The following is a 72,089-nucleotide window of genomic DNA, read 5'->3' as shown; positions in this document are numbered from 1 at the left end:
AAATAAAGTCGCGAAATCAAATGACGATTCACAATACAAGCGAAAACGCGATAAATAATTCTAGGAACTTAATTCAGTCACAATTATATTCAAAAAAAAGGCGCGAGTAGTATTTTGATTTAAAGTTTGGTCAGCGATGATATCTAAGCAAGCTTAAATCTCAGTTTCAATCTCAAGAAATTCGAATCGAATCTCTCTCGTGAGCTTTCCGTGACAGAAAGCATCAGTTTCCGGGTCATTTCTCCAGAAGTGTGCGTAGATCGTAACCTTTGCAATACGTCATGTGCTATTTTAAGCATTTTCCATATAAGGTAATCCTCTACTTCCGATACCGAAAAACTTACAACAGGCCTCTCTACTACATCATTTTAAATGAAACAAACGGCAGTCCATGCCGCTTAAATAGCTCCTCATTCGTTGTATTACCGGAGTTTTATAAGGTGATTAGTTTCATCAAACACTTACACAAACCTGTTTCCAAATATATTTTGACAGTGCTCCGTCAGACGGCCGTATTATGAAAAGGTTTGTCGAAGTGTTTTAAGAAACTAAACTCTCAATCAAACTCGGGTAAAAGACCGAAGGCCGGGCTCCGTAAGCGGCGTAGACTGCGCTATGTTTCATTCAAAATGGTAAAGAAATAATGAAGTTATCTTTGTTTAAAGTCTTCATTCGAGGCAAAATGTTGCCTTCCGACGTAGCATTTATGACGCAATGTATCACGTGGTATACACACACTGGATTTATCAGTTGGGAGTATTCATTGGAGGTGAAGAAGAAGGCGAGAAAGAAGATATTGAAAAATAGCATATTTTTACCGAAAAAACTCACAAACCTCGCACCCTAGTATCAGTCGAGATTGTATGTTAAAAGACGCATATATAATGTGGCATGGCTCAATTAAAATATTTATTCTGTTAAAATTGTTTTACCCAGTTTTTGAACTAGGCTACAACCTTTAAATGTGCAATCAATTAAAAAAGGTAGTTGAGGGTTTGTACCCCCAAACTATATGAACAATGCTATTATTAAAATATGTTTAATTTTGGCCTTTCTCACCCACTCTGTAAAGTGGAAGTCCCTTAAAGGTAAGAATTGTAAAACAATATATCATTCAACGTAATAATAAGTATCCAAAGGTAAACCGCTTGTCCGCCATGGTAACCACAAACCAACCTTATACGCACTCAGACATCGTGTGGGTATAATCCGATAGTGAATGACTACACTTTTTGAACACTCCATATGTGATAAGTACATTACACGAGCAATAACTCCTATGACCATTTTCTGATTTTATTAATTTCGTTTCATGAAATTGGACTGAAAACTATTTCCCAACTGGTGGACCATTCTGAAATGATAGAAAAAGAAAGATGTGAAAATAAATTTCGACTTGAACTCGTAAGGAATACCAAATCATGAGTAATATACTGGTAATTACCTTAAACTTGACTATATACGCAATATAACATAATTAGTTACATTTTAATTAACATACAATTGCCGATGAAAAACAATTCAAATCACGTTGTTTCTTCAGAACTGAAAAAATGCATACGTGTGTACAGGCCGTTGGAAGGTCAAGGGCATTGTCACTACTAAGCATGTCCGGTTGATGTCCATGAATATGAGGGTGACAAGTTGGCGATCACCATCTGCAAGTGCAATAGATATTGTTTCTTTAAAATACAATCAGGGACAAACACAGTAGCATAACGCTGACAAGTTTAATCGAATAAACACAAAACAAACACGAACATTTCAAGTAGAAAATACTTTAAATAGTTATTCCTGACTGGGATTGAATATACTGTTAGTCCATGCCTTTGAGGACATTATAAGTTAAAAACAATTATTTCTTTATCTGGCCCCTATATCACAAAAAAATCTTTATCTGAATCATACCTCAATTTACCACATAAAAGCATGGCATAAATTCTTGCAGATGTTTATACTTTTTTGAAAACGTTGTTTTTTCATAGAATATGTTGATTTTTTTTGTCAATAGCTCATAGAAAACTAATTCTAGATCAGTACACATACTTGAGAATTTAAAAAACAAAAACAAAACAACAATGAATGGTAATCCAAAACATGGTTGTAGAATATCTTTCCTTTGGAAACGTGACCAATATAAAACAATATTGTATGATGGAATGCGATTTAAAAAAAGTGTAAAACATATATGATTCTTAATAATTTTTGATGCAATGTTTTACAATGAGTTGAGGCTGAGATGGGATTTGTTTTTTCGTGATATTAGGGCCAGCTCACTGATCACATGACTATATGAGTGCGGTTTAAAAACCTGAACGTTTGTGTTCTGTTTATTTCTCCGAAAAAGAGGATAATAAATCAGGCCTTGTCATTAAAGAAGGGCCATGTGAGAGGTTACTACCTTCGTATTCCACTCCAACTTCCATGGTAAAGGGCGTGCAGTCATCCGTAACGGAGAATGTCATGTGTCCACCGAAAAAATTTCCCACCCAATATGTCAGCTTCATAGAATTGGGTGGTGTTCCGATTACTGCGCTCATAGTGGAAGTAAAACCATCTGCAGTGTGGATTTATAATTTGTAGTCAGAAGTCTGTTTGTTAAAACTGAATTATATGGGAATAATGATGTGATATTATGACCAAACAAACTAGCTTAAGCTCCCAATAAAATCGGGTTTTGTGAACTCAGATTTATACTGACCGTTCAAAGGCGGTTCTCCCATCATTTATCGGCAAAAGCTATGTTGATGAGTATGTGGGGTATTTGTGAATGTGGCGTTTATATTATTGTGTCTCTAATTAATTGTCGTTTTGGATCTTACATTGCGCCACTAAGGAGGGTTTTTTTAATTTTCGAAAACTTGGCTTTTCTCAGAAGTTGTCATTGTATTATCAGGATGTATTGTCAACTTATTAGTAAATTTGAACACAACTTACAATATTCCTACAACGAAAAAGAAAAGAGTGCAAGAAAATGGCATAACATATGAATTCATATGAATACATTCGATGTAAAGAAGCGGGGATTTTAAACATTGTCAAAAAGTAGCATTTTTTCATTTAATCGAATTGTTTCATTAAGGTGCTTCATGAATATGGCTCCTGGTGAAAGAAAATACATTGCACGACAAGAGGTGAATAACACCGTGCGGTTACCTGGAATACACGGAGTGATCTGAATCTCCATCAGTGGGTACGATTCACAGACTCCATCTTCACGAATCGTATATTCCCTATGCTGAAAACAAATATGTTGTATTAAAGCGTTTATTCAATGTTTTTTTCTGACTTGGCTTACTCTAACAAAACTATTAATGTAAGTGTACTCACCGTCGTCGAGCTTGAAAGTGAAAGGAGTGTACAACTGGACTGGAGGCAAATTTAACAAAAAATATAGATTTGTTATGTACAAAAGAAGAAAACATATATATTCAAGGGGTTTAAACATGGAGGAGCAGGGCCATTGTGTGATATTTGGCCCTCGTGCTCATAACGTCCCTCGGCTACGTCTTGGGCAAAGACACTCGGGCCAATTATCATGCTTCGGCCCGGCTTCGTCACATGCAATTTAACCTTTAAAAAAGCGTCGTGAAGAAATGGGTGAATTTATGTCAATTATCATAAAGTTATGGAGGAAATGGTGAACGTCAGATCTAGCCTAAATGGTACGTTGGCTAGCAAATAAACACACTGGCCTTAAGCAAAAGTTTAAGGAAGGTGCTGAGCTTAAATATTAGAAGAGAACTGTTTTTTCTGAATTTTACAAATAGAAACAAACTCTTGCTTCTTTAATCAATGAAAGTAAAAGACCTACATGATGGTAGTCAAAGTAATCGGTGCTGACAAAACTGACGTTGTCCATTGTAAGGCTGTGTCCGCGAGACACTGTTTTTATAAGTCCCCGGTTATAGTCGTAATCTATGTCCACCGTTTGCTGAAAGACAAAACAGTATAACCCTCTTCCGTTTACTTTTACATGTTTGCAATGTACTCGTATAAATCGTGGTAAATTTTGCTTTCAGTAACCATTTTTTATTCTAGTTTTTATTGACTAGATATGTTTTGCAATGTTCCGATTATTATCTCAAGGAGTAAATATATATTGGTGTAAGCCGTAGGGAAATTCTGCTACTTAAATGATGTGTTGAATCATCGGGTGTTCATTTGGGAATAAACAACCTGGAATTAGGTCTTAGACACAACGCAGTCAAAAGGCAAACGGAGAAAGTCAGTTATTTTCAAAACGGAAGGTGGTGGAGATGGTGGTGGTGAATTTTGTAAAAACTAATTGTGAAAAAATAAAATGGCGCGGTTTGCACCCACGCTAAAAATATATCAGTAATGGCTACACAGTCTAACTCAGTTACTCCAAAATGTGCTCAAAATGAGCTGGTGCTTATCAGCATAGCTAATCATAGTTAACAGTTCTGTGGTCATAAATCGTCCTCCCTGCTGGGCTGACCACTGCTCAAAGTAAACACAGCAGCTTGTTTTTTCTCTCCCAAATCTCTTTTACAAATTGAAGCACCTCAACGGTTAATGGCCATTTATCCAGGATTCTAGAAAGTGAACAGTCAAATTAAGAATGTAAATGTGATTTTATTTTCAATTTGGAAACAGGATAAAAAGGTATGTAATCATTGTTTTATTTAAATATATATTACAATACTAGTACTTTTAAGAGCACTTTTAGCGTTTAAATAAAATTGTAAATGTGTGCCCTTATAGAATTTAATTTAAGGAATCATCATCATCATCATCATCATCATCATCATCATCATCATCATCATCATCATCATCATCATCATCAAATAGTGGGCTATATTTATATAATGTTTATTGTTCTTTCCGATCTAAAAACAACATTATGTCAAGATGATATTCAATAGCCCTATTTTAAAAGATCTCTAAATTGTCATTGATGAAAATAGGAGGGGTTTTTTTTTAAGTATGGTGCACAGGAGGGATTGTGCAACGTTTCTAAAACAGACATACCCGATTTAAGTGATGTTGAAGGGCCAAAACTGCTGTTGCAAAAAGTTAAATCAACAAAGGGAGTCACAATAAAACGAATGTCTGCAAAAGTTGCAAATGAGACTAAAACAGAACGGGAAAAAAGAGAAGAATCTCGAAAGAAGACAGTAAAACAACAAGTCTAACGCCTTGATTTCCCGAGTTCATAAATGAATGCTTGCCAAACCATAGTCCGAACCGGACGGCAGAAAACTGAAAGTTTAAAATCTAAAAAGTTGACACCTAAAGACTTTACATATGATGAAGTAAGGCAGTTGTCGATACTGCCATTGAATGCAAAGTCGTTTGAAGATAACAGAAACCCACAGCTTTGGATGCCACCAATAAGTGCTATTGAAAACATGTCTAAGAATGTCCAATGTCTTTTGGATTACTATTTGACTGCTGGTGGCCATTCAAAACAAATGCCAAATTTTCTACTTTCTGGCAGTCTGGTTCAAACCGATACAGGAGTCACAGAATTTGATCTTGGTCTAGACACGCACGTGAACAGTATCGGAGAATGCGTGGTGACAGATCCTGAAGAGCTAGCCCTTAGACTGAAGAAAGGTGGCAAAAGGAGACAGGATGAAACACCACACAGAGGAAGTAGGCGAAAACTCAGACCACATGCTTCTTCAACGCCTATGTATTCAGTTTTAAGATCATGATAATAATGCCTTTATGATAACACGTATATGCAAAGAAAATTAGGCAGTTTGCCTTTCGAACTACCTCAAGATTTCTGAATTCATTCCATTAACATAGTAAATTGGCATTCGCGTGAACATTTTATTCAGACTTTGAGAATCATGAGCAGCAGACATATATGTATAAACACCCATCGACAACGAATTGCGCTCACCAAATCTATACCAGAATGTACGTTGTATATAGGTTTAGAAATATAAATATGTGATAAACAATCATTTTATTGAGTTCCGTGCAATTCTTACTACACATTATATGCATATAATACTCATTTTAATTTCGGTTGCTTTGAATATTGTCACCCAGGTAGCTGCAGTGGTTTGCCTCAGCAAAGCTACGGGCCTGTACATATGTATACATAAGAAGTTCAATATTTTTAACCATGAAGTGATATGCTAATCATTTTTATTCTTATAATACTTTTTTATATTTTCAGAAAAAATGACATCTCGAAGAGGGAAAACGGAAGGACATCCTGCTGACAATATTGTGATATGAGACTTAACATGTTAACATGACACTGAGTTCAATACACTAGTTTGCAGCATTTAAAAGTAACATAATGTATTTAAAGTAGTATATTTACACCTCAACTTCCATTCCTGAAATGAACTGCCTTTCGGCAATTGCATTTATCAATCGATCAACGCAACATCTTCGGATATGTTCGGATCGCAAGTCATCGCATAACAATATACATGAAAACTATTGATCTTGTTATTGTTTGTATTGTGTCAGCAGGTCCCGTAAAATATAGATCAACATTTTAGAAAGTGTAAATTTATTAAATTTTAAATGTATTGTTGCCATAAATGTTTCAATTTTACTTTTAAAAGTGATTTCAAGTGGTTGATCTTTTCCCGCGTTATTGTGACGTCATTTGAAAAAAATGTTTCCGGTTACAGTCGGGTCGTTCTATTTACAGAATGGGTAAGAAAGGATTAATAAAAGGGTTTCTTAAATGAAATTAAGTATTTATTTTAACAACCATTGAATGAAATAATGAAGTATTGGTGTAAATATAAGTAATGAATTGCGGGGTTGATGTCATTATCGGGGATATGAACGCAATTGGGCTCCCCACACTTTGACCAGCCCAATTGCGTTCATACCCCGATACTGACATCAAGCCCGCAATTCATTCCTTAACAAACTACAATAAATCATCTACATATTATAATGATGCAAATATATATTATTAGTTTCAACAAACTTACAGTAAAAGTTTTTATTCAGGCTTGAATAAGATATATCTAATTGAAAATCTATCCCATGAATTTGGAAAAAATTTAGCGGCGTGATTGAAACAGCATATATTTTAGCTTAGTGAGTTAAAATATGTACAGTAAAACAATTAAACAAACTGTTTTGCAATACGATTTACAAAATTTAATAAAAAAATGTGTCTGCTGGACTGATTAAGGTTAAACAATTAACCTAAAACTAATGCAGAAAGTTAAAATTGTTGAGTGTGTTTTAATAATAAAATGTACCATGAAAGAATGTATGCATGTTGATGTTCTTTTTCTTTCAATATTACCATGTATGTTCAATTAAATGTTGCTATAACCAAGAAACAAATTCATGGGATATTGATCAGTTTATTGCTGTAAATTGTGTTCATACATTTAACATTTACACTAATTAAAAAGACATCATAGTTATGTGATTTGTGTAGACCTAGTTTGCCTTTCTAATTTAACTCTGAAACTCTGAAATGTAAAGTGGACATGCATTCATGTATCAGCATTCCTCAGAGAGGCCAATTTAACCCATAGATTTATGGCCTCCAAGGGTGAACATTTCTTCACACTGACCTGATAATATCTTTTAACCGTTAGCCCACTAGGCTCAGATCTGAGAGGAAATTCTGAGAATTGGAGTAACTGGGTAGGACTGTACAAGCTATCGCGATTGGCTGTTCAGTGCCACTTGAGATAAAACTCTAAGGTGATTGGCGGAGGCAATAACTTATGCGGGAGCTTACTGGTGACATGGTTAAACACCACTAAACCAATGTTTGAACAATTTCATACATAATTTATATGGTATCATAAAATTTATTTATATATACCAGCAATAAACAAAATGAACTTGTAATTTAAGTTGTTAAAATTTACACGGACTGAGTAAACCATGGTAACACATGAATAACACACATGTATTCAAAATTCGTTTATATACATTAATATATATATAAGTTATGTCTATGTTAATGATTAATAATGTTACGTACAAAATTAGGAGGCCGTTGTGCAAATCTCAAAAAGAAATGTGTTTGAAATAATCAGGTTTTCAATATTTAAAGTAAAGACTGGAAAAATAAAGTACCTGGAATACGTCCTGATCAGATCCATTCGCCATGATTGTTGTTGTCTTTAACAGTTTACCAGAATACTTAGAATAAAAGCAGCATCTGTCTGCAGCCAAAGAACCTCCGACTACAACCAGTAGAGTTAACATATACTTCAACATGCTGTAATGGTAATATATGAATCAAATGACACCAGCAATATCTCACCGTTCTTTTATAACTATTTGACAACACATGTAGACCAGTGCCCTTTCGAAATGTCTTATCTTTAAAAAAAAATGCCCATTGCGAACTAGTTAGCCGTTGTCTAGTTAGCTGTTGACAGTGCTTTCTAGTACAATTTAAATGAAATATAACATTCGTATGAATCGTACAGTATGATTGAAATCTTCAATTCCTCAAATCTGGAAGAAAAAAAAATGAGAATTTGCAAGAGCGTGAAATGTTTCCATGTGTTTTTGTAAAAACTGATTCCATTTTATTACATCTTTATGTAGCACATACATCTGTCCGAATTCTCTTAAACAGCCGAGTATATATAAAGCAATGTTGTAGAATGTTCTTATCTTCATAAAAAAAAAACAAGAAAGAAGTTCATTCGTACATCTGTCATAGATTGGGACATTTAAATGACCACTTTTGCTGACGACTTATTTAGTACATTGACATAATAAACAGTTCAACATAAATGTGCTTATTAATCATGTATTTTAAATATGCGTCATTGACCTTTTCAAATGGTAAACATGTATTAAATAACAGTATACAGAACATTGTGTTATAAACTGGACGAATGTAATGAATCGTAATTGTAATAAGAAACAAGTAACGAACCGTATACCATAGCCGATTAACGCCAGCTCCACCACTTAAAACGGTGGTGCAAAGAAAATGAGCTGTCGGCACGTCCGTGATGCAGCTGTACCATGTGTTAACTTCTACACACATTAATATGATTTATTATTTATTTGGCAATTTAATTAAGCGGACATATTATTGGTGTAAATATTATCATTTCGTTGAGTGCATTAACCCAAATCGTGTGAACAAAATACTTCACAGGCAATCACTGCCAATTTTGGAGAAATCCAGTGGAGCGAAAGTGCCCATAGAGTAATAAAGGGACAAAATGGTTAAACAGTTCTCACGAATAAGTCTTACAAGTATGATAGGATAATTCTTGCCCTTGAAGATGATGTCTTGTTTTAATTGTATGATTTTTAAATTTTGGTCCTTTTTTAGGGTTTTGTTGGTCACCCAAACTTACATTGAATTAAGAAGGAGCTTAGCTTTCAAATGCACTTTTCGGAAATTAATTAAAATATATATTTTTGTCCTTTTTGAAACAAAATCGTGTGTACAAAAATACTTCACAGAGAACTCCGAGTCTCACCCAGAGCAACATAAGGCCAAAAAAAAGATACCTGTGTTTCCGGTAACATGGCGAAAAAAAAGGTCGGTAGGTTTTTTTTGTGTTTTTTTTTTACACTTTCCATACCATGCAATTTTTTGTTACATCGGATCAATTATGTTATAGCTACGCGTTTCCTAATTTACAAAAAGTCTGATAAAACAGCATTGTTTAATGTCTGAAATCCTATCCTTACCTTCGACTACCGTATTTTCCCGCCAATTTTGCCCATGAAATCGGGTGTTTTTTTGTATACAATACTCGTTTAAAAGTCGTGATCGGTTTTTAGGAAAAATCCAGCACTTCAATTTCAAAAATCTGTGATAATGTTCAATTATCAACTTTTTTTTTATTTGCTTGAGGAAAATCGACGATTTTCTGGTCAACTGTGAGCACCTTAAACTAGGCCTTCAAGTGGAGGTAGGTTAATAAAGGAACAAGTAAACGCGGGTATGGATTTTTTTACGTATCTTATTTTCGTACATTACTACAATCAAAGTTTCATTCATATCTATAGTGAATTCAAACATTTCGGTCATTGTTTTAAGATTCCCAGACGACGATTATTGATTATTATTTTTTTGATCGTATGGTATTTTCGTACCAGCCTAGGCGAAATCCTGGCAATCAAATGGGATAATACGGTATCCGACTGACGGAATTAGATACAATATATATGCAAAAAGCTACAGAAACATGCTCAGTAGCAAAAAGTTTAAACATAAACCCGGTTTAGTGGCAATGGGCAAACGCCAAAGACATAGAAACACAAATTCACAAACAAGAAACATAGAACAGCACACAACTCTACAAACCATAGCAACGCGCCTTTGATCTTATCACCGCTCGTGCTCTGACGTCACAAATTGTACCGTTTGATCTGCAGCCGACACATTCCAATAAATGTGTGTTAACTTTCGCCAGGTTTTTGTTTGGATTTCAGTTGATGGACTTAAATAAGGCGAAATAAATAACCATTGATAATTGTGGATAAATTAATCTAACGATTAATGAAATTAATGAAATGTGTATTGGAACCTGGCAGTTAGCCTGCATGAATTCGCAAAGTCTAATCGTAAGAAGCCTGCATGATATACGCAAAGCCTAATCGTAAAAAAGTAAGTTTTATTTTGGACATGGATTTGGATAAATAACACCGCGAACTATAATTCAAATATTTTCATTAAAAAGACAGCAAAATATGTCTCCAATGATCAACCACGTGTTGGACCGTAAACATGCGTTTGCCAATTTTAAGATATCGGACAGGGTTCGCCGCCCTCCGCCATTTTGTTTTCCCGTCTCGGTAATACAAATCAGGAATGAAAGTATATTCTCTGGGGGACATTGAAAGACAAACAACTTTTACTTTATGTCTAAAAACAAACTTAGGGTCGGCGAGGAAAAAATAGGGTCGGTCGGGTTACCGGAAACACAGGTATTTTTGTTTTTTGGACTAAAGCAAATTGTATGCACTGTCGAATCTGTAGCATCCTCACTTCAATTCTTTTCCTATACACCATGCCGTTCAATCGTATATTTTCAAAGTCAAAACAACCACGTCTGATGATTCAAGTTTTATTGTTAGCAATTATTTATTTATTAGTTGCCAATTAATTTGTTCTATTAAACGAGAGTGAAGGTGACTCTTAGATCCTAACCTGGCAGACTGCCTTAACTCGGTCCGTAGACCTGAAGATTTAGACCCAATTTCTTTATCTCAGATTTTAACTTCTTTGCAAAATATAACCCACACTCCTAAATAGAGACACACTCAGACTCTGGCTCTAAACTAACTTACTATCAAGCTCCGGATAAGTGCTTTGTACTTCCCATATGACCCCAACTGCAGTTGACCATTCAGAACTTTTCTTTATCCCCCTTAATAGTTTAACGATTTCATGTGAGACATTAATCTCACGTGACAATAATCAAAGTATTTTACTGGCTATAAAAAGGATCTTGTCAATCAAAAGTTTCAGTGACGTAACCCCTTTAATAGGATTTTGGTAAACAATGTAAATAAACTCATTTCTGGACAGTACTTAATATAACCATAAGCGGTTGACCTTAGCCGAAGCCGATTGATCTTCGATGGTACCAAGTAACGAGTTTAGCAAAAGGCAGCTCCTTTGACGATTATTCTTCAAGTCTTAGGGTCATCCGTAGCATCTGCTAATGCGATTGACTGTTCCATCTATCTCAGAATATCTAATCGACACCTGCATGTAACGATAATTAAGCGCGAATGAAACAAACGCTATGCCATGTTGACCACTTAGTAGCTAAAGATAGGAATGACGACCAAAACAGAGATGAATTAATATTGGCGAGGGCCACTGTGTTACAAATCATCAGTGATCATTTCAAACAAGTTACACCATCTGTACAATTGATATGTGCATTTCCTGAATTGCATAAACCTTTTTTACTGACCATTTTCATTAATGTTATTTAATATGCAATAGTAACTTATTGTGCTTTAGTTATATGCTGTTAATAACAAGCCCGATTAAAGTATCCCGTCTGCATCACATCTATACATGTGTTCAATGTGTATTATTATCCTTAAAGTAAATAATGAATTATCTATGTTTGGCATGTAATTGAATGAAATGGAAAACATAACAGAAATCACATATATTTCGTTACAATAGATTTTAACATACGTTCTTATCGCAGTAAGTCGATATGAGAGCTGGACGGAAATGTGTTTAGTTGAGTAAGAAATATAAAGACTATAGCCGTCACTTTGAGTTTTCGTGAACCTGCAATAATGTTATGATTTTCATTCAACACTTCTAGGAACTGAGTATTAGATACAATAAGATGGCTATGAATGTTTGTAGTATACTTGTCAAATAATAATAACATACTAAACAGCTTTGATCGCTGGAACAATATTTATATGAATATCTATAGAAACAAGCTCAGTAGCGAAAGGTTTAAACTTAAACCCCGTTCAATGGCACGGGATAAACGCCAAAGACATAGAACACACAAACAAAAATCACAAATAAGAAACCCCTTTGGAACGGACAGTAAAATTAATTGACAGGGGGTTTAAACCAGTTTGCGTGCACAACCTCACTCTTATCCCAACAATCTTGAATAAAGTTGAAACACAAACTGTAAATCTTATCAAAGTATGCATTAACTTGAAGAAACTTAATAATAAAACAAATAATAATGAACTAACCCCCACAAGTACTTCAATGATTAGGGATCCCAACTCTATCTACAGACGGAGGAATACAATTCAGAGCACCTAATGCAAACTTTTCAAAGATACAATGCAGTTAATGTCTGAAACTATGAGCATCACTCACAGTCTGCCTTAGCAAATAAAAGGTTTAAAACTGTGTGACCATAGAGTTTCATAATAAAAGGCATCATTGTACTAAAATGATAAGTTTATTGCGAGAGCTGAAATTTTTGACATCTGTACATATTCTAGCAAATTTTATCAACTGTGCAATAAAAACACCATATGATGGTGAACTAGGAACATATCCATCTAAAGAAGGGTAATTCATTATTTTAAAAATTAAATCATCATCTTTATCATAAAGATTGATACTCAATATAACTTCCTTCGATTCGAGTTACAGATCTAAAAAGGATGCTTTTAAATCGGATGTGTTAGATTGATTTAGTTGCAATTGTGAAGGGTATATATATTTAATATTATCTGTAAATACCGAATTATACAAACTTAGAAAATCGTCAATATGTTATTAAATTGATTAACAAAGGCAAGATCATCAGACTTAGACATTTTCAACATATATTCACTTTCATAGCAGTATAAAAACAGGTCTGCAAGTAAAGGTGTATAATTAGCACCAATTGGAATGCCTATTGTTTGCTTATATAAACATTTACCGATATTTAGAAAATAAATACAAAAGTTGATACTTCAATGACATATGTACATGTCCAATATATTTATTTATTAGTGAGCATAAGTAAAACAACTCTTTTTTTATCATTAACTGCCATAAAAGTTGTTTTCTCCCTAGCAAAAGTTTTTAAGATAAGAGGAGTCAATATGTTTTGCATCTAAAATCATACTTTATAAGCCATCTATAAAGTGGTTTATATTTGCGAGACATAATATTATAATATTTTTTTTAATTGTATGTTAGCCTTGGAGGTTGGAGATATCGCAACATAAATAAGATTAGTGTAACCGCACATTGTTTAGTGCAACATAACCTCTGTCATAAATTAGCCTCGTTTTGGATGCGCAGCAGCGAAAACTTTTCAGAGAAGTTTTACAAATTTATTTTATCAATTCACCTTTCTATTCATTGTTAAATTCGCAATTTTGTATGGTATTCAAAACAGCTACGTTTTCTTCTTTCCTTATTTTCCTGGTCCATGACGAATTGATTCGCTAAAGGATAATTTTCGATTCTTGTTTACTGACGCTGTATTGACCTACTTCTCTTTGTTGTGGCATTTTAGCTTCATTAAATTTATTTTATGTAATATTACGACAGGTTTTTGTTCCGGCGTTTTGATTATAGGCCATTCATTTACGAGACGTTTCTCTTCTTGGTGTGTACAAAATGGACAGGCTAATATGAACATTGATTCCAGCCTGTTGCAGGTTTTTTTGGCATGGACAGGAAGGAGCCACCATTGTACATCCCAGTCATTCTAAATCTCTGTGGAAGGAATTACATATGGCTACTGACCTGGATGCCACAATGACCTTTGTAGATATCGGTAGCAACGACCTTTGCAATCCGACTGATACTCCTTCTATAGTGGCTAATGCTATTATTTCTTTTGCACAGGATCTATTGTCGGGAGGTTGTAAAGTTGCGATCATCAGCGAAATATTTCCCCGGCAGGGAGCATCCGTGTACAATCAGCGGGTAGCTGACACGAATGCGCAAGGGGTTTCTGCTCTGGTGCACATAAGATGATATTTTGGAGACACTCCAGGAACAACTATAACAAGCGCTTCCTCACAGATTATGTTGCCCCTGATGGTATCCATGTTGATTCTTCACGGGGCATGAGGAGGTACTTCAGCTCGGTTCGGGGCGCAGTAAAAGTCATAATTATTAAGCACTGAGACCTTATATCATCTACTTTCAAAATCATTAACTACATCTAAAGAATCGTTGATGGACCAAAACGGATTAATTCCAGAGTTTTCATAAAATTTGCTACAATATTTTTTCACATGCATCTAAATCGCATTAAGCAGGATGTAAGTAAAATCGAAACCTGTAGAACAAGAATTTGAATTAACTATAAATCGTTCTATATACAGTTTTTGAACGGGAGCCCTTCAGGGCCACGTTCATAGTAGGCACATCAGATCGTTACTACAAATTATTACACGGTGATTCGGTCGAAATAATGCGCTCATTGAATGCTTGAATACACATGACATCTTTAAACTTTAAAAAATCTGAATTGATGTATAGTAATGTACATTTGAACTCGTACATTTTGCATATCCCTGAAAATGCAGCTGAAAAAATCACAAAATGAAAAATGAATACAACATATTTATACGCAACCGCTCGAAAACGGCGAAAAACTAAATGTATTGTTACAGGTGTGAGTCGGTTATAAGAAGTAGTTACCATAATTGATTAATCGATTCCAAACAGTTCTAAAATTTCCTTAAAAATGAAATGATATGTAAACACTATTTCACTGATCAATAAACAAACGAACGAAGTGAATGCTTTTTGGAAACCGTATATCGAAAAAGTATATTATACAGATTACTACGACTATATTTATCATGGTCATTTCATCTTTCGATCGTCGCCATTTTGTAAGCGCCCTGCCTAAGAGTGTCTCATTGACATCAGCTGGATTAAATGTGTATTATAATTTACACTGTATATTGTTCTTTGTGCAAATATCTGTGTGTGTTTTATATGTGCGTGACGTATATTAATTGAGTGGCCTAAATCATGAACCTGCGTGTTTATTCTATTATTTAATTTGTTAAGATTACGATGTGAATTTGTGTAGTTCATCTAGCTAATTTTGATGACGTATATTATGCTTTTGTTCATGTATGCGTTCGTGGCTCATACAGTTTCTTAACCTTAGGTGACCTACTACGTAGTTGATGTAGTGATGCCAAGTCGATTGTAGTAATCTCCCCTTATGAATCTCATGAATATTAATTTTTCACTGAAGGCGACCCAATGCTGGTTCTGGTTTTATTGGCGCCGCACTGGAGTGCTCGCCTATTATGGAATGGGAATTTATTTTAGTTAGTGGTAGAAGCGATTTTTAACTTGATTGACAGTTGGGTTTTACTGTTATTTTATTATGATTAAAAATGCAAATGGATGGCGATTGCATGGGTGTTAAAAATGGTTGAATAGATTGTCTTCAATTTATCTTCAAAACATTATATCGGAAGATCGACAAATAAGTTTAATAACTGTTCCCGTTAAGTTTACGTTTTCCGATTGGTTAACTGTAATATCATGTGCCGGAAATGTAAATATTCGGAGGAGTTCCGAATGAAATGTAAAATGTGTGGACCGGTAATTATGTGAATGGGAATAATTATGTTTTATGTTGTTTTGTTATGTTTACTGCATTAATAAACCATGAGGTAAGCTGTTTTCTTTAATTTAATCGATATTGGAATTAAATGTTCACCTAACTTTATTTGTTAATGTGTTGAAGGTGACATTAGTAAAATTTTATTACGATTGCCCCCGAGTTGTTTTATTTTTAGAACACTACACATATCCGGATGTTGCTATTTTTAGAATCAGAAGATATTTCTCCGCTATTCATAGGTCAATAATGGAATTTCTACATCGTCGATTTATAGTTGGAAACTCGGTGAAGTTTTGTCATGAATATACGTTTAAAATAAGTAAACACTAAAAGTGCACACTGACAGTTAATTAAGATACATCTAACAATTTGAGTCATTACAGTAATACATGGATTTTAAGTGAAATATACGCGTAAGAGAAGATTTTCTGTCGAAAAAACTAATGTCAACAATCAGCATGGAACTGGGATATTCGAATCAAAGGGCTATTCATGTAAGTATCCTTGAGTAGTTGTGTAAGTTTATGTGTTCAAAAATGTTTGTTTTTTAATTTCTTTGGAATTCTTAAATCATTTTTATTTGCTAAATGTTAAGACAGCATTTTAATATTTCTACATGTTCTATAAATATACATGTTACATACTATACATCTACTTATAATGCACCAGTCAATTGTAACCACGCCCCCCCCCCCCCCCCCCCAGGTCCGAGGAATAGCTGGGACTTTGACTTTCTGTCCAGCCAACCCCGGGTAAAATCCTCGTCCTGCGGGGACGAACTGATGGTCAAATCCTCGCCATATGCCCCGTACCCTAGTCTAAAATATTAGACGTGTTATACGGGATTCTTCCAATCCCTATAACGTCTAAACGGGAATGTGCAAAAAACGGGGGTGTTTTAAAAATATTGATATTGTTTTAAGTGAAGTATTTTATGGTTGAAATTGATCATAAAGAGTTAAATTCATATTTTGCCATGTAAGTGAAATGTTATTTTGCACTAAACAAGCATTTAATGCATTAAAACAAGTTGTTCACCTTTCCAATAAAACGAAAGTTGACTGACACAGATAACAATTATGCGAAGGGGAACAACTCGATACAATCGTAATAAATCGGCCTCCTCCGACAAAGCTTCGAGATAGACCTCGTTATACAATCGTAACAACTCGGCCATGGCCGAAATGTTCCGAGCGATTTAAAACTGTGCCCTGAAGCCTTGCAGGTGCCCTTCATGTATATATCGTTATGTTTTGACAGAATGAAATGAAGAAAAGCCGTCAAACTCATAATTATAAGTTGGATATTTTTTTGTGTGCGCACGGAACTAATAAAAAATAAATCTATCTGGTAATATTTCTTGTTTTTATGATATTTTATAGACGCTATATGCTTTAACCCGGAATCCTGATCGGAACAACTACCCACTTTTGATACTAAACAATTTGTTCGTGAAGGATTTGTCAAAAATCTAAAAAAAATCCGTCAACGTACAATTATTTGGACTACCCCGTACCCCAGGGAGCCTAGGTAAGGCATATTCCCTGCTATATTTTGCTCAAAGACAAAACCACCGCATTTACCCGGCACTGCGAGGCCACCTGAAAGGTAAAAACACAGCAAATTTCCCCGGCTTTCCCCGGCATATCCCCAGACCTGGGGGGCCGTGGTTATAATTGACTGGTGCATTATGTACATGTTACATATTTTTAAATGTACTTATGTACATCATTTATGTATATGATATGAGTATGTTATCTTTTATTTGATTGTTTTATCTTAGAAAAATATTAGACTTAAAAATACCCATTATTTGTTTACAAACTGCATATTTTCAAAATAAACCTGTATTAAAAGATGTACATGGTTTCGGGCTGGAAGCCACAACAGCTTGGACACAAGCGACATTCATTTGCTTGGTGTAGGTCTCGTTGAACGCCATACTGTTGTGAATCATTATCAACCAAATGCACAACAACTACACATTTGTGCCTACCAACCCTTACTCTTGGCTAAAACGGATATTAGTGCAGAATGTATAATTAATACAAGTGCATTTGTATTTTACGGTTGTAGTTTCTGTTGGTTGATAATCAGAAGTCTAATTTCTTTCAGGCAGGAAAAGGACTGAATATTACTATTATATGAAGAATTCCAGCCTGCATTAAATACTTTGTTGGATCATTGAGACAGATTTGACATATTTGACATCCATGTCTATCCACAAGCCAGTCACATCTGATAGAGATGATGTGAGTATTTCATATAAAACATATTTGAGTTGGTGTTTGTTGTTTTATAAACTCACTGTTTTCAATAATCCAGTGGTGGTGGTGGTGGTGGTGATGGTGGTGGTGATGATGAATTTTATTGATAAATTTAGTAATTTTCTTTATATTATATACATGTATGTATCAGCTTATTGTTGTTGTTTTTAAATAATGTTGAGAAATATTGAACTGTTTATATTTTATTTTGTATATGTATGGCAGTATTATTATCTATACAAATTAGTTAGAAAGTACTTTTTTTCTTTTACAGCACTAAACATTCTAGATGGTAAAGAACCTTAAGGGGCATGAAAACCAAATCAGCATTGACTCAGCATTGAGTAATTTTCATCTGTGCACACACTACAAGTACAAACACATGGGAACAAACCAAACTTCAAATGTTGAAGAGTGAAGAATTATTGTGAAAAATTCTAAATGTTAGAATACCATTGACTAAATAAAACAAATAGACATCGATTACCAGCAGAGACTGTTTACATGTTATAATATTAAAAAGACATTAGTTGAGAACTTTCACTCTGACATTTTTGGAGGGGCATTACCGCCTACTTAGTGTTCTTGTTTCTTTACATATTTTAATTTAAAGTACATTCATTGTTTATAAATCTGAATTCTGAGTTAGTATCATAAGTAAAATTCATTTATTTGAATGATTACATTTTAAGTCCAATTAAGCTTTTTACAAGAAAAAGGTTTTTAAGCATTTTATTAGTTATAAAAATGTATAGTTACATGACATTATGTATATTTCCTTCAAAACTGAACAATAAACCATCATAAATTGTCTTTTAAATTGTTCATTAGACATCATAGAAAATATTTAAAATGATTTCAGCAGGTTGTCTTGTTATTAACTATTTTTTATGAATTTATAAAACTGCTATATATTTTCAAACATCGAAATACTGCTCTGTTCCGAAGACTCACAAGATCAATCAAAATGATTTTTTTTCCATGTGTATCAATAATATGTTCGGTTGAACTTTATTTTTCTGTTAACTGAAATTTATTTTACCAGAAACTGTTGTGTTTATTTCATAATCTCTAATAATGTGAAAAAAAATCAAATATAGACAAAATATTTTTAATTCACATTAAAAAATCTTCAAAATTTGGATAAAAGTCCTATAGTGTACCATGATAATAACTATGTTGTCCGTAAAAGCTTTATAAAAGTGTGTACTACTTATACCTTAATTCAGTTTAAATAATAATGGCCTTTAAGGATTTGTGTTTTCATATAGATTTCCTGTTATATTGAGCTTTGTCAATTTTTGTTGTTGTTTTGTATTATGTACAATTACTACTTCTATTTCCTAACTTTTGTCTCATTTGTCAAATTGAATTGTTACATATTTAAGTGAAAAAACACACACACTATTTTTAAAGATGCACTCTTACTCCCAAATAAGACTTATGATAATTAATATTATTGTTTTCATTTTTCAAAATGGGTTGATAGATGTCAACCACAATGTTTCTAATGAAGGATCTTGAGTTTAATTTGCTAATTAATAAGAATGAACATAAAACATGGTATTTCTGCCTTGTGATACTATAGTAGACCACAGTAAATCTTTTAGCAATCACCAATCATTTAATATTTGTCATGCTTTCTGCTATTATAAACAGGGTGACAAGCTTGTTATCAGTAAACGATATTTCAGTAAATGCATTATTTAGTAAGTAGTTATTGTTTTTTCATTCAATTTGATGTGTGTTATAAATACAATTATATGTATTGATTTCAAATAAGAGTTTCACTTTAAAGATGCTCATTTAAAGATAATGAACAGACACACAATTGATACTAATTATATGATTGATTATTGTTTTATATATAAGTGACCTCTGATTTGTTTTGGAGATATTCATAATTGGTGTTATTCTTTATTGTCTTCAGTTTCTTATACATTTAAGGATTTTTATAATTGCTTTTCTGGTATATATTACAATGTAATTTAATGCAAATGAAAACACACTTTAAACTGGACACATTTGATACTAATGATATAAATGATTATTGTTTACATGTACTCTGATTTGTTATGAAGATATTCATAAAGGGGTGTTCTTCATGTTATTATACATTTTGAACTTGATTTAGTATTGCTTTTCTGGTATATATTCATTTAATGCACAAAGAAATTGTTTTAAGTGTTCAGTATCACTTTCACACATTGTTTACTATTATTATTTTTTTGCATATTTGGCCTATTTATGCTTATATGTGCATTGTTGTATTTCAAAACCTTTGTGAAAAATAGAAACAGTATTATTTCTTTCATACATAGTCTGATACATATTCAGTTTGAATGCTTACTTTTATCATATTTGAAAAAATTGCCATTGTCCAATAAGACACATGCTGTTTTTGTGTTAATATCAACTAAAAACATCCATTTTCACCTCTTCTTTACTATGTAAATGAAGAAGTTAACATAATAACTCCATTGACTAGATTTTTTATGCAATTTTACATTACATTTTAGTATTATTAAACAGCTAAAAACAAGGCATGTTATGTTATAAATGCATTTCATCTAGTAAACAATGTTCACTTTTTATATAACAGTTCAATAATTATGTTCTATTTATGTTTGCAACTTTACAGTTCAATAATTATGTTCTATTTATGTTTGCAACTTTCGGACGAAATGATAATGTTTATTAAAGTACTACACAAATTGTTAAATTGTTATTTCATATCTCTTATTCTTCCCTACAAGTTGTCATTCCAGCATGGTGACGTTGCCCCCTCCCCCTATATGATTAGAACTGCAGTGTACATGAACAATAACTCTATTTCAGCGTATTGCAAGAGTTATTCCCTTTGTATCTTTTCCTGTCTGGAGCATAACTAGAAAACTACTTTTTTTGGAATTTCATTAAACATCATTCAATGGTATTTAGCACAACGAGAGGAAGTGCAGTGCACAATGACTATAGCTGTTTTTAAGCTAATTACATAATTATTGCCCTTTGCCGCTTTTTCTTGACCAGAGCATTACTTTAAAACTACTTATGGTATTAAAATAAAACTTGGTATATGGGTATGTGGCAATGACAAAAAGTATAGTGCACAAGCACCCTAATTATGTCGTGTTCATTAATGTACCCCACCCCTAATGAAATGTTCAACTTGCTTTTGCCTATGTTGTCATGCAGAATACTACAAATATTTTGAGAATTTCATAGATGCGGTTCAATACACCATAATATGCTTGTTGGCCTTGACATTCCTTGTTTTTCAACATATAACAAGTGCATAAACTATTAAACGGCGCCCTTTGATGCTTTGCATCAATGGTCTTTCTTGTACACCCTTTAAACCACATATATCAACATTTACGGAGAACCATGTGGCTATTTATAGTTAATTAGATGATGAAATATTCTGGGAACCAGTCAGAGTGAAAATGAACATTTGATTAAACGTTTTTGCATGTTTTAAGGCAAGTACAAAGGATTATTTGGTTTATTTTTAAGCATGGGAGGGGTCTCTCATAGTTTCTTTTATCACTTTTGATACGAAAACAACTGGACTATGAACGTTCTTAGAACATTTATAGTGTTTTTATGATCATCAATCAACACAACTTGAAATTTAACATTAGAATCAATACGATTTTTAATAACACTTTGATCATCGAGTTGGCTGGGAACGTATTATAAAGTTCTAGAAGATGTTAACTCTTCAATGATAGTATTTACTAATACAAACGTCAAACTATGATTACATTATTTGCTGCTTTGCTAGCTGGAACGAATACAACTTTTTTCATTTACTAAGTGATTTGATATCCATTATCAGCTTTGGAGTTATCGAAATAGACTTTGGGGGTCATTTTGTGCGAAAATTTGATATTCGTAATGGATTATGGGACATTTCCTATCAATGTCGGGGGAATGGAGAACATATAAATATAATTAGGCATGGCTCAATTAAAAAATATTATGTTCTATTCTTCTACGCGGTATTTTAACTTGGCTGCAATCTTTAATGTTCAATCAATTGAATAGGCGGTTGAGTGTTTGTAAAAGAATATACCCCGAAACTATATAAACAATGCATTTTTAAAATATGTTAAATTTTGACCTTCCTCGCCCACCCAGTATAGTGGAAGGTCCTTAAAGGTAACAATTGTAAAACACGATATCATTAAAGAAATATTTAAGTTCTGAAGGCAAGCCGCTTTTCCGGCATGGTAACCACCATCTAATCGCATATGCACTCAGACATCGCGTGGGTAAGATCCGAGTGTGAATGACTACACGTATCGAACAACCCACATGTGAATAGAAATGACATTTTTTTCTGATTTTATTCATTTCGTTTTATGAAATTGGACTGAAAACTATTTCCCAACTGGAGGACCAGCCTGAAATGGTAGAAAAAGAACGATGTGAAAATAAATTTCGACTAGAATTTTTAAGAAATACCAAATCATAAGAAGTATACTAGTAATTACCTTGAACTTGACTATATAAGCAATATAACATAGTTAGTTGCATTTTAATTTACATACAATAACTGATGAAAACTAATTAAAATCACGTTGTTTCTTGAGAAATGAGAAAAAACATACGTGTGTACAGGCCGTTGGAAGGTCAAGGGCATTGTCACTACTAAGCATGTCCGGTTTGATGTCCGCGAATATGTAGGTGTTCAGGTAGCGTGTGTCTACAGCAAGTGCAATTGATATTGTTACTTGAAATATATCCAGGGACAAACCCAGTACCATAACGCTGACAAATTTGATCGAATAAACACAAAACAAACACGAAAACTTTAAACAGAAATTACTCCAAATGTATAGTTATTCCTGGCTGGAATTGAATATACTGTTAGTTCATGCTTTTGATGACATTATAAAACTGTAAAATAACATACTGTAGTTTAAATATTTTTATGATCTGGCCCCTATATCGCAAAATTACTCAAGTCTAATCCTAATCTCAATCTTAACTCAATTTAGCACATAAAATCATGATATGATTCTAAATCTTGCAAGTTTTTATACTTTTTGAAAACGTATTTTTTTTTGCATAGAATATGTTGAAAAGAAATTTTGTCAATAGTAAAAAGTGCTAACAACATACGTGATTTTAATAAAGTTTGATGCTATGTTGTCAAATGAGTTGAGACTGAGACTGAGATTTTCGTGATATTAGGGCCAGTTCAATGTACATATGACTGAAGTGCGATTTAAAAACCTGTTGTGTTTATTTCTCAAAAACAAGGAGAACAAATAAGGCCTTGTAATTTAAGAAGGGACATGTGAGAGGTGACTACCTGCGTTTCCCCCTACAACTTCCATGGTAACGGGCGTGCAGTCATCCGTTACGGAGTATGTCACGTGTGCACCGTTCAATGTTCCCGCCCAATATGTCAGCTTCATAGAATTTGGTGGCGTTCCGATTACTGCGCTCAAAGTGGAAGTAAAACCATCTGCAATGTGGATGTAAGATATGAAGTCAGAAGTCCGTTTGTTAAATGGGAGCAATAATGTGAGGTTATAGCCAAACAAACTAGCTGAAGCCGCCAGTAGATTCGGGTATAGTGAACTCGGATTTATACTGACCGTTCAAAGGCGGTTCTCCCACCATTTATCGGCAAACGCTATGTTGATGAGTATGAGGTCAGTCTGTTGTGTTTGTATTTGTGAATGTGGCATTTTATATGGTTGTGTCTCTAATTCATTGTCGTGTTGGATCTTACATTGCGCCACTAAGGAGGGTTATTTTAATTTTCGAATACTGGGCTTGTCTCTGTAGTTATCATTGTATTATCAATCAATGGATTGTCAACTTAATAGTAAATTTGAACAAAACTTATAATGTTCGTAAAACGAAAAAGGAAATTATGCAAGAAAATAGCATAACATATAAATTCATAAGAATACAGGATTCTAAATAAACATTGCTAAAAGTAGCATATTTTCACTTAATCGAAATGTTTCACTAAGGTGCTTCATGAATATGGCCCCTGGTGGAATAAAATACATCGGATGACAAGAGGTGAATAACACCGTGTGGTTACCTGGAATACACGGAGTGTTCTGAGTCTCCATCAGTGGCTCCGATTCACAGACTCCATCTTCACGAATCGTATAAGCCCTATGCTGGAAACAAATATGTTGTATTAAAGCGTTTATTCAATGTTGTTGTTTTTTTCCGACTTGGCTTTATTAATACTCTAAAAAAACTATTTAATGTAAGTTTACTTACCGTCGTCGAGCTTGAAAGTGATCGGAGTGTACAACTTAACACAAATATATAGTTTACTTACAAAAGAAGAAAATAACATATATATTAAAGGGGTTTAAACATGGAGGAACAGGGCCATTGTGCGATATTTGGCCCTCGTGCTCATAACGTCCCTCAGCTACGTCTTGGGCAAAGACACTCGGGCCAATTATCACGCTTCGGCCCGGCTTCGTCACATGCAATTTAACCTTTTAAAAAGCGTCGTGAAGAAATGATTGAATTTATGTCAATTATCATAAAAGTTATGGAGGAAATGGTGAACGTCAGATCTAGCCTAAATGGTACGTTGGCTAGCAAATAAACACACTGGCCTGAAGCAAAAGTTTAAGGAAGGTGCTGAGCTTAAATATTAGAAGAGAACTGTTTTTCTGAATTTTACAAATAGAAACAAACTCTTGCTTCTTTAATCAATGAAAGTAAAAGACCTACATGATGGTAGTCGCTGTAATCGGTGCTGACAAAACTGACGTTTTCCATTGTAAGGCTGTGTCCGCGAGACACTGTTTTTATAAGTCCCCGGTTATAGTCGTAATCTATGTCCACCGTTTGCTGAAAGACAAAACAGTAATGTATAACCCCCTTCCGTATACTTTTACATTATTGCAATGTACTCGTATTAATCGTGGTATTCTATTTTATTCTCGTTTTTAGGGACGAAATATGTTTTGCAATGTTCTAATTATTATCTCGAGTTGCAAATATATTTTATGTCGTATCATCGGTTGTGTTTTTCTTTTCACGAGCCAAACCCTATTGCATCACACTGACACATGATGTTTTTATCATTTTCTTTACTGTTTATATGTATAATTCATCGGAAAGCATGTGTTGCTGTGATTTGACCGTTTGCAATTAGGACGTTTTAATGTACATGTTTTGTTAAAGTCGGTTTTACGCTCACTTGCATTTGGAAGGAAAAAAAGCTTGGGATTAGGTGCCAGACACAAGAACACAGTCAAAAGGCAAACGGACAAAGTCTCAGACAGGTTACCTTCACCAATCTATGTAAGAAGTTATCGTTTTATTCTATTTTTTGATTTGTTATACATATCCTATGTTGTTAGTACAGAAATTTTTGTAAGAACGTAACGTTATTTCCTGTGTGTTGTTATCACATGTACCACTTCAAAAAAGGAAATGAACCTACACATCATGTTTTACCATGATCATATCAAATATAGTTAACTAGTGTTATACATGAATAACCCACATGCGTTCATAATTCGTAATATATAGGTTAATACAATACAATTTAATATACATACAATATCCATTATATATATATATATAATACAGTATATAAGTTATGTATATGTTAATGATTAATAATGTTACGAACATGAGGTCACCGTTACCTCTTAAAAAGAAATATGTTTGAAATAATCAGGTTTTCAATATTTTAAAGTAAAGGCTAGAAAAAGAAAATACCTGGAATACGTTCGGATCCGATCCATTCACCTGGATTGCTGATTTCATTAACAGTTTACCAGAAAACTTAGAATAAAAGCAGCATCTGTCTGCAGCCAAACAACCCCCGACAACAACTACTAGAGTTAACATATACTTCAACATGCTGTAATGGTAAGCTATGAAGCAGATGGCATCAGTAGTATCTCACCATTCTTTTATAGCTATTTGGCAACGAATATAGACCAGTGTCCTTTCGAAATATCTTATCTCTGAAATTTAAATATGCCTATTGCGAACTAGTTAGACGTAGTCTAGTTAGGTATTGACAGTGCTGTCTATTACAATTTAAATAAAATATAGCATTGATATATTCACCTAGTCAGATAAAATAGGCCACTCACGGTCACAATTTCAACCTCCCCTCCCCAATCCCCCGACATATGTTACATGATTATGATGAGTCGGGAAACGACTACCTGCGATTGAACAATGACGTGAAGACGAATATCAGCGATATTCGAAGACAAAGGACGATTTCTCAAATGTGTGTTACAACTCTCAATTGTGTAGTAAATTATTCAAAGTCTTGTCCAATCGTACTGAATTGTTATGTAATTGAAGTCGCGATCATCCACCATATTTATACAAGGAGTCAGTTTCTCGCTCAATTTTTATTCCAAAATAATAGTGGAACATTTCATCATCTCACCGATTAGTTACTATGTAAATGATTTCATAAAAAATATGGAAATGGTCATTAGTCATTTTCATCTTAATATAGTAATGTTTCCAAAATACAAATACACTCTCTGTTATTGATATTTTTTAATTAGCTCATTTAAGTCCTAGTGAATTTAGAACAGGTAAAAAGTATGAGTTGCGCTAATAAGCGTTGCACTCGATTGCCTAACCTTACGCCAGAGGTACTATTATTAAAAAAAAAACCTACACTCGTATCAATTCTGAGCAGAAACGTTATATTTTTATACAGTTCAAAACTCTCGCGATGCTTCGCCGATTTACCAGAAATACCCACGCATGTGTGGGTAAGAAAATCAGGTCGTGGAGGGTCGGACTTTATTAAAAATGTAATGATCTGTTATTTTTACACATTTGTCGGTATGTACAGGATCAACACGATTCGATTACCTAAATCGTGTGAAATTCTAGCCAAAATCGTGAGAGAGCGCTAAGCTTATTTTGTATTCAAATTGTGGTATCGCCAGTATTCGTATTCCATCCATACGAGGATATATCCCATTTTGTACGTGTTCAGAGGGATTTGCGGTCTCAAGAGGATGTAACGAGGTTCACAGAAAGTCAGAGTTCGTAATATTTGTAATGAAGGATTCGGGTAGAAAATAATTGAGTATTCGTCAGACTCAATGGGGATGGCGTAGGGTTAACTTTAGCGTCCGTATAAAAACGTACAACTGGGGATATATAACTATGTATATGATATATGGTGTGTGCAGATAATAAGTAGGTACAAAAGACCCGTGGTGACATTTCAACTTAAAGTCTTGAACTCATGAAGTTCGTATATATCGAAGTCTATTGACGATGAACATGAAATCTTCAATTCCTCAAATCTGGAAGAAAAATGAAAATTTGCGAAAGCGTGTATTTGTGCAGAAATATCGTGAATTCGTAAAGTTGAAATACCAGAAGTCAACCCATGAAGTTGAAATGTCACCACGGGTCTTTCGTAAAAAAATGATTCAATTTTATAACACTTTTTATGGAGCACATACATGTGTCCGAAGTCTCTTTATCAGCCGAGCATATATAAGGCAATGTCGTAGATTGTTCTTATCTTTACGCAAACAAGAGAGAAGTTCACTCGTACATCTGTCATAGATTGTGACATCTTATGGACCACATTTGCTGACGACGTATGAAGTACGCTGATATAATAAACAGTTCAAAATAAATGTGTTTTTTTATCATGTTTTTTTATATGTTATAAACCAAAATGGTTTGTGATAAGGAAACAATTGGATGTGCTTAATGAAAACCATGTTACGAACCGTCTATATGACACTTTCGCGAGCGTAAATGACCACCATTGTTAATCAATCTCGAGTTTGAAAAAAAAGGTATTTCAAACAATCATTTGTCTTGAAACATTAAAGGCAAGTCACTTTTTAAAACGAAGCCGGACTGCCTGGCTAACACGTTTTTTACAAGACGAATGGCATGAAAGACGCTGCTGCAAACGTCCTAAAATGCCCCCTTTGTAGCGTGGGTTTTCGCGTTCCATTTCCTTCAAATATGAAGTAGGATACTGAATTTTGTGTCACGTGAGAAACTATCGATACACAGTTGGCTTATAAAACCATGTGACAATATATCAAAAGTTTCATTTGTTTTCACATTATTTTTCAAACCTTCCGAATGAACCCAAATATATTCGATTTATGGCGGGTTTATCATATAACAGAACAGCGAAACTATAGGATTACATAGACTGGTACAATGCGTTATCACCAATATAATTCAGTGGTGTCGGGGCGATTCGGCCTAGTTAACATTTCGGCCTGGTCCTTTTCGGCCTTATTTTATCCAACCCTGAACCTAATGTTCGTCGAAATCATGTTAATTAAGCTTCAACGTTTATTTAGTATCAGTTAATAATATATTTAAACAATTAAGTTCGTGTTTGGCACTTATATATTTATTTGTTTTAAATCATAAGAATTGAGATTTGAATTTTCTTTTTATATCATTAGAATAAATGAATTTATTTCGCGTGCTGGCTCATATTTTTATGAAATTCATAAAATACTTTTTACAATATGCCCGTATATTATCATATTTATTATTAATTATTTATTCATTTCACGTTTTGTCGATTGTACTTATGCTTTACCGAACTTGTAAGCAAATCAAAAATACAAAGTCACTAAAGTTCTTCAGAATGGCAGATAGTGCTTGGATAAGAGCAACATTACAAACAACAACATCAACTTGCCAACAGTTGCATCATTCTTTATTCATATGAACCAAATATCGGTGATAAAATGACTTAAAGAAGATATAATTTTGAAATAAGTTTGCAATTCTACAACCTTTCAGCTTCTACAATCAAAAAAGCATTAGTCATTCGATGCGAAACTAGCAACTACCTTAGTTTTTTATGATGTATCCAAGGCATTTGATAGAGTTTGGCACCGTGGACTTATTTTTAAACTTAAAGAGTATGACTTACCGATAATGTTATCATATGGATATTCCATTATTTACCAAACCGAAGACAACAGTGTTCATTGGCACATCCTTTTCCTGTTCAAACTCATTACAGCAGGGGTACCACAGGGCTCTCTATAGGGCCCTTTCTCCTTTTCATATACGTAATTGACATAGCTGACGCACTATAAAGCACAGCTAGACATTTTGCGGATGATTGTTCCCTCGCTGTCTCGTCAGCTAGCACAGATCATACAGAGAGTACTATAATAGTAACGTGCAACACTTTAATGACTGGTCAAAACAATGGCTTATTTTCGTAAGAGTGAGGTTGTGCACACTAACTGGTTCAAACCCCAAGTAAATTTACCTTTTACTGACCGTTCCGTGCGGTACCTAACAATCCTTGATGAACATACCTAGTTTATATATACATATACAGTAAAACTGCGGTCGTTCGAACAAGCGGTCGTTCGAGAACCGGCGGTCCCTCGAGGTCGGAGCTTGGTCCCGAACATTTTTCCTTCTATTTTCATATAAAATATACCTACGCTGCATCGAAACCTAAATAAGTCGAGGAGTCGAGCACAATAGTCGGTCCCAAGTACATAAATCATGCACAAAACCTTATAGCTCCCTCGAGGTCATAGTTTCACCCTTTTTCCCGAACGCGTGTTCCAAAATTAACAAACAATTGCTAGGTGTAAAATTGTTTGCAAGTTGTAAAAATTGCAATGACAGTTGAAAGGTAAGGTGTGAAAAACCGTTTATCACTGTTTATGCACGACCGATAGTAGTTGATAAGGGCATTTGAGGAGATGATTATGAAGCTTTTTGTAAAAATAAACATTTCTATTTATTCATTTTTTGTTATTGTTTTTACATTTTACATTGAGAATACGACAACCTTTGAACATATGAGCGATTTCCTCAACGCAACACATAATCGTTGTCTTAGTAAACAGTCGGTTTGACGACTTCATAAGAAAAAACACTGATCCAAGATATTTCATAACAGACTGGAAAATTTAAACTCGGGTCGTTCGAAACATCGGTTCCCTCGAGGATTTGGCTCGGTTCCCGACGTCCTCGAGCGGGCGCAGTTTTACTGTATATATATATATATATATATATATATATATATATATATTTATATAGTATATATGCACTGTGTTGTTTATGGAGCTTTGTGCTGTTGTTCCATGTTTCTTGTTTGTGATTTGTTGTTTTTGTGTTCTATGTCTTTGGCGTTTACCCTTTGCCATTAAACGGGGTTTATGTTTTAACTTTTGGCTACTGAGCTTGTTTCTGTAGTTTTTCACATAAATATTATTGTACTCAAGCAATGTTTTGCGCACTTTCAAATAAACTGCGCCTACATCTTGTATTTAATTCAACAGCACTTACTTATTACGACAAACAAACACTTAGGGGTCACTCTTAGTTCTGACGGAACCTGGCATCAACATATTGAAAAAAACAAAACAAAACAGTATTGCTTCTGCAAAGAAAGTTTTTGGTTCAATGCATTCTCTTAAATCTAAACTTCTTCGAAAAACTCTCAATGAAATTTACCTTTCCTACTTAAGACCAATCATTGAATATACTTCAGTAGTATGGGATTATTGTACTGATTATGAAAAGGAAACATTCGAGAAACTTCAATATAAGGCAGCTAGAATTGCAACAGGTCTTACACGGTATGTGTCACATGCAAATTTGATTAAAGAAATCGGTTGGGTGTCCTTATCGGATAGAAGAATAATGCAAAAACACATCCTTGTATATAAATTTAATTGTGAAGAATAATCATCTTACCTATCGCAGCTGTTCCCAGTGACAGTAAATGGTTCTAACCCTAATTATCTACGAAACAGTAAAAATGTAGTAACACATAATATGAGATTAGAAATCAGTAGTCGTTCTACAATTCCTTCCGCCATTACATTTTGTAATATACTCAATGTATGCAAAAGACACTCGCCTTTTAAGCGTAATCTACAATAAGTGTTTTAAAGGCCTGACGTTTCATCTTTATTTGTCTTTGGAGAACGCCGCTCAGGTCGGTTAATCATGCACGTATAAGAAAAAACTCGAGGGGTGAAAGCGAAAAGGTTCTATCCGCTTCTTTATTTAATGTCACTTAGAACCTTTTCGCATTCACCCCTCGAACTGCAATGTTGTTAATTCGGACTTGTTTAATTTTCACACAGAGACTCTCCGTTATGAGGTCACAGTAATACTGAAGGAAATGCCGATCACTATTTATTTAACTTCTCACTTTTTATAGTCGAAAGGGAGAGATTCATAATACTAGACGAGCTCATCCTCTGAGCACTAACAAACTACTTTTTGGATCTTCTAACCTCCCTAATGATGGTAATGTTGTAATATTTACGGAAGCACCACACTTCAGTTATCGCTTCTAAACACTCCACAGTAAGCACAATGAGCACTCCACTTCCCCTACTATCTTTCTCTTTTTCACACTTGATATATATCTCTCTCTCCAATCTTATTTCTTACACTTAGCTTAATTTATACTTTTTTCTATTATTATTTATTGCATTACACGATCTATTAATTGGAAATCACTTTTCTCGTAGTTATAGAACACATTATTCTCATTCCTATGTATAAAACAATACATAAATGCATGCAGTATTACATTTGGTGTCATAATTCATGTGACAACGTAATCAGTTTTGCTTTTCATGTGACGTTTTGGAAAAGGGTCGTAAATGATGTTGGAAAAACTCGTGGCCAAATCCCTTTGCATGTCCTTTTTATATAAACGTAAGCTTTGTTACATTGCACTGTTTCTGTTTCTTTGTTGTTATATACATCATATATTGGGTAAATGCATCGTCATGCAATAAAATGAGTTCAAACCAAAAAACAACAACATATTTATCGTACAAAACACGGATGTGTCACAACGTTCAGTTTCAGTACGAAATGTAGTTTCCTTCATCTATGCGTTTTAACTTCTATTATCGAAATGAAACTCGCTTCGATTATGCTTATAATTATGTTTAGTTTTGCAGTATTTGATAAATGGCAGGACAAGTGTGAGATCATGAACATTATAAAAAAAATCACAGACAATAAGAGGCAGACACAAAACTTTCATTAAGTATTCCTTTGGTGTTAAAATTTCGTTGAATGCATTAAACCCCAATGGTGTGTACGATACGATACAATATGTTTATTGCATAAGACATAATGCAATGTTCATAGCATGTAAACAAACAAATCAATTAATGGAGAAACAGTACACAAACACATTTCCTGGAGATACGGGTTGAAATATGATAACATCCTATTATAGCAAGTATGCATGTGTTAGTAAATGTATCCAAAATCTGCATGATTATAAAAATTGTTGTGTGCATTGTTCAATACAAATAATGTCATTTCTAAATCAGTTCATATCAGCCTCTCGTATCTGGTTAGCAAAGAAAATAGGTATTTGAATTTATTCATATAAATTGGCCAATGGCAGAAGTTCGCTTAAAGATTTTACATCTTAGTTCCCTATATTGTGGGCATACGGGAAGAAAATGGAACTATTTCTGATTTATGTTGCATGAGACACACATTTTTTTCAATAATATCTGTATTGTTATATATGCCCGTTTCAATCACTAATTTTTAAGCAAAAATTCGAAATCTTTAGAGAGCAATTCGAAATTTTATTTTTATGTATAAAATGTAATTAGATTTCTCTATTGAAAGTGTGTTAAAATCAAGCGAAATGTTCTTAATTTTGGTGAATTGTCGATGCCTGAATACCAGCTTTGACAACATGTACCTAATGTGTTTTTTTTTATAATATCCAACGCGTAATTATCGATAGCTTCTGTTGACCAAATATCCGAGGAATCATGTTCGTTCAAAATAGCTTTGACTTGTTTGTGGAGTTTTGTGCTGTTCTTCCATGTTTCTTGTTTGTGATTTTTTGTTTTTATGTTCTATGTCTTTGGCGTGTACCCAGTGCCATTAAACCGGGTTTATGTTAAACTTTTTGCTACTGAGCTTGTTTCTGTAGTTTTTTGCATAAATATTGAGAGGCCAAATTTTCATTTCAGAATTTTCATGAATTATTTCTGTCAGTGGCTTGATGAATACCCGAAATTTCTGAGCAGAAGTTTAGCACTGAGCCCACTAAGACGTCAAAAAGTTTAATCGTCTGAACAAAAATGGGAAATTCAGTGTTGTTTAATATACTAGTATGGTAAAGTTTAGTTAATGAGAAGGATGCATGTTGAGCGATAACTTTTTTGTGACCAATTAAAGTAACCTTTCTTGAACAAATGATTTTCTAAATACCTATTTCAATGTCGTTTATCATCAGACTAAGCAACACAAAATCATTTTGTGAATAATGTGATCATGCGAACCGAATGATAAATAATTTTGCTCAACTCAACTCAATATTCTTTTATTGCATCACAGTTTCCAATTTAAGGAAAAGCATGTGAAAACTCAATATTACTACAGTTTAACACACATATAACAGGTGGATCAATAGCGGCTTCTAAACAGGTTGGCAATTAATAAATATACAAAATAATTATAATTAGTTAGTTAGGGGAATGTGGTTAGTTTAATAAGTTTTATTTCATAACAAAATGAATTCACATATTTCAGTAAAGGTACAGTATAATCGATACTGTAATGAGATGAAAAAACTATTGAACACATGATCAGATTCATTTAAAGTGATTAACTAAGATTTTTTAAAAATGTTCTTTTCTTTAAGGTATTCGGGTTCTTTCAATTTAAACTTCACTAAAACTCAGGATATTAGGTCTTGAGTAGAAGCGACAATGTATGAAATTTTTCCTGATAATGTTTAAAAAAGGACATATAAGTGAATAATGCTGGTCGTCACCGATATCGTTTAGATTACAGAACATACGATTTCTGTTGACATGATGTACAGCATTTTGTCTGTATCTACCGACTTCGAGAGGAAATTTATGGTTGCAAGTGCGAAAATGCAAATATTTAATCTTAGAGATTTGGTTAAGATAATTATTAAGGTACTCCTCGAATTTAATATCAGACATAAACAGAAAATACATTCTGCTGTTAGACGAAATATTAAAATTGTTTAAAACAAGTTTGCTGAAATTGGTTAACAGGATAAGATTTCACGAGTTTCCTAACATGTTTTACATGTACTCTTGTTGGGTTAAGCCAGACGAATGAATAACCCGTCGAGTCAAATATTGACTTGATGTTATTGACCCAAACTGAATTATTGCTATCTTATATGTATCAAGAGATTTATTTTCGAGTCATGGGACGAAACGAGTTTTCTCCAGTAACTTACCATTCTGGTTTTAACTATAATGTTTTAAGAGGGTATCTACCAAGTTCCGAGTAGAGCATGTTACGTAGAGTACTCTTTCTAGTATATGTGTTCCGACGCAAAAAAGTACAATGAAGTTGCTCCAATATACCAAGGGTTTTCAAAGCCCCAGACATCAGTGTGTGTATACCACGTGATAAATTGCGTCATAAATGCTACGTCGGAAGGCAATATTTTTATTTGAACAAAGATAACTTCACTATTTGTTCACCATTTTAAATGAACCAGCGCAGTCTACACCGCTTACGGAGCCCCGCATTCGGTCTTTTACCAGAGTTTGATTGAGAGTTAAGTTTCTTAAAACACTTCGACAAACCTTTTCACAATAAGGCAGTCTGACGCAGCACTGTCAAAACATTATTTTGGAAACAGGTTTGTCGAAGTGTTTGATAAAACATTAGTTAATTAGACCTGATCAATTTTCGGTAATAAAACAAATGCGGGACTTTTTAAGCTTTCTGGACTGTCCTTTGTTTAATTTAAAACGGTGTTGTAAAAGAAAAGATGATTTAAGTCTTCATTTAAAGCAAAATTTTGCCTTCCGGCGTAGCATATACGGCGTAATTTATCACGTGGTATACACACACTGGACATGATTTTACTAAGTCAGGATGACCGGAGTGTTTATTGTAGCAGGGAGTGTAGTATACACACTTTTGTAGTATTGAGATTATTTCAGAGTAGGTAGTCATAAAAGAAAAATAATTTTGACATACGGTTCTTCACTGTACATGTTGCCTTCCCAGTTCCAGCAGTTATATGACATCACCATTACGACATATGAATAATTTCCGATGTGTGAACATTCTCCAGTTTTTATGAGTGATAGACAGGTTTTCATACGTACAAACAAAAAATGTCCTGATTCCTGAAACTTTTATACCCTGATAATCTAGTCTTGCTTAAGTTAACATTAATAGCATAGTTTAACCATTTACTCATTAACTGAAATGTCATTTTGTAATCTGTCATGGCGGATTGTTCAGTTGTTTTAGAGTGTTGAGAGTTTTTTCTTTGGAATAATTAACCCCCCTTTTATTGACTTAAAGTGTAACTTAAAGCCTGTACTTAAGGAGTATACATGGTAATCATAGTCTGTATTCGCTGTTATATAAAAATTATGTTTTTATATGTAGTGAAAACAACGATGGCGGTGTGTTATCTATGTGCAGTGGTTGTACCGTAGTGTTGATTGTAGCAGGTTGTTGATATACACGATTTGGTAGTATTGTGATTATTTCAGAGAAGGGGAACATACAAGAAAGATCATTTGGACAATACGGGTCACCACTGTAGGTGTTGGTTTCCATTTGAAGCACTTACTGACGTCGCCATTACGTACGACATATGCATTTCCGTTGAGTGAAAATTCACAAGACTTTTATATGAGAGATAGACAGGTTTCCGAATGCTTACACAGTGTGAATCGTTAATGCCATCGTTCCTGAATCTTCCTCTTGTATTCTGTTCTTGCTTGATTTATCATTTTAGAGTAAAGCTTAAAGCATTTACTGCTGCCCTTAAACTGAGAGGTCATTCTAGGACTGTCATGGACATGTGCATTGTTCAATTTTTAGAGTCTGTTTTTTAAGTGTGGAGATAATTTTCTTAGGAATAATTTAACCCCTCCCCTTTTTTATCGACTTAAAGGGTAATTCCAAGCTTGACTTTAGGAATTTATATGATTATCGTAGTCTGTATTCGCTCAAAAATGCTTTTGTTTGTTGTGTAATATATATCTTTCCGGCAATCAATTACAGAGCAAATGACAATGGTGATGTGCAATCTAAATGTTGATTTGATGGATAACTCAAATGTGAAATGTCATTTCGTCTATTATATAGTCTGGTGTATCGGGAATTAAACAGCTCTTTTTGTTCTTTACTCGGTCTGTTGAACCGGAGTGCCGTTTGTACATGGTAACATTGGAAATTCCTTTGATGATTCCATCTGGGGCGCATCTAAACACATGTTCGTTGCGTTTTATAGTCCTTGCGGTTAATAATTAAATGATTTATATTTGGCATGAAATGGAATGAAATAGTAAACAAACACATATTTTACTGATTGTGTACGCATGGGTATATTGCCTAATGTATTCTGAAACAAACCGTCTGTTAACTCTATGAATTTTGAAAGTGCTTCATTATTTAATAACTTAGTTTTAACTGCATGGTGACCTATATAGGGTCATTGAAGTAAACTAGATTTTCCCGAAGGATTTTAAGCATGCATTTGTCTGGAGTTGTTCTAGAATTTTCCATTCATTCCATGATTCATTTTTAAGGAAGAACAATTTTCTTATAGAATTTGAGAGAAATTCAAGCGGAAAGCAATTTCTGGAACATTCTTATTTGGTATATAACATAAAGGCGAACTTCTCCGGTTACTGGTATGTGGTAAAATTAAAGTTTTCGAACATAACTATAATATCTGCGACCTGAGCTTTTTTCAGCACTCTTTTATCACTGGTTTGCAGATATATACGCAAAAACTTGCTCATTCCAAGACAAAAATAAATAAAAAGTTATATAAACGATAAATCTGTGAGAGTGCAGCTTACAGTTTCAACAATGTTTAAAAATCTTAAATCTGCCAGGATAACAATCCATCCATTTGCGAGAACAGTCATGAAAGTAGTTTTAGATTAAGATAGTACTCCTATAGTGTACAATATTTCATGTGATTTAATTCAAATGGGCATTTAAAGATATAAGGATCAGTTGAGGTATTATGTTAATTATTGACATATTTCTTTACTTCAGATATTTTTGATGTTCACATTACATATAAAATCAATTCTGTACAACTGCTAGCGAAAAATATTGTCCCTAGTTACGTACTCAAAAGGTATTTAGTTTCTAAAGAAATAGTGTGTACATAGTTTTCAGTAAATAAGTACGCAAATTCCATGCTCATGTTTGTGGTACACTTCATTGGGCTCTGATATAATATCTCATAGATTAACCTGTATGTAGGTCATTGGCAATAAGCTGAGACCATTGATTGATTAAACTTTATATGAATAAATTCAACAAAAAGGGCCTGAAATATTTTATTCAGTGATTGGTGAGAAACAGCTCGTCGGTTCCTTGCAGAAACTACGCCTATATTAACTTTCGTTCAGAGTCTAAATTCAGACTCAGTACTCAAAGACTCAATGGCGACTCAATCTTTGTTGTATTTATGATTATAAAATAACTACTTTAAAACGAATGGTGATTAAATGCTTTCAATTTTACCGATAACAGTTTATATATACTATTATCAATCCATAGTCTATCATAGAGACGGAAACAACATGTTGTTTTTTTCATTCAAAATTTCGCATCTCGGATTCTGAGACACAAACTCATACTGCAGACCTTAGTGACTAGTAAAGCACAGGGAGCTTCTGCCTTTAAGCACTTGTACCTCTCATGATCATATATACCTAGGTTTAGAACAACCCGTCAAAATGTAGATGTACGAGCATAGTTCGCGCCACAAACGTTTTGCAACACACCGACCGATCGACTGTATGGTGACTTCATTCTTTGTTAGCCGTGACTTTCTTATTACCTATAGTCACGGCTAACAAAGAATGAAGTATGTTTCATAGTTCAGTGATTTATTTTCAGTTTTGGACATAAAATTTAGATAGTCGTAATCAGCAGTTTAAATATTCTCAAATAAAATAAAACAACAAAGGGAAACCAGCCAATAAACTACTTTTTGATTACGCCAATGTCAATGACTCTATAACTTATTTTTACAACGAATTACTGAATTTATAAACCTTTGTCAACATTTTATTGAAAGAAAAGAAAGCCCTCAATACACAACTCTCTCATTGTAATACTCCTAGTAGTTATTTTTAATTCCAGTTTTGTTTATTTGTAATCAATGTAATATTGTTCAAAAACGGCGAAGTGACAAATAGCAGAAATATTGATTTCATGATTTCTGCCTGCATAGCAACACATACAAGAGTGGTTTTGGAACACTAATTGTACGGGTACGTGTATGTGCGGACTCAGTTTATGCCTCAAGTCATCAAGGTATGTGCATATGTTTGTAGTATAAAATGGCATACGATATAGCACGAACAAATGAGTTGTATGCTATATCAACGAGATTACAAGACGACGTTTCAATAGAAATCTCGCAAACGAATTTAATACCGAGCTGGAACTTTTGCACGTACATGTACAAATCCGCGTCGTGTTCAACATCGTCTCTAATACCCGTGGATTATCCGTGGATAAATGAGTTCCGTGCAACGGCACACACGTGTTCATACCGCGTAATAATATCTCTAACACAACAATGTTTAACATTTAAAGCATTAGGCGAACATTTTACGACATTCTAGATCATTAACTTTTCCATCGCTTATACTTGAATAAAAAACAAGAACAGAATAGTAGATTATCAACGCGTTGTCATCATAGATCAATGCGACACACTGTAAATATCTACTGCTTCACCTGATTCAAATCAATAACGGTTGACTGCTGATATGACAAAATATAATACTGACCACTTAAACTAGCTTTTGTGTGGCATAATACCGCTTGGTTAAATAATTATTTTTGAAGAAATCCGTCATAGCAGGTTTCTTAAACATTTCGAGAATCTAGGTAATTGCAAAATGCCCATTTTCAAATATTTTATTCTTTCTCGAGTAAAAGCAAATCCTCTGGATCATATGCTAAGGAAGTGTGATGGGTGTATATCACAGTGCAATAGGGTGGAAGCTTTAATCATACTCTCAATAAATGTCTGTTATTTTTATTTAAACAAAATCTGCATGAATTTATATTCTTGATAATGTCACTGTACTTGATGTAGCTTCATGATTCCTGTAAACGAATAGAACTCATAAAATTGCAACAACTTTATAAAGATGTCTTCAAATAAATGGAACTATTAAAGCAAAGTTAATGTGTGCATGTATGAAGACGCAATGAAAATGCATTAATCAACATAAAATTACAAACACAAGGTAATTTAATCTTCAACAGGCGAATTGGAATTTCGGAAATGCATTAGATAAAATAAAATTAACAAACACGGTGATACAGTTCAACATTCGGAATGGAATTATAACCCCTCTGTCCTCCCATACTCACCGAAATAATGTACGTGGGATTTTTTTTTGTTAATTTTTAGATTTCTATAATAAAAAAACACATCAAAGTTGGTCTTGTCAACGTAACTGCTGCCTATGGCATGACCCGGTATACCCTGCTCCTGGTATATAGTATAATGTGGATGTAAAGTATGCATGCCAGGAAAAGGTCATCCAAAGGGCATTCAAGCAAAATAAAACAAGCGGAATGTGTAAGCGTAATATCATTTAAAACAAAGCATAACAATTCAAATAGATAAATGTTATGCGTTTAGAAATGGCAAAGTTAGATGTAACATCAGAGTTTGCATTAAGGCACGGTTATCTGACAATTAAAAGAAAAATACAGTTTTCGCACAAAGAAATGTCCAACAACAAAAAGAAAATAATCAAAACACTTCGGTGGTGGTGCCGCTGTTCCAAAACACTTCGGTGGAGGTGCCGCTGTTCCAAACACTTCGGTGGTGGTATCGCTGTCTCAAACACTTCGGTGGTGGTGTCGCTGTCCCATACACTTCGGTGGTGGTGTCGCTGTCCCAAACACTTCGGTGGTGGTGGCGCTGTTCCAAACACTTCGGGTGGTGGTGTCGCTTTTCCAAACACGTCGGTGGTGATGTCGCTGTCTTAAACACTTCGGTGGTGGTGTCGCTGACCCAACCACATCGGTGGTGGTGTCGTTGACCCAAACACGTCGGTGGTGGTGTCGCTGTCCCAAACACTTCGGAGGTGGTGTCGCTGTCTCAAACATTTCGATGGTGGTGTCGCTGACCTAAACACTTCGGTGATGGTGTCGCTGTCCCAAACACTTCGGTGGTGGTGTCGCTGTCTCAAACACTTCGGTGGTGGTGTCGCTCTCTCAAACACTTCGGTGGTGGTGTCGCTGTCCCAAACACTTCGGTGGTGGTGTCGCTGTCTCAAACACTTCGATGGTGGTGTCGTTGACCCAAACACGTCGGTGATGGTGTCGCTGTCCCAAACACTTCGGTGGTGGTGTCGCTGTTCCAAACACTTCAGTGGTGGTGGCGCTGTCTCAAACACTTCGGTGGTGGTGTCGCTGTCCCAAACACTTCGGTGGTGGTGTCGCTGTCCCAAACATTTCGATGGTGGTGTCGCTGACCTAAACACTTCGGTGGTTGTGTCGCTGTCCCAAACACTTCGGTGGTGGTGTCGCTGTCCCAAACATTTCGATGGTGGTGTCGCTGACTTAAACACTTCGGTGGTGGTGTCGCTGTCCCAAACACTTCGGTGGTGGTGTCGCTGTCTCAAACACTTCGGTGGTGGTGTCGCTGTCCTAAACATTTCGGTGGTGGTGTCACTGACCTAAACACTGCGGTGGTGGTGTCGCTGACCTAAACACTTCGGTGGTGGTGTCGCTGACCTAAACACTTCGGTGGTGGTGTCGCTGTTCCAAACACTTTGGTGGTGGTATCGCTGTCACTAACCCTGCGGTGGTGGTGTCGCTGTCACTAACACTGCGGTGGTGGTGTCGCTGACCCAATCACTTCGGTGGTGGTTGCGCTGTTCCAAACACTTCGGTGGTGGTGGCGCTGTTACAAACACTTCGGTTGTGGTGTCGCGGTAAAATATATTACGATCTTACACCGAAACAAGCAATTTTCCTCTATATATAACCCCAGTAAATATATTTTTAAGTTGAATTTACTTGTTAAAAGAAACAATATAAAATTCAAAGATTTTATCTATTTATATAATAAGGTTTTTTACTGACATTTTCCACTTAAAAAAGGTTTGTATGTTAATGTTATGGATCCAAAACCTGTTTACTTCTTGAAGCTCATTAGATTTTGTATATTTATGTTTTGTTACATATCAAAATGATCGGCATAGTCTTTAAACATCTTAAACAATCGTCATCGTAAACAAGAATTGCTCTTCCGAAGCGACATTTAAAGACTGCCAAGTTCATATCAAAGATATAAAACAAATACTTATCCGAGGAAAATGTATGAGGTATCTAATGTATTTATCACTTTTGAAATTGGCCTATTGCACCAGCACATGTTAAGAAATAAAGTTCGATGTCTAACTAAGATCAAAATTAAATATTTTTATATATATTTGTTATTTGTCCATACAATAAATACAGTTTTATATATAGTATTTACCTTATAAAACAGAAAAGGGCATTATGTATAAAATCTAACTTTTTAAAGTCTTTTAGTTTGTCGTTTTATTAAGTACTTTTGTTAGATCGTTGGGAATTAGTATTTTATCAAATTTACGACAAAAAAATGTTTATATTAGACAAGTTTGCGCTCGAGTGCCTTTCGAAGCGCTATCTTTATGAACACCAGTGAGTGCTAGAAGCTTGACTGTCATGTCGCTGCGAGGGCCGTTCAAAAACTACGTATATACTGAACATTAAAAATCTATACTTTTACAGAATTGTTTATATATATACTTCACTGTACTCGTCAGAACTTTATTCTTAATTTGAATAATTAGCTAAGGTAAGTTGATTTTGCTTGATAAATTTTCATTTTAAATCAAGGTAGCTAGAGTAAAACGGCGCAACTCAATGACGCCTAATGATGTCAATTCAGTGACGTCAATTGATGTCAATTCAATGACGTCAAATGATGTCAATTCAATGACGTCATTTGATGGACTTGTTCATGTTTGCGAACAAACAGATATAAAGGCTTAAATTTATTGTTATTTTCTTTATTTACAACTAAGACCTTTGACTACTGATTGATGTATGTAATTAAAACCGATGCAAAATTACACCAATAATACAGTTCGTTGAAGAGTTTAGCATAATTGTATGTCAAGTAGAGCAAGCTAATATAACACCTAAATATCATGTTTTGGAGTTTCGTTTTGTTATGTAAAACAACAGGACGAATCTATGACAGCTTCAGATTTAACATAAAACGTATGTATATAAGTGGTCTTAATGCACTTGTTTTAATTTACAGCAATTTTATGAACAGAAATCAGATTTACATGAAATAACGATAAGAAGATGTTTCGTCCATATTCCGACGTCAACATTTTCTATCACTCACTTCGGAAATGTGTGCTTGATTCTCAGAACAATTTGCTCGGATTTGTTTATTATTCTTACTTTTTACCAATAGTTCAACAGTGCATTCAATTCAGAAGTTTGATACCATTATAGGCTTACATATACAAAAAGATGTCCATGATGGCGCTGAATCTATCTCCGGAGATTTGTGAAAACTCCAATAAAGCTTCAGAACAAGAAAGGCATCACCGATATAATGCTGATTAAATAATATCCTCTGAAAACAATTGCGTAAATTAGGAATTTAATATTGTTTCCTAAATCCCGGTGATAGTTATACCTCGCCAGGATACCAGAGTTAATCAAAAGACCAATATCTACCTAAGCAGTGACTTATATGGAGAATTAAATTCATTACTCATAAAATGTATAAAAATAATTCCCTTGTCACTATAAATAGACAAAAAATCCAATAATGACATATTTGTTGCACCGAGTTTTACTAAACTATAGGATTTTAAAAATATGGGATTTTTACTCTTCATATTTTATATTTATTTTACAATAACACCATAACATATCGTGGGAAAATTGCTCTAATTTATCATAGTTTAACTTATATTTCTTATATACAGTTTATGTCTGGAAAATATGTTTGTAGAGCTTCCTGTGAAAATTAATTAAGTTTGACTCAGTAGTTTCAATGGAGCTTTTGAAGCAAAACCGGAAGTCGGCAATTCCTATTTTGTTGTCATTGATATAGAAGAGAAAATGATGTCATACTTGGTACGTTTGTGTAATAAAAATAATAAAATAATAATAATAATAATGATAATAATAATAATAATAATAATAATAATAATAATAATGATAATAATAATAATAATAATAATAATAATAATAATAATAATAATAATAATAATAATAGTAGTAGTAGTAGTAGTAGTAGTAGTAGTAGTAAACTATCATCGATGATATATATATTAATGCATATACAAAACAGTTCAGACTTTACCTCCAGACATAATAAGAACACGATATCAAGTGCTTCAAAATAAAGTCAATACTAACAAAGAGTGGATTTATAGGAACTTGGAAATATTAACAAGAGGTAAATCCTAAATGGCTTAATCTTGCGGTTAAGCGCAAGCTTAAAGATCTTTTCTCAACATCGTGGTACTCCCTTATTGAAAATGATAGCAACAGTCAATTTTATAAAATCTTCAAAACGTGATTTGGCTATGAAAAGTATCTTCATTCAACACCCAAATCATTATTATATCCACTAAATCAAGTTTAGAACAAGAAACCACAGACTACCAATAGAAACGGGCAATTGGAATAGAACACCAGTCAATGAAAGGAAATGCCAAACATGTAACAAACTAGGGGATGAATTCCATTTTTTATTCGAGTGTAACATTTTTGATAACGAGCGTAAGCAGTATATAAAACCATATTTTAACAGACATCCAAACATATATAAACTTGAACAATTGGTAAACACAACTATTAAAAAGGATTTTTTGAACATGTGTAAATGATATCTGTTATTCTTAAACAACTTCGTTAAACATTACTGATCTTATTTATCTAAGACTTTTTGCATATATTAGTTGACTCTCCCATTGTACTTAACCCATTTTATAACTCGTAAAGTTTCGTAAACACTGCTTGAATCCAATGATCCATTTGCAATATTTATCCTGTTAAACGGGATTATCTGGTCTTTAAATATTTGATTTATTTAAATGTATGTTAAGTCTTTGAATCCTCAATTTGAGCCTCTGAAATGTATTGTCTTTATCAATTTCCTCAATTTTTTCATGTTGTGCATGAATTTGAGTGAATAAATGTGTTGACTTGACTTGACTTGTCAATCAAGGCGATCTCGATCTGTTTACAAATCTTATGCTTTTGTTTGCTTTGATAATTAATGTCAGATGTGTATTAATTATACTTTATATTATTAGAAAACGTCAACACCTAAATTAATCTTTAAGTTTTACAGGAAGACGACGGGTTTTGTAATGGCCCTCATATGTTGCAATTGTTATTTACAGTGGAAAACTACAAAAAAATAAAATTATATATTGACTTTGCTTTGGATTTGAACGAGTTAATACACACTGGACCCATATCTTTCTTTATTCGTGTTTGACGCATTTGGATCGGAGTTATGCTTGGAAAAAATAATAATTACAGAAATATGCAGATTAAGTAATTGTCACCGTTATAGGATTATTTTTATGACAGATACCTGAATCTACTATTGATTTATGAGATGAAGCGTATTAACGAAATGCAAGTTAATATATGTACTTTCGTGGAGACTTTATAAGTGTATATATAAATAAATATACATGTCAATAAATTATACTATTTAATCGATTTCTTTATTATGTTTGATTTATGCAAAATGCTTTTTAAGAGGAGGTCTAAGTCATTAAACTATTTCAGGTAAAAGAAAAAAATGAATTCGTGTTCAAAGGAAATTTCGAAGTTTGATCTGGAAACGGACTCGCTTGAGGAGACTGACAGTGAAAGACATGGCGCCAAAACGAGGCGCCAGACATGGGCATCTCAGATCGACTTTATAATGACCTCGGTTGGGTGTGCAGTTGGGCTGGGAAATATCTGGCGATTCCCTTACCTCTGCTATAAAAATGGAGGAGGTAAATACTGTTTAATTGGAATTGTATTTGTATCTATATGACCGGTCAAACACAATACGAAAGTATATTTTATGTAGCATTTGCATTTTTTGTATTATTTGTGTAATATGTGTTTTTGTTAAACCCATTTAAATGTCTCATGCGCAGTGTATTCAAGGGGTTTGTTGCTATCACTTCTGCTTACTATTTTAATGTTATCAACATAAGAAGCTATACGTCAAACCTGATCTTGGTTCAAATGACAAACTATTATGACTTGCGAGTCCCCATTAAACAAGTAAACATGAAAACATATCGCATCGCCGTAATATGATTGCTGTTCCGTATCGAAAGACAAACATCACTCACGAAAGGGTAATTTTGGTCATGCGTTATGAATACTGCAAGATTTTTTAAAAAATTAATACATCAACATGTTTAATTAACATGAAAAATGAATGATTAACCTTGAACTATTAAATAAATAATGCATAAATGGAAAATACTAATTTCTGAAAACAAGATTCTCACCGTCTATTTAATGGCTCAAAACGCATAAATTATTAAATGATCGGTGAGTCCTAAATATTTACAGTGATCAACTATCGTCTTATACGGTAGACTTCTGCACCTGTCTTTCAAATTTAGCATGATATCTCACACATGACCCATTATTTTGATATGTTTTCATCCTATTCGGTAATTCAACACACTTGTTTTAATTGTGGTACATCTTATTTGTGGGTAATATTGCATCTTTAATGAATCTACACTCGATGTAAAATGTTACACGGATAATTTTCAAATACGTAGAGTAGATTTTGTTTCAAAAAGCCAAGCCACGAAGAAATGCATAATTTTGGTGTGTTTTTTATTCCACAAACATTCTGGCTCAGTAATGGTTGACATTTGGAGCTCATCGGCCATTTTTTTTTATCGAAAACAACCTTGGATGTATATTGACGGTTTACATACTCAGAAATTGGTATGTAAGTCCGCTGCAAATAGATCGCGTTGTAATTTAATTTTAAAACTCTTGGTAATATCGAATATGTTTGCAACAATACATTTCACTGGCAATCAATTGAAACTTAACATCCGAGGTTGTATTCGATAAAAATGGCCGAGGAGTTCCGAATTTAATGTTTGAATGATTTGATTTAACGTTCACCATCGACGCAGGAAATGGTTGACGTTACTGAGTAACGCCTTTCGCGGGTGAGTGAACGCGTATGGGCCTGGCTCCCATGCACATGCGTCGGTGTTTTGATGAGAAATAAAAACAACATTAACCGTGTCAATAGATTTGAATAAGAATGAGCCATTTATATTTTTTGCCATAAATAACAATAATAATAAAAAATTAGTGATGCTTTTGGGAAATATTCGTGAAAAATACACAAAAACAACCGTGCATACTGTCGCACACAAGTATGAGTTCCAGCCGTTGTATAGGAGTTTATAACGAATACCAACGGGGGCACATGGAGAGATGAGTGTGTATAAGTGAGGTTTTTGAGTCTGCAACAGAGGTTGGCATAAATATACCATTCATACTTCTTATCTAGGTGCTTTCTTCATCCCCTATTTCCTGTCGTTTATCCTGGCGGCGGCACCTACATACATCATGGAGATTAGCCTTGGTCAGTACATGAGCGCAGGGGTCGTGCATGCCTGGAAGGCTGTTCCCATCTTCCAAGGTACGTACATATATTTACCAGATTTGTATTACCAAGGGCTCGACGTGCCGACCGCACATTATTTCATAGAATGGCCTTGGTCAGTACATGAGTGCAGGGGTCGTGCATGCCTTGATGGCGGTTCCCATCTTCATAGGTATCAGGTCCATTTATGTACCAGGTAGGAATCCTCATGCCGTCCGCGTAAGCTTACATCCGGGAGATAAGCCTTGACTTGTGCATGAGCACAGAAGGCGTACAGGCCTAGAGGGCGGACCCATCTTCTAACGTGTCTGAGAGATATATGTCCGTGATATAAATCACCCAGGTCTCCTGACGCCAGCCGCACCTACCTTCCTCCCGGCGATCAGCCGCGGCCAGCCGAACGTGATTTTCTTATCGGGCTTATCCAATTGCAACGACGTCACGGTGGAAAAAATATTTAAAGAAAACCTTAACTGAATCAGATGTGAAACAGTGAAGCCCGCAAACAGCGCACTTTCGTTACGATTGGTTGCCACAAAATATATCAAAGAATAACATTAGTGACCATATCCACATTTCATGCAACAAAATGATTAAATTCTTCTCAGTACTTACGAGTCACCAAGTCACCTGGCACGTCTAAACATAGCATAATACTGATCATAATGAATTACACAATGAGGCAAAACAATATTCAGCACTTCAGCTTACATCTTTATATAAAAATTATAGCCGAAATAACATTGCTATTTTAGCTAACATTCTGAATGCATGTTGTGACGTAACAGCCACAGAACTCTCTAAGTGTTCACTTAAACTGTTGGAAGCCTTTAAGTTAATAAACAACAACCGTTCGAATGTCAGTTCTTTATTGTTCCACGTTCTTTCTACGTATAATAATAAGTTCTAAATACAGCATGACATTTAAGGTAATCCCGCATCCTAACTGCCGTCCATTAAGGACCCAAGGCCGCTTTTCTTGCCTTGCCTAACCCCTTTCTGTTTTCACATCCAAAATCATCTCTCTTATACTAATTTGTTGTCTACCTATGACAGCTTTACAACCACAGGAATACACGTTTTTGTAATTAACATGACCATTTTGTACATTTGTACCAGGTCGGCTGTCAACCATCTCCATATTCAAATGACAATCAAATATGCCCTACATTACTAAACATACAGTATGTAGACACGTATACATTTAATTAAATCTTAATTATATCTTAAATATAACTTTGATTAAAGTATTACGGTATTACGTCACAATGTCTGGATCAACTTGTGTCTTCAATTGTTTTTTTCAGGGCTAGGATTTGCTTCGCAAATAATAACTTTATATTCAAACATCTACTACATCGTCGTTGTCGCCTGGGCTCTCTACTATATAGCAGTATCGTTTACAGCCAACTTGCCCTGGGCATCGTGCGGTAATCCCTGGAACACAGAAAGGTTTTATTTGTTATTATTTGTACTTGATAGTATATCACCATGGCGAAATGACTGATATTATTCTTATATATCTTGTTGATTATAGTGATAGTGCACAAACTTATGAATAAAGCCAATTGCACTGGACAGTCTAGGGATGCATATATTTTTGTTGTTATTTCGTAAATCGTTTGCCAACAGTTAAAACGTGTTTACCCGATTGTTTTTTTCTTTCGTCGCGCATTTTGTCGTTTTCCCAAATCAATATATTAACTACAACTGGTATATCAAACCGTACAAAGTAGCTTAAGTATTTTAAAGGCTTGTAATCCTAAATTAGTTTCCAACAAGGCACACGATTTTAAACCAGAATGCTTAAAATAAATCCAAAATAATATTAACTTGTTGATTAATTCAAAAATATCGCCAAATGAGGTCTAAATGACGTTACATCGGAAATGACATGCACTGTGTTCTTGTATGTACCGGTTTATTGGGAAATGGGGGAGAGATCATGAAATTATATTTCGATGACTTTACTTTAATTAGTAATCAGGGAATAATCCTCAGTTAGTTTTAATAAACCATCAAAATGCATAAGCACTTGAAAGCTTTCTATAATGTCCAACAGTTCGGTGTGAGTTAAATTGTTTCATTCCGTCAATTGCATATCAAATAGTTTTAGATTCCTTAAAAAACAGTTAAAGATAGAAATTTTAAAAGGTTATTAAATGGCTATGTCGGCCGCTTAGCCACCTAATAAGTCTTATCGAGAAAGATTTGGATTTGAAACATTATGGTTTTGTTCTTGAGCTGTCGTTTCTTGTTCAAAACAAATTTAACTGAAAAAAGAAGAAGTGGTCCCGAAAGACCTGAACGATAAGAACACTGTGAACTAGATACTGGCCATTACACAACTAAAATAGTTCGGATACTTTGCGATGAAGAAAATAAAATATGATCAATATACAGCATGATATTAAGAGGAGCATGACACAAACGTACTTTGATTGTATTAAACTAACTTTATTTCGATGGAAAGTTTCCATTTACCTTAAATTTCGACACATCTAGTGCTTAAAAAGCCGTAATTGCGCCATTTAACATACACGGACCATTCAATTAAATCAAGATAGCTTGCATGGAAAACTTTATTAAAAAATCACAATGGCGCCATTATTCACACACCATTGATTCAAATCAAGATAGGTAGCGTGATCTACTTTCGCTCTACGTTTTCAATAATTTTACCGTATTTTCTCTGCCTGCCTGCCTGTCTGTCTGTCTGTCTGTCATTTACGTTATATGAGAACTAAAATTGTTGTTTTTTAAACCAGATGTTTTGTAACTGGGATGACACTCAATCATACTGTCACCGATTGTGAGACTGTCACCAACAATTCGTCTGTCTTCAATTCCTCTTCTGTCATGATCAATACAACAGAATGTACGTCTCCAGGATCAACTTTCCCGCCTGTTGATGCTGTGGTGGAGTATTGGGAGTAAGAACGGCTTACATTTAATATGCATAATTATATATTGTGTATATGTGTAGATTACGTTTACTGAATGAAAGTACCTCAGTACACAAGTATCTCCAATATATTGCTCAAATCAGCTCTACGGATCATCGTTTGTAAAAGGTTATGCTCATTATGTAGTTTGTTTCCCTATTTCAATTGACTAATAGTAGATTATAAATGATCCTTGTTAAATGCTTAAGACTAAGGATTTATTGATATATCAGTTAGTTCATATATCGCATTTCCGTTCAGACATGCAATCTTGCAAATGGTGTAGCAATGAGCAGTTAAATCTCGTTCCTAATGTTGTAGCAACCTTCATCTAGAGAAGATAATACACTTATATCTCTCTTTGTAGACGGGGAGTCTTGCAAATGTCCCGCGGACTTGAAGAACCGGGACGGGTTGTGCCCGGCCTGGCTGTTGCTCTTCTGGTTGCGTGGGTATTGGTTTACCTGTGTATATTTCGGGGCGTGCGATGGACAGGGAAAGTGAGTATGTAAACCGTCGAAACAAATAACCAGATGCCAATTTTCAGCCAATATTTCACACTCGAGTATCGTGTTGTTTGATAATAGGTGTAATTTAAATCATTTGAAGAATCGACAAACAACATGAAATAAACCATAAAGCGTAGCTACGCACATTTTTGATACATGTTTAAGTAAGATTATACATGTACGATACGTTTAATATTGTTCAGTATTTTGATAGTAAAAAGGTCCACTGGTCGTCTGATGTTGCAGTATTTCGCTGCTATGCAAAAAAGTAAATCAAGATGTTTAAGGATAATATCAGAACTATACGTATTGACATTGTCATTTCTCACTTTTATAATGCTTTGTTTTGCTATTTTAGATCGTGTATTTCACAGCAATTGTCCCCTATGTACTTCTGACGGTAATATTTATTCGCGGAGTGACACTGGAGGGAGCTGCGAATGGTCTAGTGTTCTACCTACGACCAGATTTTTCGCGCATCCTGGACGCTCAAGTTTGGATAGACGGTGGAACTCAAGTCATTTATTCCATTGGGGTCGGACAAGGCTTCATGATAACTCTAGGAAGCTACAATAAATTCAAAACAAATTGTGTTAGGTTAGTCTAAGACTTTTGTCGAAGCTCGTAGTTCTAGTTTAAAGCGAATATATATATCCGCTAGGAAAAGGCAACACTTACACGACTTGTAACGAAAACACTCATTTCCACCATGTCCTACTTTTTCTCATTTAAAGATGCACTCTTACTCCCAAATAAGATTTACCACAAATAATCCAATTGTTAAAATATACAAAAACGGGTAAATCCATGTCAAAAACAGTGGTTCTTATGAAGGCTACCGAAGTTAATTTGAAATAAAGATGCATAAAACAAAGTATTTCTAGCTTATAAGACGATAGTAAATCATATAATATTTTTGCGTTTTCAGCTTTTAAATACGGTTACAATATTGTTATCAGTAATTTATAGTTTTCATAAAAGCGTTATTTAGTCAGTAGATAAAGGTTTATCACTCAATTATTATTACGATCGAAGGACGTTTTTATACACACTTCAAAAACTCATTAAAAACATACAAACTTATCAATGTAATTATTTTCTCCTCTGCAGAAATGGACTCATCATTATGGTAATAAACAGTTTCACGAGCGTGTTTGGTGGTCTTGCTGTTTTTGCAATTCTCGGCTTTATGGCTCACGAGACACAACAACCAATAGACAAAGTCGTGGATACAGGTAATATTTGTTATATGTAATTAATTATCTGTTTTTAATTGAGATGTACACAACATTACAAACGAGGGGCCACTCGTATAAGTAAATCACAGATGAGACAGTTTTAAAGTACGTCTAAAGTTTTATATACTTTTATTGCAAGGGTCCAGTTGTTTTGTTTCTCGTCTATCCTAAAGCAGAGAATCAGATATGTTATATCTCTACGCAGGTCCCGGGTTGGTGTTCCTTGCCTACCCTAAGGCGGTGACTCAGATGCCTCTATCTCCACTCTGGTCTGTGCTTTTCTTCATGACCATCTTGTTTGTTGGGCTGGATAGCGAGGTACAAACTTAAACGGTGTAATCGATCAATAGGTCCTTGGCTATATAAACAATACAAAGTATAATATTCCCGGATTAAAAGTGTTAGATCTAATTTGATGATATCATTATAATATTGGCTGTGCGATCAATATATGTTAAATTAATTAAATAAAAGATTAAACTGCAAAACGTCCAAGAACGCTAGACGTACGACTGCAGTCACATAATAATGATTTTCAATACAATAAAAGTTTGCAGGAGTTGAGGCTTTCCTTACGCCGTTCATGGACAGGTACCCGAAGATCCTATACAAGCCTAGAAACAGGATGATTTTTGTGGGCGTTTACTGCATTTTCTGCTTTCTGATTGGCTTATCGATGGTTACACAGGTATGGGACAAGCTCAGAAAGCAATCATGAATTGTGTTCATCTTTACAATGGAATTCATAAAGGTCACACATGGAAATTCGATCCAAATTAATGCAATACCTTCATTTCTTCGCCTTATTACAATGCAATATGATTTATATGCGTTCGTATGCCCGTATTTACCACTACACATATCGATATCTGACAATATGGTATACAGCTTGCCACGTCAAAAATTTGACTATGAATCATTCCATGACAACAGAAAAAGAAAGCCACTGAGGCATTGAACGTAATCAAAGACTCTGAAGAAAAACTATTATTGGGGATGAATTCCATTACTTGTTTGTGATCATTTTATTGAAGATCTAGATATACATCTATAGATATATGAGTGTTACTACGATATCAAATAGTTTAATATATTTGTTGTCATTGACTGTTTCATTATTGTTTAACCTGTTGCTATCGCATGCATACTTTATGCCTTGATATCAAAGTTTCAAAGTTCAAAGACACCGTGGGTGTTACAGGGAGGCGTTTACCTATTCCGACTGATAGATTACTATTGTGCCAGTGGTCTGGTCCTTCTGGCAATGGTGTTCTTCGAAACTCTGGCCATCGGATGGGTTTACGGTAATTCTCGAATGGGATTTCTGTTGTATTAATAAAACATTTAGTGTTCGTTTGACGACAGTATTGATACACATCTGAACCTGTCGATTTCAAAAGGATTTCAAGAACTATGCTTTTGAATTTAAAACTGGATGCTTTCCAGAAAAATACAATTCTAATGTGTATATTTTTTCGTTTTCATTTCAAAAGAATTAATAATTTTATCTCTAAGGCGTAAAAAATAAATTTTCTTTCATGTTTCCCGACCTACCCTATTCGTTAATCTACACCCTTTAACTTCTTATTCCCCTTAGAAATATTGTTTTATCTTTTTTTAAAGTTACAAAAAATGTACTTTAGCTTTTAAAAATACCAGTGATGCTAATACTTATTGTTTAGAAGTTTATAAGCATATATTTTTTGGTCAAAACACTATGCCTTTTTTTCTACCTGCCTTATTTATTTTAGGGAGGCCTTAAACCTGAAACAAACGTGTTGTTTTTTTCGCCTAAAGGCAGATTCTCCTGGCCTTTCAAACTTAATGCATGTACTGGTGTCGGTATATTACCTTCACTATATGTACTAAGTATTTTTTAAACTAGTAGGCCGAATGAATGAATATACGTCTGCATTCTCTAAATGAAGTTACTTTTGTAGGAGCGAGTCGATATTACGACTCCCTAGAAATGATGATTGGTTATCGATGTGGCCCATGGATGCGCATCGCATGGCAATTCACAGCTCCGTTAGTCATAAATGTAAGTAACCATCTTATAATCGTGAGCTATTATTTTTATAACTTTAAATCAGGGGCGTACCTAGGTCAAAATCTAGGATACGCACAGTCTAGGGGGGTCCGGGGGTATGCCCCCCCCCCAAATTTTTTTGAAATCCAACATCGCATTTGGTGCTATCTAGGGGCGTTTTTGGCACGTATAAAAGCATACAAATAGATGAATATTTATCTTAATTAACATTGTTAGTCCCGATATTTTTTTATTATTTTTTCCAAAAATCAATACTTGTATTTGATTTAAATAAACAAAAAGATCTGGGGTGATGGGTGGCGTCTCTATTTAACATCCAATCCGCTGAATAATTGAGATATTGCGTTGACCAGAAAGGCTTGCGCACCTGGGAGCAGGATTTTTCAACCCCAAGACTTTTCAACCCCTTCTCAAAACGAAGACTTTTCAACCCCTATTTTAAAGACTTTTCAATCCCTACCTGTTTGGACTTTTCAACCCCTAAATCAAAGACTTTTCAACTCCTAGTTGATATTGAAGGCTTTTCAACCCCTATATCAAAGACTTTTCAACCCCTATTATTTTTGTCAGCCAGGTGTTGTCTTTTCATTGTTTTTGCAAGAAACTTAACCAATTGTTATTGAAATACAATTAGAGATTTGTTTGGCTTATTTGTTACACTTTTCTCCAAAGTATTGGATGAAATTTACAAAGGCTTTGCCTTGATTTACTAAGCACTTGATGGTTAGGTTTTTTCAAAATAATATTCCGACCATTAACAATGGTACGGTAAAGTAAGATTTTGGTGCTTGGTTACTCCGAACATGCAATTGTTGTATTATTCTGAAGGATATTACATATCTCAGCGAATTCACATATATTATGTACAATGTTATTACCATAATTGTGTTCTTTAAATAACAAATTTGAATAATTGCAAAAGAAAATGAATGCAAAGAATAACTACAACTAATAACTAATAAAAGAACATTCTACTTTTTGTGCCTGTAGAATGCCAATAAAAACCTGAACTTGAACATTTATAAAACTTTCTTTGCTTTTAAAAAAGGTCAACAGTGGAAAGTATTTTTGTAGTACCATATTGCTATTTCAGTACAGTTTGATTTTAATTCTTGATAATGTATTATCTAAAAATTCAGAGTTTGTGGGTATAAATAAATAAAATATATTTTTTGTTTGATTTAAAATCCTGAAAATTATACACAAAATTTATCAAGCTGGCCATAGTTTGGAATGATGGCCATGATATTAGAACCTTAGTTAACTGCCACTTTCAAGTTACTATAACCTCAATTAAAGGTGTTATGAAGCCCCTTAATCCCTTAGGAATTTATGACAATGTCACACGTGTTGCCCATTAATGAATGTGCGACCTTCATTCCATTCTTTAATTGCATATATGAAAAGACAATACAATGCTTATAGCATTTTTTTACATATATACCACTTTATAATAGAATGTCCTTATTGTTTTAAACTGAGAAATAAAAAACGTTAATAAAATCTTATGTTACATTTATGTAATTTGAAAGCATTTGGAACTCAATCTATAATACATTTATAACATCTTTGAAATCAATGTATACTTTTGTATTTCTTAAACATTGTCTGCTAAATCATGATATTTTGAAATATTATGAAGAATTTTATTTAAAGTTCAACTCATTTTATTGTCTTTTTTATTGATGACAAAATGTTTTAAAAAAAGTGTTTAAAAAAACTAAAAGAAAAACAAACAAACGCTGTTTCAATTATTTGATGGAGCAGTACCATGCACATAATATATTGTGTGAGGATTTCCTCAGGGAGATAAGGAAGATTTATGGCTAAATGACTAAATAGCTAAATGGACAGTCGAGCATTTTTTTTACTTATTTAAATGTAAATATTTAATGAATTATTGTATTATCACGTGTTTTAAGTATGTATATTTTGTATGTATTACATATTTTTTGATTGTTATATTTTTAGTCTTAATATATTCTTGATTTTTAAAAGAAATTTCATAATAAATTGTTTACTGTTGTAGTTATTTTCTTAAAAAGGTGAGAAATTAAGGGGTTGAAAAGTCTTCGTTTATTAGGGGTTGAAAAGTTTGTTTAAGGTGGGGTTGAAACGGCTTAGCACTTTTAGGGGTTGAAATGACAAAGGGGGTGAAAAGTCTTTGATTTCACAAATGACAAAGGGGTTTAAAAGTCTTGGGGTTGAAAAGTCTGACAGCCGCGCACCTCACCGGTATATTTAATCACATGCGGAGTCTGAAACTGTCTCCATGCTATGCTTAACAGTATCTAGATAAGTTAATAAAATATTGTAACTTAACACAAATAGATCTATACTTAATTATTTTGCTTTTAAAATGTATGGGAAAATATCTGTTCTTTCACGGCACTAAAATGATGATAACAATCAGAATATCATCGAACTTGTATTCATGCACACCTGACGATTTGTAAACATGATAATTAAACGCACCTGTTAATGTGCTTTGCTGTGGCGTTTACATGAAATTTATCACTCAGGCATACAACTATCGTAATCGGATCAGTTATTTCTTACTCTTCTCACGGTGGAGAACCCACGTGACTTATTCGGTAAAGTGCACGGCAACAAATGTCAACAAGTCTCGATTCAGGTAAGGTTTTTAAAGATAACTTTCTTAATATTTGGAGAATTTTTGTGAAATAAAGACCATAAACCCCGCATTTAAGAGCTCGATCCACGGTAATAAAGAACTTTCTCTAATATTCTAATGCTTTCCTGAAAATCTTGACCAACTGATTTCTCAGAGTTGAAATCTAAGGCAAAGTACACGGCTTTTGACAAATCTCTGGGTTCTCCACCGTGCTTCTGATAAGTTCATATTCCAGTAGCTTCTTAAGATTATGTTTTTCTTAATTGTTAAGTATGAGTGTTTTGATTGGACTAAATTTAAAAGCAAAAAAGTTAAAAAAATCTTAAACTGAAGAAGCGAATGTAATATATTACCTAGACTTCAACAACATGTTACATAATAGTTATCGGTAGGATATTAGGAAGAAATACAGTCAAATCAGTTTTAAGCGACCAGTCAAAACCAAAAACTAGGACAGTGTGGTCTTTGAAAAAGGTGTTCAATTAATGCAGAACGCTTTTATAAGAGCGTTCTAGAATAGTTTCTTTTGGCATTAAGCCACCAGCTGTCATTAATAATCTTCAATACTGTTTGTTAATGACCGTCTAAGAATAAGATACAGTCAACCTGTCTTTAGCGGATCTATTCCCTAAATATGGCACTGTGCATAACAATGGTTATTAAATTCTGAATAAAAGAGCCAGGCGACGATCCTTCTTTCTTGCAAATATGTCAACATGTTCGGCGTTGATATTGCTTTCGCTGTAAATGTTCATCAAACCCAGGCCTGACATTCGCTCAGTTGTCATGGTACTCCTCAAATACGTTTTGACTCGACGCATTGTCGAAAATGAGCGCTCAGCCGTGGCCGTTGCTACTGGCATACACAACAGAGGCAGATCCTTATGTTAGGATACGATGCCTCAGTAGCTACGTCCAATGCTTTTTCCAGGGTTGAGTAGGGAGCAGGTAAAGTTACAGTCCACTTCGCTGTCCAACGTTGACACTCTCGCTCGAAAGTCGGCTCGTCATCTGGCAGGTCTAACTTGAACTCCTGGAATATTTCTATCGTTACGGCATGGGTGAGACCGTCGACCTGCAAATAAATCTTTATTGTATTTTCGCACTTATGCCATTTAAATATATGCGGCCAATGATCCGGTGCTTATTAAATTAAAGGGTTTCATTTGTTTCATTAGGATTTTCTTATTATTGTGGAAACGATCAATAATTATTTAATTTTAATATCTTTAATGCATGCGCATGTAAATGTATTCAGATACTAACCCGTTACCTGGCAGGCAAGTCGTGTACATGCGCGATATTTTTTCAACTTCCGATTTTGTTTTCTCACACTCCCTCGACCTTTTGGTAATATCATTGTGAAAATGTCAAACAACTTGGATCCAAATGAGACGCCGAGCTGGGTTTTCTTTGGAGATCAACATTTCTTAAATGGGTCTTGAAATTAACAGCTATTAACCGAGACAATTTGCGAGGTTAATAAATGTCTTTCTCGAGACGAACTTAAGATCTGGATCTCAAAAGAAAACGAGTGACGGATTATTGTTATTACCTAAACAGTTTTGTGTATGAAATGCGGTGCTTACGAATTCACTTCGTTTTTTTGTTATCACACATGTTCCGTGAATTGTTCTCAAATCGAAGATAAGAGTATTTATGTGATAAAAGGGCATATCAAAAGTAGATTGAAGGTCTTGCAGGGCACACCACATGCAAAACAAACAGCCACCCAATCAGATCAAGACCAGACGGCACAGAAAGGCGGTGCAACGATGACTCTGCGATGACGAATCTACTCCTCGAGCCGAGATAGCAAACAAACGGATGTGGATAAGCTAAGAGAAGAATTTCGAGAAGGATGTTTTAATAAATCATGCATGATATATCGTAACATTATATAGTACTGACCTGGAAGGGAACTTATACTGGTGAACGTTGTTTCAAGTTGCGGTTAATAGCTCTTTCTTCTCACTGTCGTCTAGTTTTTGCCCGAAAATATCACTGTAAGGCGGATTAAATGTCTGTTCAGTCATTTTTAAAAGTCCCGCCTTGTAAACATCATTCGGATCATTTACCAGGAGGTCAACAGGATCCACACCGATTTGGCAGGTTATGGGAAAATAACGCGTGTATAACGTTAGTTGAGATCTACATCGTGATCACCTTTTTGCGGAATTTAGGTATTACACTATAAAAACCAACAAACGATAAAATTCGGACGTAATTATTTCTTATACCCCCCCCCCCCCCCCGAGCCTTTACTTTTTATTGCATTTTTGGAACTTTTATTTTTTCGCTTTTTTCTGACGAAGTGTACGCATTGGCATACTGGCGTATGCCTGGGTACGCGCCTGCTTTAAATGCATTTATTTATGTAACATTCTTTTTCTTAATTGTAGACCTTAAAACTGCACTCTCACAGATTGAACGTGTTGACAACTTTTTTATTTCTTGTCTTGGAACGAGCATTTTTTTTGCGTACATATCTGCAAACCACTGATAAAAGACTGCTGACAGAACATCAGATCGCAGATTCATATATTTCCGTTCCAAAATCGATGAGACGATGATTAATGCATTTCTCTTAAACCGTTAGTAATCCATAAAACGTTAATTTTGGAATGGAAATATGAAAATCTGCGATCTGATCTTTTGTCAAAAGTCTTCTATCACTGGTTTGTAGATACTTATGCAATAATTTGCTCATTCAAAGACAAACAATAAAAAAACATTTGAAGAGACAGTAAATCTGTGAGAGAGCAGCTTTAAAAGGTGCTGCTTAATTTAAAGTTTAACCTGTTTTGCAAACTGACAGTAAAAAACTGTGTCGAATCTGTAAGTAGACTTTAAATACAATTTAAAACCTAATTTCTCATCCTTTAAACATAATTATGTCATTAGGATTGAAACAAATGATTCAAAAACAAACACGAAAAACAATCTGGGGAAAAAAGTAAAAAGAGATTCTAATCACATTTCAATCAGAACAAAGCCAGGAAATGTGAGTTTGACAACGTTTTGGAAATGTTCAGCAGGAAGTATAACAGTGTGAGTATACCACGTGATAAATTGCGTCATAACTGCTCCGTCGGAAGGCAATATTTTGCTTCGAATGAAGACTTAAAACAAGGTGTACTTTACTATTTGTTCAACATTTTAAATGAAAACTAGAGCAGTCTACCGGGAATTCAGAGCCCCGCCTTCGGTGTTTTACCAGAGTTTGATTGAGAGTTTAGTTTCTTAAAAAAACTTCGACAAACCTTTTCACCATCTGCCGCGCTGTCAAAACGCTATATTGGAAACAGGTTGGTCGAGAGGTTTGAGAAAACCGTAAGCACGTTTTCAAAATCCTGTAATAAAACGAAGACCGGGCTCTTTAAGCGGCATAGACTGCCGTTTCTTTCACTCTAAATTGTAAAGACAAGTAGAAGTTATCATTGTTTTATGTCTTCATTCCAACCAAAATGCTGTCTTCCGACGTAGCATTTATGATGCAATCTATCACGTGACACACACACATATAATCGCCGAATGTAACCTCCCTAAAAATCGGCATAACGATCTGATACAGGCTGTCGATTGAGACAATGCTGTATTAATTCTAATTAAAAGATGAATATTTTGTGTCTGAAAAATCTCTCTTCCAGATGTATTCTCAGTTTTATAATGGTGTAACATTCGAATCTATACATACTTTTTAAAACAATGACTTTAACTTGTTCACTTTCAGGGTATATTCTGGTTCCAGCTTTCTACTTATAAGCCTTTAACATTCAGCGATGATTACCAGTACGCTCCTTGGGCAACGGCTCTCGGCGTGTTCTTCACATTGTCATCAATTTCATGTGTCCCAGCGGTAGCTGTATATCTCCTTATCAAATCTCCTGGTTCTCTGAGAGAGGTATGCTGCTATCTCACGTATGCTCCTACACTGACGCAAACACTTATCCTCTATAATAGTTTCCGATCAATTGCCGAAGTTTGTAGATCAGCTACATATAACTCATCTACTAGTCACCATAACGTTTCAAGACAAGAAAATCTTCACAACATTCCAACTTCGTAAACTTTACTATTTCATCCGCAATTTGTTAATCACTTCGTACGTCGTCAAAATCTAAAAATAATTTGATCACACTTAAGTTCTTCAGTTACATAATTTGCTCGTTTTTTAGAGATGGCAAGCGCTTACTACACCAGAATTGAAGAAACATCAACTCTTCCCGGGCTGGGAAAATACAAACTACAAGTGGAGTCAAGTGGAATACAAAAGTCACGACGCTAATAACCCTTTCAACTTTGACTCGGGGATTTAATTTCATAGTTAGGGGTGTTTAGTTTAATGTTGTGAACAGTAGATTCTAATTATCATATATACCTCTGAATATAAATTGGTAACACTGATCGGATAACTGAAGAATAAGAGTGTTTGCCACTTGTCTGTCATCTTCAGTCGGCGGAACAAACCGACATAAAACAAGTAGTTTACAGATATTTGCCAACAGGCGTGTGTTGTTGTAGCAAAATCAGTCCTATCTTCGAACTGGTACCTAACATTGCAGTAAATATTGGGCTGTAATTTCGCTAAATTATAGTTGACATTTGAATTAGACAATTGTGACACATGCATGATATATTCTTCCGCATATGATGAATGCCCTCCAATCTGACAGCCTTTCGCCATCTTAATTGCGACGGTTCTATTGAGTATAGACCGTGGAACATGTAGAGTGTATATCGTCACAAAGTTTGACTCAGTTGTGGTCATCTGTGATCATTTAAATATTTTGGTTGTTCTGTTAGCCGGACAGCCGGAACAATTTCTACCCGAAACATATATTATTCGACAATAAGTTTTTTCTTCTGGACGGACGTATATCTTTTGCGGCCGGATATTTGTTACTCCGAATATATATATTTATATACATGGTATTAAACTGGTTCGGAATACCACTTATTGGTTATCACTCTTAGAAAACTCGACATTTGGTCCAAATGATTGAAAATTCGTTTCACGGTGTTGTGTCTAGTGCTCACTAGAATGGTGTAGACCAAAGGTTCTAAAATTGCTGTGCCATAGAGAGCGAAGAGGACACTAATTGTGTAAAGCTGAAGCTTTAACAAAATAATAATTCCATGAATTATAGTTAAAAAGTTAGGACAATATTTCAATTCAAACACGTGTTGTTATTCCTACAATACATAGTGAAATAAGGTTGTCCATTACACCGGAAACAATAGAACATAAATTACATTTCTTTCACCTCATTTAGATATCGAATGTTGCATTTGTAGGACTAACCTACAGTCTCAGTCCACAAAGCCGCACGACTTCAAGTAGTTTGTCCTAGAATCTTCTTTTTTTACTTTTTTTAAATCGTCACTGAATAAAACTAAAACTTTGTGGGTAAAATAATCTCTCGATATTTCTTGTGAATACTACTATCTGGTTATTGACTTATTCATTATGATACTTGTTGGAACCCAAACTATCCAAGATGAATAACTCATGCATGGACTTGGCGTATAATCTTACGACTTTTATTTCCCTCAACATACACACGTGCACTAGTGTATAACACCGGGACCCCCGTTTAACGTCCCCCTCCCCAAGCTGACGAATCGTATGCATAGATGGTGAGGCAGGTGATCGAACCTGCGATCCATGGGTAAAACATCAGCGTGTCATTTTGATTTCAAGAATTTTGACCTTAGGTACATCAAGACTTTTCAAGGCCTTACTAGTACTTTGATGAAAAAGATACATTACTGAAAATTACTTCTAAATCTACATGCTGCACTTTAAACATATCTCGTTTAGTTTTCAGTACCCACATCACCATGGGAGGCAGAATCTTATGTCAAGCATTGATAAAACAGATTCTGCAGAGATTATTGAATAAGATGTTTTCATTAAATTATGGAAATCTTTCAAAATCCAATTTCTTTCTTATCAACACTGTGCCACCAATAATCCAAGACTGTCGTATCTGCTAAAGCCGCCATTCGCCGAATCAAGGCATTTACTTGTTACCCAGTGAAGCAAGAAACATATTTCTTCTATAAATCAACATAACCATTTACCTACCTTGAAAAATGTACTCAAAACATCGGTTGTCTGCTTTTTCATGAAGTCTTAAGTTGTGTCTTAAACTGAACAAATCATATGTCATGATCTTCTTCACATCCTAACCGATGATAATCAGTGCGATGTTGTCTACCAAATGTGAAATGTTTGGTCATGGGTTCCTTTCTCTGCTAAGAACCTATCTTACTTTGATTTCTTTTATTGTGTTGCACATTTTGGTTTATTAACATGTATTCAAGCAAATGTCATTACTGTGATATTTCATGAACTTTGAATAACGACCACGTTTATACAGTTTTATTCGTAGAACAACAGTTTATTGAGCCAACAAAATTTTATATCATACATAAATAAGTAGTAAACAATGACAACGTATATTAATGTTAAAACAATCAATTCATACAGCGTCAATCGTTTTCAACATCGCCTTATCCTTATTTAAAGAAGCATGTCTTTCAGTACCATAACTCTGTTAAAACAAACATGTGATCATGTACCATAACTTTGCAAAGACAAGCATTTCCCAAAGTGCCATAAATTTTCACAAAAACCCTCAAATAAGATTGCACAGTAAAATCACAAGCGTACAGCGACGTTCGTCCATTGTTCGTTGTCGATCAGCGGACATAACCTCGTACATGTAGTCAAATTAAATTAATGTAGAAGTGTTTTTAACATTAAAGTATATTGAATTTTTTCAATAAGGACACTGCAAATAATGTATTTAGGATTTTTTAAAGTATTATTTCGTATAAGGAATGAGATATTAATATTAGGCAACTTACTTAGCATAAGAAATGTCTTAAGCAGTTTTATGAATACCGTCTCAGGACGATGAGACAATTACAGTTCATGTTTGACAATGGTGACAGTTTTCTGTATGCTTGTTTTAAATAAATGCAATTCATTTTATGAAAGCGCGTTAATTTAAAAAAAACACAATAATACTAATATTTCAAATGAGCATTTTTGTTTTAAAAACAGCAGAACTTTGAGGAACGTGTATTTGTCCATAAAAATATGTTTGTCTTTAATAGGTAACATGTATATTGAGTTGCGATTTCTCAGTCTATTTTTACATCAAAATCGTAGTGTTTGCCACTTTCAGAGGTAGCCATGCCGATGATATTAAATAATGGTGAAGGAACGCCTCCGAGTTGGTGCCGTGAGATATTTGATAATGTTGCTTAACGTCGCCAAGCTTAGCAGTTCACGCGCTGATTTTATTTTTCGTTGCGTTTTGTCTATCCTTTATGCGTAGGTGTCACGTAGCCGTGTCACCTTTGAGAGTCTGATATCTAATCTCGTTATCCTTTTCTCGGAAACTACACTTGCCGCTGCTCGCTTGTTCCTATTATGTGTTGACAAAATGTGTTCCATCGGTTTGGAGCCGACTTAACGTTCAGTTCACTCTTCCTTCACCACCATAAGTACGTTGTCTACCTGTGATTTGTACACAAGATCCACTGGGCTGACCTCTATACATATGCGGTCGCTGACCGCGACTTTCGCGGACGTTATGAGATTGCTGGGCTCCATGATTTGCTGTCGCTCCGGAAGCGCGGGGTCTCTGAATGGGACGCTGATCAACTTCTTCTGCACCATATTCTCGTCTTCGCCCTTCCGCACGAGGACGCTGTGTGCCACCTCGGACCGGGTTGTTCGCCCGTCGAAGGTGAAAGTAATCTGTGAGTAGACCCTGTATAGCCCGGCTTCCGGCACAACCACACAGGACTCGTTCCTGCTCGAATGCACGCGGGAGCCTGCTGTCTGCTCCGACTCCTTCCATCGTAACAAACCATATTCTGTAAGACAGACAAAATTCGTACAACTAAAATGTATTTTACCGATGCACGGCAAAGACATGTTTTAAATTGTACGTTACGGGTCAATCGTAGTTACTCGGCCATCGCCTGCAAGCTAGGAAGGTAGTCTGATTGTGTTACGGGATATAGGGAAGTATGAGTCTTGAGTACTGTATTACCAAAGCTTTTCACAAGTTCTCCTTTATTACTGAATAATTTGTAATGCGATTGGGAGGGAACATGTTTTGTTTCATCTCGCAAATGAGTGTCAGTTTGTCAGTAAAAGAGCTTATAATGCACCCGCTCTGACATGTACATACCCATCAAAGAGTTCTGATCTAGGACAAATCTTCCAACTGGTTTGCTATGATCTTCATTGTCCGTATCTAGATAAATGTAGAAGATCAAGGTTTATTTTACGATATACCTGTTGGCTTCATATAAAGGGCTTCTTTTATAGTTTTCTTAATCGAATTAGTCAACAGTCATATACATGTACCTGATACAACTGTTCGTTTCTATTCGACCTTAATTTGAAACGCAGCATTTATTATTATACTTTTCAAAGTTGTGATCATGGTTAATAATCATTTTATTTCATAATCCAATGATATTCAATTAGATTTATTGTATTTCAGCTTTATAACAATAATAGTATTGACTTACAGCGTTCATGCCAGTGCTCCTGGGAAGTTTTCATTTCATTGACCTACAAACAGAAAACGAAAGTAGAACTATTGGAACGGCCTAACCAACAATATGAAGTCAATCTTGACCGGGAAAACACATCCAATTTGTCCTTGAAAACATGGTATTTCCATATTTTTGTTTAATTGATTATGTTGATAATGTAAACGTTAAAACTATTTTATTTCACTTGGTCAATAATGTTTTGTTTAAAAATAATTTAAGTTTTTCCAACTGAGGTAAAAAAGCTCATTTTAAAGGCATGGGGAAGTAAATGCATTTTGAATGGACTAATATAAGTTTCAAGCGCAAGTGCAACTGTTAATTAAAAATATATGTCTCATTTTTATTCTATTTAAAACCCGTTCTTTTCACAAGTTAGTATACGTTAAAATTTAAAAATCGTCATACCGACGGAACTGCGAGAAGCCCGAAAGTGGACGGTCTGCTCATGTAAAAAACTGGGATGATGACAGCACACGACAGCAGACATCCGATAAGGGCGCTTACTAGTATTAACAAAAACACACTCCCACATGTCCATTCCGCACGGCTTCCGGTGACCGTTTGACTCGAGGAAGATTTGGAAGCTGAAGAGTTCCCACTGTTGCTAATATCTATAACACTTTCCTCATGACTTCGACTATTCGCAAGCAAGTTTTTACGTTCCCTTTCTTCGTTCACGCTTTTTTGTCTTGAGCAAAAGCAACACCATGCTTTATTCCGGTCATCCGCGCCGTCATGGCCTTTCCCTGATCTATGTATGCCCAATTCATCTATTTCCCTTTGTGGAAAGCGCTGTGCTTCCACCCCTTCATTCACACCTTCCCCTTCTTTCAAGTTGTCGTAAACTAACGCCGGTATAGTCATAGCCATGTATGCCGTGACACGGAACTGAGTAAGCCCTTTCAGAATCGACTTTATATATAGGAGAATAAAGAAATGGGAACCCGAATATATATTCATCTGGCATACCAAAACCGCAATCAATGACAACTAAAATTTCAATGTAAGGCCGGAACTATCTATTATCCGGTCGAGATGTTTTCTCGCTGCATCTGATAATCAAGAGAGTGAAGAAGGTGGAGTACAACCTAGAAGGTTTTGTAGGAAACACAACCACATTTCACCCCATATAGGCACCACTCAAGAACAATTCAATTCGAGTGAGAGTAATCGATTTTTCACAAAGTGTTGACCTATATTGTTGGTAGATGGACGTGTCCCCTATAACAAACTGAATAGACTGTACTCCGCATAAATTTCTATGATAACTAGACACAAGGAAGCCTGTAAACGGGTTTCTATCGTTTTGGTGCGAACTTTGCGATTGCTGTGAGATTTCTCAAAGTGCTGACCTCTATCAGCTGGTAAGTGTGCGTGTTCATGAGGTTGTACTCCTTTTAGGTAACTCTCGTGAGTACCAAACGAAGCCGAAGTTTGGTTTTCTATCGTTTTGGCGGCAATTTTGCGTGTTCTCTAACCTAGTTAACTAGTGTTCTTAGAGTGCTGACCTTTACGGAATTGTAGGTGGATACGTCCCCAGCAACACCTTATATGTGGTACTTCGCCTTCTTTACTCTAGTGAGTACCAGACCCAGCCGTAACGAGTAAACTAATTTTCCACTAATGGTGACGAAAATGTGGTGGAGGGTAGGCGTCTCCAAAACCACACAAAGGTCTCATTTACGAGTGCTTAAAAGAAAGTGAAAGAGAACAATAGTTTCCGGTCGGATGAGTGTATGCTCCGGCCGGACTTAAAGCACTTAAAAAGAAATTTTATTATAAGTATTACTTTACTCAATCAAACGATAGCAGGTGACGTCACTCTCGAATACATATACACGTAGTTCTATTTTATCACAAATAATATGGAATAGAATGTTCGAACCCGAACATGGTTTCCTGCGCCCCGTTAATCTCATTTCGGGGCACCTCTATTAAGTATGTATTACGCAGACAACCTAGTTACATTGACTTAGACGCCAACTCTATACTGACTGATTCGGAAAATAGACGCCGATTTGGTAAGATACAATGATTAGTGACCCAAACTGGAAAATATGCGTGACAAGTCCTGGACCGATGGGGTTGCGGCAATGCAATAAAGTTATTGTTGAAATAGTAAAGCAAATATCGCCACATTTAAGCAAAAGTCGCAATATTAATGCGAAACCCTCAATATATTGCTCTATCGTTCTGCAATACTGCCCAGGAATACAAAAATATGAGTCTTTGGTTTCGACGACGAATGCATAAACATTCAACTATTGATAAATTATGTTGTAATGATCATGTTTTGTTTGAAGAAAGACCTTGTATTGATAAAAAAAAATCTGAAATAACTTTTGCTGATTTATTAACATTTTCATTGTCAAATTAAAAGAAAGAGTTTCGGGTGTTTTTGATAAAATTATGAATTTGCAGAAAAGGTAATGGAAACTCAATATTTCAAAAAGTATCAAGTTATCGTTTCATGTAAGCAGTGAGACGCTTGAATTAGGAAATCGACTTAAGTCAATGGCAATGACTTAAGAAATTTCATTAGAAAAACCTTGTGATTTAATGACCTTCCTTGGCACAATGCAGATTATTTAAACAAATTGTTCAGTTGGTATATCCATTTTGGTATTTTTACTTGCGTGCACCTTATCATCTGCAAAAAGGTCAATATGGACTTAAGGCAAATTGGTTTAGATTACAGAACTGATTGTGAAGTCATGAGATACCCATAAGTTATTTGATGTTATTTGTAATATTTTCCTGCTAGCATTTTTGCTAATAATTGTTTAAATCATAGGCTGTGATTTAATTATTTTAATATTTAATCTAAAACTAGAACAATATGGTAACACATATCAGAAATCCACAAACATAAACTATAATAAAGAACTTTCACACACTTATAAATAATATTCGAAGTGGTGGTATCAATTTTGTTCATTTCAAAATCATATTTTCACTGAAGAAGAAAAAGTTACTCTTCAGTTTTTTTTACTATTAAAGTGTCTGAGATTATTTTCAGTTCAGTAAATAGAAGGCTAATACAGATTTGTATTATTGATAAGTTATGTATAAACAGTTCTGAGATAATATTTATATGAAAAGCTACAGAAACAAGCTCAGAAGCCAAAGATTTAAACAAACCGAATATACGATAAGATCATCACCGATACACAACGAATATACTCTGTTGAACACCGTATAGGTATTTCAGGTAACTTAAGCTATACTGGAGACTCCCATTTTGCACACAAAGCACATGCATATACCGTTGGGCATGTTGCGTTGCCGGTAACTCCGCGAGTATCGTAATCGACTTACGCGCGTGCTCTTGGGTCGGATTTAGGATTCAGAAATGAAAAACATGATAGATATTATAAGGATGGCAATTAATTACAACATAAATTGAGTGTATAAATATGAACTAACTATGGAATCATTTTACTTTGTATCGCAAGGAGAAAAGTATGAACCGCAACTAAACATGGCATATATTAAAAAGTGAAGTTAAGCATTTCTTTCAGTTGTATCAAATGATAAATAGGAAGCAACATTATTCATTATTTTATAATTATCACAGAACAACAACCTGTTATTTGTTCTTATAACTGCAGTGCACATTATATACCTGTGTATATATTTTCATAACCCAAATGTCTTCTGTGATTATAATCCTTTCGATATCGAAGCTACATGAATAAATATGCGACGTGAACATTTTCCGTGTAAATAATTAATATAAATAAAAATGAAAATGCATCCACATAGCTGCCAACTGAAGTTATGCATGTCTAAGTAGATGTGTGGCCGGTTTGTCATATTCTGATCGTGGCGGCGAATTAAGTAAGTCTAATTTGTTATTATGATGATGATAATGATAATAATACTACAGATAAAGGTATGAACATTTAAATAGTTTATAGAAGCGATGTTCAACCTCACTTGGGGCACAGTTCTCATTAACAAACCTTTTTCGTAATGTTCCATCAGATAGCAATGATATCTTAGAAAAACATGGCACAGGATCAACCAGAAATTGGAGTGTTGCTTTGGCAAATAGTTTCCCCTTTCCTGATTTTAGTTGGGACATTTGGAAATGTGTTGTCTATAGCAATACTTAATCAAAAAAGGTTCCAGAAGCAGCCGTCGACGACGCTTCTCCTTGGACTTTCCGTGGCAGATCTGTGTATGCTGTATGTTGGACTTATACGGCAGTGGGTCAAGTATGTGTTTGCCGTGGATTTTAGGGACATTTCGGAGATAACTTGCAAAATCCATGGATGGCTAATTTATGTTATTGCCGATTGCACTGTTTGGATTCTTGTTGCCGTGACAACTGAAAGAATTATTGTCACGCTTAGACCGTTCAGCAGTAAGCGGATCTGTACAAAGAACTTGTCAATTATTTCGTTGATAACGATTGTCATTAGTGCAATGGTTATTAATTTGCATGTATTAATTGGGTATGAGCTAACAGAGAATGCAATATCAAACCTTACAAACACCACAGTTATATGCGGAGCACGCGCTGGAGCTTACGAGAATTTCTTTGACAATATTTGGTCTTGGATTGACCTTTGTAAATTTTCTATAATTCCGTTCATTGTTTTATCTAGTGGCAATATATGCATTGTATATAAACTGATGCAAAGTAAGAAAAGAGTTAGCAGTCAGATTACACCAGGAACTACTCAAAACGCAAATCAAAACAACAAAACATCAAGTCTCACATTGTTATTGCTGACCTTGAATGCTGTGTTCATAGTGTGCACTCTACCAATATGTATATATCTCATTGGACGTCCATATTGGTTACCTAAGGACCACCCTGATGACTTAAGACTCAAGGATCCATGGTGGGCGGTTGTGAATCTACTCATGTATACAAACAACACCTGCAACTTCCTGCTGTATTGCCTCATGGGAAGTAGATTTCGTGATGAAGCCAAGAACATCATGAACACCCTTTGGACATCGATATTTAGAGTGAAATTGGCCAGAACACAGACAGGAAGTGAATCTCCGACAATTGCCCACAGACATAGTCTTACGGAATTTTAATTGTTATCAGCGTTAACAAGTCGTATTTAAAAAACGTTTTTCTTGTGTCGTAGTATATGTCTTGCACAGTCTATTTTTTCTTTGTATGTTTAGATGATTTATTCTATGTAGCCGAAACGTAAATCACTGCAATAAAGCTGTATGAATAAATTACGAACTCTCGACCACTGTTTACTGGTTAAACGGGTACATGTACTTTAGTAAGGGCGTGACCATTTTTGCAGAAATTCCACTAATACGCAAGAGTAAAACAAGATGTTCAAACAGTTAATATTCACTTTTCAAAATATTTTTGATTTCGTGTTGGCATAACTTTATGGGGTTATTTTTGTTATTCTATTCTTAAGGACCCGAATTATGAAGAAAATGTTTCTTTAACCATATGTATAAGCATAGAGCCCATGCATGAGTAACATATAATTTAATGATAATTTGCATACTAAAATATTGCCGGAACAACATTTTCAAGAATGGTAAATATATGAACAAAACAGAACAGAGCAGACATGTTATTCAGACTTGTACAATGTACATCGTCTACATATACATGCATGTTTTCATATATCATGTCAACGGTTATACAACGTGTAATGGTAAATAGTAAATTGTGTTTGATGTTATAATTAGTCATACGACAGTGTTCACATAATCATAACACAGCATACTAATTATAACAATAATTAGAGGCTGAACTTAACATTAATCTTTCAATATTCAATTAACTATTTCTTATAACAAGAGCTTCTTTGACATAAAATGCTGTTTTAATTAAGTCGTTCTTGTCATTTAATTTTAATAATTGTAGAAAGTTGTACACAGACGGATGCATGTAGTAAATACGTTTAAGATATCCCTTTCTTACATCAGAACACCATGGACATATACAAATAAAATGAAAATCGTCTTCTTTATCATTTGTATTACAAAATAAAAAATATCGTTCCTCTTTAGGTGTTCTGTTTCTGGCATTCCTACCAGTCTGAATTCTCAGTGGGAATACAGATAGTCCTAGTCTGGAGAAGTATAAACGTAGTAGGGGATATCTAACTAGTTCACCTCTGATACAAGCATAACCTGTATTTGGCCTCAGCTTCAACAAGCTTTTACAAAATTTTAGGTGTATTCTCTCTATTTCGTTTGATTTAGAATTTCCCCAAATTTCATAAGCATAATTTAAAACATACAAAACAAAACCATCAGACAATTGATTAAGCGTTTTCATAGTTTTATTTTAATTGTCTTAACAAAATTAAGATCCGTTTGAGTGTGAAACCAAATTGTTTTGAAACATATCACTTTTTAACAAATTGGTAAATATAACGTGTAAAAGATCAATTGTTTCATTATTCTAAACATATATGTATGTATTACATATGCAATATGACTATAAACAATAGTATTATTACTATTATATATATAAACTTAAAGTACCTCTATTTAACATCGTGCATGGTTATTCAATAGCGGCTTTAATCATAGTACACCTCATGTATACCTAAATTACGGCCATTGTTTAGCTTCAGCAGTGATACTAACTATTTTGACGCTTTCAAAACGTTTGTAAACTAAAGAAGATAGTTTTCATATTGCATTCATTTTAACATTCGAGAGTAGTTCGATAATTTTTTAAATGTTTGGATTGTGCCATTAGTCTCGCTTGATGTATGATATTCGTCAATCATAATATAATGGACGCGATGAGAAAATGGAACTCGTCCTCGAATGTATTACACAATTTTTACATTTTTGTTCACTGCTTGGTGTTAACGATTATCTAGTTTTATTATTATCATTATTATTTCCTGAATTATGTAGTGTGCCTTAATATAACTACAAATTAAATTTTGCAAATAATAAAATATGTTTAAGCTTTTGATGTCACTGCAACATCATTATGTTGTTGTTTTTATTATAAATGACATAATGTTCTTATTCGTTAAAACACATTAGTACAACTACAACACACGTTAAGTAAAAGTGCTGTGTAAGTCCGTTATTCATTAGCATTCTGTACTACAACCATACGATTATTAACAAAACTATAGGTAAAAAACAGACTATGCCGTTTGGTAAATAGCCGTACAAAATGAGA

General features: G+C 34.6%; 4 protein-coding genes across 7 annotated transcripts; 1 reads left to right on the top strand and 3 right to left on the bottom strand.

Moving 5' to 3' along the window:
- Positions 1-22,607: 22,607 nt before the first annotated feature.
- LOC128227810 (uncharacterized) lies at positions 22,608-26,216 on the bottom strand. Its single transcript, XM_052938675.1, has 6 exons — positions 26,000-26,216; positions 25,001-25,120; positions 24,345-24,426; positions 23,598-23,753; positions 22,891-22,985; positions 22,608-22,683 (listed from the first exon to the last, which is right to left on the bottom strand). The coding sequence occupies exons 1-6, from the start codon at positions 26,141-26,143 to the stop codon at positions 22,660-22,662; spliced, it is 621 nt and encodes a 206-aa protein (XP_052794635.1). The 5' UTR covers positions 26,144-26,216; the 3' UTR covers positions 22,608-22,659.
- LOC128227803 (sodium- and chloride-dependent GABA transporter 1-like) lies at positions 25,445-61,303 on the top strand. 4 transcript variants are annotated; one of them, XM_052938665.1, is made up of 14 exons: positions 25,445-25,576; positions 45,116-45,330; positions 46,878-47,009; positions 48,281-48,425; positions 49,742-49,906; positions 50,286-50,418; positions 50,786-51,024; positions 51,538-51,662; positions 51,871-51,983; positions 52,216-52,353; positions 52,867-52,969; positions 53,606-53,706; positions 60,084-60,254; positions 60,529-61,303. In XM_052938665.1, exons 2-14 carry the CDS (start codon positions 45,129-45,131, stop codon positions 60,667-60,669), a joined length of 1,908 nt encoding a protein of 635 aa, XP_052794625.1. In that variant the 5' UTR covers positions 25,445-25,576; positions 45,116-45,128; the 3' UTR covers positions 60,670-61,303. The 4 variants fall into 4 exon arrangements, with proteins under 4 accessions (XP_052794625.1, XP_052794624.1, XP_052794626.1 ...); XM_052938664.1 differs by lacking the exon at positions 25,445-25,576 and adding an exon at positions 26,027-26,152; XM_052938666.1 differs by lacking the exon at positions 25,445-25,576 and adding an exon at positions 44,750-44,875.
- On the bottom strand, positions 40,288-40,962 carry LOC128227823 (uncharacterized). Its single transcript, XM_052938695.1, has one exon. It carries the CDS (start codon positions 40,960-40,962, stop codon positions 40,288-40,290), a length of 675 nt encoding a protein of 224 aa, XP_052794655.1.
- Positions 61,304-62,755: 1,452 nt separating the features above from the next.
- Positions 62,756-65,809, bottom strand: LOC128227822 (tumor necrosis factor-like). Its single transcript, XM_052938694.1, has 4 exons — positions 65,345-65,809; positions 64,913-64,955; positions 64,567-64,632; positions 62,756-64,246 (listed from the first exon to the last, which is right to left on the bottom strand). Exons 1-4 carry the CDS (start codon positions 65,807-65,809, stop codon positions 63,849-63,851), a joined length of 972 nt encoding a protein of 323 aa, XP_052794654.1. The 3' UTR covers positions 62,756-63,848.
- Positions 65,810-72,089: the final 6,280 nt, after the last annotated feature.

This window comes from Mya arenaria, chromosome 3, assembly GCF_026914265.1.
Source record: "Mya arenaria isolate MELC-2E11 chromosome 3, ASM2691426v1".
Taxonomy (NCBI): Eukaryota; Metazoa; Mollusca; class Bivalvia; order Myida; family Myidae; genus Mya; species Mya arenaria.
The sequence above is the reverse complement of the archived record's forward strand: the minus strand, read 5'-3'. Positions and strand labels throughout refer to the sequence as shown.

Excerpts from the sequence above, each read along its gene's own strand:
- LOC128227822 (XM_052938694.1), bottom strand. The coding sequence starts at position 65,809 with ATGGCTATGACTATACCGGCGTTAGTTTACGACAACTTGAAAGAAGGG. Across the intron at positions 64,633-64,912 it reads GGAGCACTGGCATGAACGCT|ATACGGACAATGAAGATCAT; the intron begins GTAAGTCAATAC and ends ACATTTATCTAG. Across the intron at positions 64,247-64,566 it reads AGATCAGAACTCTTTGATGG|AATATGGTTTGTTACGATGG; the intron begins GTATGTACATGT and ends TCTGTCTTACAG.
- LOC128227810 (XM_052938675.1), bottom strand. The coding sequence starts at position 26,143 with ATGTTGAAGTATATGTTAACTCTAGTAGTTGTTGTCGGGGGTTGTTTG. Across the intron at positions 25,121-25,999 it reads CGGATCCGAACGTATTCCAG|CAAACGGTGGACATAGATTA; the intron begins GTATTTTCTTTT and ends TTTGTCTTTCAG. Across the intron at positions 23,754-24,344 it reads GAACACTCCGTGTATTCCAG|ATGGTTTTACTTCCACTTTG; the intron begins GTAACCACACGG and ends TCCACATTGCAG.
- LOC128227803 (XM_052938665.1), top strand. The coding sequence starts at position 45,129 with ATGAATTCGTGTTCAAAGGAAATTTCGAAGTTTGATCTGGAAACGGAC. Across the intron at positions 51,663-51,870 it reads AGACAAAGTCGTGGATACAG|GTCCCGGGTTGGTGTTCCTT; the intron begins GTAATATTTGTT and ends ATCTCTACGCAG. Across the intron at positions 52,354-52,866 it reads GCTTATCGATGGTTACACAG|GGAGGCGTTTACCTATTCCG; the intron begins GTATGGGACAAG and ends TGGGTGTTACAG.
- LOC128227823 (XM_052938695.1), bottom strand. The coding sequence starts at position 40,962 with ATGTTTAGGACAGCGACACCACCACCGAAGTGTTTGAGACAGCGACAC.